This window comes from Bos grunniens, chromosome 2, assembly GCF_055505025.1.
Source record: "Bos grunniens cultivar Pamir isolate PY7600 chromosome 2, Bosgru_T2T1.0, whole genome shotgun sequence".
Classification (NCBI taxonomy): Eukaryota; Metazoa; Chordata; class Mammalia; order Artiodactyla; family Bovidae; genus Bos; species Bos grunniens.
The window spans coordinates 20,932,113-20,996,114 of NC_141166.1; the positions used below are offsets into that span (position 1 = coordinate 20,932,113).

At 42.0% G+C, this 64,002-nt stretch overlaps 1 protein-coding gene and 5 pseudogenes across 4 annotated transcripts; 3 read left to right on the forward strand and 3 right to left on the reverse strand.

Moving 5' to 3' along the window:
- Positions 1-11,397: 11,397 nt before the first annotated feature.
- Positions 11,398-12,267, reverse strand: LOC147377730 (small cysteine and glycine repeat-containing protein 9 pseudogene; annotated as a pseudogene). Its single transcript, XR_015141171.1, has one exon. The product of XR_015141171.1 is annotated as a small cysteine and glycine repeat-containing protein 9 pseudogene (transcript).
- A 7,173-nt stretch (positions 12,268-19,440) lies between these two features.
- On the forward strand, positions 19,441-19,764 carry LOC147377731 (small cysteine and glycine repeat-containing protein 9 pseudogene; annotated as a pseudogene).
- A 5,414-nt stretch (positions 19,765-25,178) lies between these two features.
- LOC147377732 (endogenous retrovirus group K member 21 Env polyprotein-like) lies at positions 25,179-27,559 on the forward strand (annotated as a pseudogene). Its single transcript, XR_015141181.1, has one exon. The product of XR_015141181.1 is annotated as an endogenous retrovirus group K member 21 Env polyprotein-like (transcript).
- A 1,739-nt stretch (positions 27,560-29,298) lies between these two features.
- LOC147377733 (thiamine transporter 2-like) lies at positions 29,299-60,448 on the forward strand. Its single transcript, XM_086337567.1, has 6 exons — positions 29,299-29,526; positions 50,786-50,937; positions 54,283-55,093; positions 56,661-56,853; positions 58,289-58,430; positions 59,224-60,448. The coding sequence occupies exons 2-6, from the start codon at positions 50,788-50,790 to the stop codon at positions 59,383-59,385; spliced, it is 1,458 nt and encodes a 485-aa protein (XP_086193693.1). The 5' UTR covers positions 29,299-29,526; positions 50,786-50,787; the 3' UTR covers positions 59,386-60,448.
- Positions 32,608-36,448, reverse strand: LOC147377734 (stress-induced-phosphoprotein 1 pseudogene; annotated as a pseudogene). Its single transcript, XR_015141198.1, has one exon. The product of XR_015141198.1 is annotated as a stress-induced-phosphoprotein 1 pseudogene (transcript).
- LOC147377735 (stress-induced-phosphoprotein 1 pseudogene) lies at positions 33,029-33,520 on the reverse strand (annotated as a pseudogene).
- Positions 60,449-64,002: the final 3,554 nt, after the last annotated feature.

A 64,002-nucleotide genomic window follows, 5' to 3' on the forward strand; every position in this document is an offset into this window, starting at 1 on the left:
TGACATCACAGCTGAGCAGTATTAGTGCCCTGGGGAGCACTGAGCCAGGGGGAGCACTGCTCTGAGTTCTTCCTCTTTGCTGGCCTCGCTGGATGTCCAACCACAACTTCCTCGGTACTGGGGCTGAGGGATTCCAGGGAAAACAGAGGCAAAGAAAGCCTGGTAGTGGCTCCCTTCCTGCTGTGTTGGATGCAAGTGTCTGATTTTCAACTGACCAAAGACTTCAATGTCTCCAGATTCCTAGTGGGCAAAATAATTTGGGGGGGAGTCCATGGATTCTTATGTACAAAATCAGCCCAATCTATAGATGTCATTGGCCTTTCCTGGTGGTTCAGTGGGAAAGAATTCACCTGCCAATGCAGGAGACATGGGTTCAATCCCTGGTCAGGAAGATCCTCTGGAAAAGGAAATGGCAACCCACTCCAGTATTCTTGCCTGGGAAATCCCATGCACAGGGAAGCCTGGTAGATTGCAGTCCATGGGGTTGCAAACGGTCGGACATGACTTAGAGACTAAACAACAATAACAATAGGTGTCATTAAACGATTCACACTTACCTTATTTCCTGCATGTTTTTAAATTCCAATAGGTGCTATCCAAAAGATCTTCTGTAGTCACAGAAATAGACCTACAACAATCTCTCAGATTCCTAAGGAGACACACCCAGATAAGAGAGGCTTGTCTCCAAACACATTCAGGACAGAGTGAGGACTGTATGATTAAATTATCATTATGCATTTAGAAATCTGCAACAGTATTACTGTTGAAGTTGGATAGTTGGGAGTTCATGACATGCTTAAAGTTTCTTTACAATAAACAGTTTAAAAATACAAAGATCAACAAATAGTGTACAATTAGAAAAAGATGCTCAACCTCACTAATAATCAAGAAAAGTATTGATCTTTTCATCTGCTATAGTAACAAAACATTGCGTTAATACTATCTGGTGTTGGTTGCAGAGTATAAAGCAAGCATCATACAAAGTGGGTGAGAATAACTGATGTACATTCTATAGAGGGTTATTCAGTTAACTTTCATCACTATGCAAAACATAGATAATCTTTGATATAGTAATACCATCCCTAGGAATTTGTTCAAAGGAAATAATCAGAAGAAAGAAAAGATGTAATATATAGTTAACATTTATGGAGTGCTTATTTTGCGCTGGGGATTGACTCTTTTAATCTGCATAATAACCATATGGATCAGATATTAATATTATTATTATCGTTTCTATTGGTTCAGACGCTAAAGAACAGACCTGCAATGCAGGAGACCTGGGTTCGATCCCTGGGTTGGGAAGATCCTCTGGAAAAGGGAACAACTACCCACTGCAGTATTCTGACCTGGAGAAATCTGTGGACAGAGGAGCCTGGCAGCTACTGTCCATGGGGTTGCAAAGAGCTGGACACAGCTGAGCAACATTCATTTTCATTTTAGGAATAGGAGACCAGAAAGGTGAAGTTATTGCACAAATGGGTGAGCATTAAAGCTGAGAATTGAACCCTGGGAATCTGACCCCATGTGGGGAGTGTTGTGTTTGGACATTCATGACAACATTAAAAGTTCACTTATATGGAGACTTCCCTGGTTGTCCAGTGGCTAAGCCTTCGAGCCCTTAATTCAGGGAGCCCAAGTTCCATTCCTGGTCAGGGAACTAGATCCCACATGCCTCAACTATGAGTTCGCATGCCACTGCTAAGACCCAGCGCAGACAAATAAATTAGATAAATAAGTTTTTTAAAGTTCACTCATAGGCATTTGGCCAAATAAACTGTGCTATCTACAACTATTACAATAGTTCCTAGATGAGCATCAAGCACCTTTGACTCTCAGACTCATCCTATCTGTACTTGCATGTGTACAAAGCTGAAGTTCCCTGTAAAATAGCCCACAGCATATTCCAAACAAGGACAAACTGTAGCAACATGCTTTAGCCACCCTAATGTTCAGGCCTCTAATTAGAGCAGGGTCACATTTCCATCAGCCTCCACAGCCATGGTTGTGTCATGTGGGGTAATGGCTGGATCCGCCCCATTTTGTGTTGGAATCGCATCCCTCTGGTAGTCACTGCCAGGCTGCCCTACACCTCTGCACATTCCCACCTCCACTTGTCGTAAGAGATCCCTAGGGTGCCAGGTCACCTACTCAGCTGTCCCTCCTCATGGCACCCACCCACATTCCTCCACTTTCAACCTCCTCACCACAGACCCTCTTTGCTGCTTCTGACCAACTCTTGTGGATCCTTGCTCGGCTGGGCTGAGGGTGCCCTTCTGGCATTCACCACTTTTACATCATCCATACCCACCTCCCCTCCTCTGTCCCAGAGGTGGAGCAGGGTCTTCTTTTAATTCCCCACAACCTTTCAGACTCCAGATGACAACCAAGCTAGTCTCTACTTAAGGTACAAAGACAACAGAAAGGGATTTAAAAACATACCAATTCAGCCATGCTCTTTACCCCTGGATGCCTCTGTGACCCCCTCCATTCCACTACTGGTGTCTGGAGGGAGCACCAGCCAGCTCCCCTCCTCCCACAGAAATGCCCTCAGGCACCTCTGCTCCCCTTGGAATTCAGGCACAAACCACAATTAGACTCCAATGAAAGGAAAATTGGCCCACCCTGAGTGGGGCCTCGCCCTGATCTTATTCTTAAATCTACCCCAGGTTTAGGCAGGGACTATGAGAAAACCTGCTCCCTTCAGGGTAAATCCCACTTTATTTTCACCCACACAGATGTGGTCTTGCCTCCAAACCCAGAGTTCACAGCAGGACAATTACTTCAGAACTCAATAAACCAACATCTGTACCACCTGATACCTGGAGTATTTCAAGTGTCATATGTCTGGGATGGGCTTCCTGGGTAACTCAGCTGGTAAAGAATCTGCCTGCAATACAGGAGATCAGATCAGATCAGATCAGTCGCTCAGTCGTGTCCAACTCTTTGCGACCCCATGAATCACAGCACGCCAGGCCTCCCTGTCCATCACCAACTCCCGGAGTTCACTCAGACTCACGTCCATTGAGTCAGTGATGCCATCCAGCCATCTCATCCTCTGTCGTCCCCTCCTCCTCTTGCCCCCAATCCCTCCCAGCATCAGAGTCTTTTCCAATGAGTCAACTCTTCGCATGAGGTGGCCAAAGTACTGGAGTTTCAGCCTTAGCATCACTTCTTCCAAAGAAATCCCAGGGCTGATCTCCTTCAGAATGGACTGGTTGGATCTCCTTGCAGTCCAAGGGACTCTCAAGAGTCTTCTCCAACACCACGGTTCAAAAGCATCAATTCTTTGGCACTCAGCCTTCTTCACAGTCCAACTCTCACATCCATACATGACCACAGGAAAAACCATAGCCTTGACTAGATGGACCTTTGTTGGCAAAGTAATGTCTCTGCTTTTGAATATGCTATCTAGGTTGGACATAACTTTCCTTCCAAGGAGTAAGCATCTTTTAATTTCATGGCTGCAGTCACCATCTGCAGTGATTTTGGAGCCTCCAAAAATAAAGTCTGACACTGTTTTCACTGTTTCCCCATCTATTTCCCATGAAATGATGGGACCAGATGCCGTGATCTTCATTTTCTGAATGTTGAGCTTTAAGCCAACTTTTTCACTATCCACTTTCACTTTCATCAAGAGGCTTTTGAGTTCCTCTTCACTTTCTGCCATAAGTGTGGTGTCATCTGCATATCTGAGGTTATTGATATTTCTCCTGGCAATCTTGATTCCAGCTTGTGTTTCTTCCAGTCCAGCATTTCTCATGATGTACTCTGCATATAAGTTAAATAAACAGAGTGACAATATACAGCCTTGACGTACTCCTTTTCCTATTTGGAACCAGTCTATTGTTCCGTGTCCAGTTCTAACTGTTGCTTCCTGAGCTTCCAACAACACAAGAGAAGACTCTATACATGGACATCACCAGATGGTCAACACCGAAATCAGATTGATTATATTCTTTGCAGCCAAAGATGGAGAAGCTCTATACAGTCAGCAAAAACAAGACCAGGAGCTGACTGTGGCTCAGACCATGAACTCTTTATTGCCAAATTCAGACTTAAACTGAAGAAAGTAGGGAAAACCACTAGACCATTCAGGTAGGACCTAAATCAAATCCCTTACGATTATACAGTGGAAGTGAGAAATAGATTTAAGGGCCTAGATATGATAGATAGAGTGCCTGATGAACTATGGAATGAGGTTCGTGACATTGTACAGGAGACAGGGATCAAGACCATCCCCATGGAAAAGAAATGCAAAAAAAGCAAAATGGCTGTCTGGGGAGGCCTTACAAATAGCTGTGAAAAGAAGAGAAGCGAAAAGCAAAGGAGAAAAGGAAAGATATAAACATCTGAATGCAGAGTTCCAAAGAATAGCAAGAAGAGATAAGAAAGCCTTCTTCAGCGATCAATGCAAAGAAATAGAGGAAAACAACAGAATGGGAAAGACTAGAGATCTCTTCAAGAAAATCAGAGATACCAAAGGAACATTTCATGCAAAGATGGGCTCGATAAAGGACAGAAATGGTATGGACTTAACAGAAGCAGAAGATATTAAGAAGAGACGGCAAGAATACACAGAAGAACTGTACAAAAAAGATCTTCATGACCCAGATAATCACAATGGTGTGATCACTGACCTAGAGCCAGACATCCTGGAATGTGAAATCAAGTGGGCCTTAGAAAGCATCACTACGAACAAAGCTAGTGGAGGTGATAGAATTCCAGTTGAGCTATTCCAAATCCTGAAAGATGATGCTGTGAAAGTGCTGCACTCAATATGCCAGCAAATTTGGAAAACTCAGCAGTGGCCACAAGACTGGAAAAGGTCAGTTTTGATTCCAATCCCAAAGAAAGGCAATGCCAAAGAATGCTCAAACTACTGCACAATTGCACTCATCTCACACGCTAGTAAAGTAATGCCCAAATTCTCCAAGCCGGGCTTCAGCAATATGTGAACCATGAACTTCCTGATGTTCAAGCTGGTTTTAGAAAAGGCAGAGGAACCAGAGATCAAATTGCCAACATCCAATCATGGAAAAAGCAAGAGAGTTTTTCCATGGATCATGGAAAAAGCAAGAGAGTTCCAGAAAAACATCTATTTCTGCTTTATTGACTATGCCAAAGCCTTTGACTGTGTGGATCGCAATACAGGAGACCCCAGTTCAATTTCTGGCTCAGGAAATTCCCCTGGAGAAGGGATAGGCTACCCACTCCAGTATTCCTGGACTTGTCTGGAGGCTCATATGGTAAAGAATCCACCTGCAATGCGGGAGACCTGGGTCCATATAGTCAAGGCTATAGTCTTCCCAGTGGACACATATGGTTGTGAGAGCTGGATAGTAAAGAAGGCAGAATTCCAAAGAATGGATGGCTTCATACTGTGGTGCTGGAGAAGACTCTTGAAAGTCCCTTGGGCAGCAAGGAGATCAAATCAGTCAATCTTAAGGGAAATCAACCCTGAATATTCACTGGAAGGACTGATGCTGAAGCTCCAGTATTTTGGTCATCTGATGCACACAGACAACTCATTGGAAAAGTCCCTAATGCTGGGAAAGATTGAAGGCAGAAGGAGAAAAGGGTGTCAGAGGATAAGATGGCTGGACAGCATCACCGATGCAATGAACATGAACTTGGGCAAACGCCGGGAGATGGTTAGGGCCAGGGAGGCCTGGCATGTTACAGTCCATGGGGTCATGAAGAATCGGACACAACTGAGCGACTGAACAACAACAACAGTGTATGGGACATAAATATTATGTCTCTGTTAAAAAGTGCCCAACTCTGTCTTCTTCATGTTCATGGTCCTTCCCTTCCTCTCTAAGGGTGACCTGGAACATCTTTCCTTTGAAATGACTGCTCCAAACCATTTGCAAATATGGGCTTGAACAAGAGTGTGAACTCACACACACTCCCCACACCAAGAAAAGAAATAGGGTGGCCCACACAGTTCTCTACAAACACAGCTAAAATACCCATCAAACAGCTGTTCCCTGAATGAACCTCGCTATCTGCCTCTGCAAGATCAGGATAAATGCTTATCTAGTGGTGGACCCTGGTAGCTCAGCTGGTAAAGAATCAGCCTGCCATGCGGGAGACCTGGGTTCAATCCCTGAGTTGGGAAGATCCCCTAGAGAAGGGAAAGGCTACCCACTCCAGTATTCTGGCCTGGAGAATTCCATGAACAGAGGAGCCTGGCAGGCTACAGTCCATGGGGTCGCAAAGAGTCGGACATGACTGAGCAACTTTCACTTTCACTGGTGGACCCAAATCAAAGGAGCAGTAACCTGAAGGTAGCTTGAAGTCGCCATGTTGAAGCCAGACACGGCTTTCAATTTTCCTATGAAACCTTTGCTGCTCTCTCCAAAGTATTACCAAGGGGCATAATCATAGGATGGAAGACAGTTGATAACTTAAGCTTTTCATGTTTGAAACTGAACTCTTGATCTTCCTCAAAAAGATGCATTTGTCACAAACATCCCTTCCTGGTTACCCTCACTTAACAGCAATCTCATCCTTTTGCACTGGCCTAAAAGACCTGTGGTCATGTATGGATGTGAGAGTTGGACTGTGAAGAAGGCTGAGCGCCGAAGAATTGATGCTTTTGAACTGTGGTGTTGGAGAAGACTCTTGAGAGTCCCTTGGACTGCAAGGAGATCCAACTAGTCCATTCTGAAGGTGATCAGCCCTGGGATTTCTTTGGAAGGAATGATGCTGAAGCTGAAACTCCAGTACTTTGGCCACTTCATGCGAAGAGCTGACTCATTGGAAAAGACTCTGATGCTGGGAGGGATTGGGGGCAGGAGGAGAAGGGGACGACAGAGGATGAGATGGCTGGATGCCATCACTGACTCGATGGACGTGAGTCTGAGTGAACTCCGGGAGTTGGTGATGGACAGGGAGGCCTGGTGTGCTGCGATTCATGGGGTCACAAAGAGTCAGACACAACTGAGCGACTGAACTGAACTGACTGAAAAGACACTGATGCCCCCTGGACTCCTGTTTCCCTCACACACAGGCACTGGGTTTATCAGCAAGTCCAGCAGACATTACCAGAGCCCAAAGCACTCATAATCCACTCACCACCTCCGTCCAGCAAGAACTTCCTCAAGATGGCGCAGTTTCTATTCCAGCCCCTCCGAAGTCAATTCTCTATGTGCTGTTGAGTCATCCTTTTACAATGAAAGGCAGGTGATCTCTTTTCTAAAATCACGCTCTTCCCAGGTTGCCAGCTCCAGTCACGGTCAAAGCTGAAGTTTACAATTATCTATAATGACACCCATGAAACACAGTCCCCATCACCTTGCTGAACTCCCTATGCTCAGCATCCTCATTGACCTGCGCTCTCACTGCCCCCTTCCCACCATTCACAATGCTCTTGTCCAATTAACTGGCCAGTTCATTCCTCCATCACTTTCTTCCTTTCCTCAAATGGCACTTTCTCTTTGAATCCTATTTGGACTGCCCAATACAAAATTGAAATCCCACCCATCCTCTCTGCTATTCAAACCTCTTGTACTCTGCTCTATTTCTTTTCTTTTGCATCACATTTTCATTTGCTTTGTTCTTTTTAAAGGACTTCAGAGGCCCAGAAAATGATGGACTGTAATCTCTTTGGTTCATAATACACCCTAAGCATAGTTTTTCTTATTTATTTTCCCAAGCATTTTAATAATTTATCAAGCTAGGATCTTAACAAGATAGCCTAACTATAAGGCTCCTCACCACCCCAACCCACCCCCTGTAACCCCACACCCAGGCAAGTCCCTACCCTAATGCCTGTGCACATAATTCCTTTGATTTTCTTTGGTCATGGATTGCTTACAACTATATGCATTTTTTCTATGAATATGCTTCAATTTATTTGTTCATATCCTCTCCGGATAACGGGAAGTTCCATTGTTTCCAAGTTTTGCTATTTTTGACAATGCTGCTATGAACATTCTTGTATATATCTCCTGGAGACATATGCAAGAACTTACACACATTTATGAGTGGAATGCCTAAGTCTTATGGAAATAAATGAAGATCAATCAAAGAAAATGGCTAAAGGTTATTTATTCAGAGTTACTATGGCAAAGGTAACTCTTTGTTGTAAGCCACCCTCACTGTGTTACGACAGAGACTCAAAGGCAAACAGAGGAGTGGGAAAGTTTTATGGTAGAAAAAGGGGAGGATCCATGTGGACCCGGATTGGAGGCTGTTGTTGTAAAGAAGCTGTTGTAAAGTGGCTAACTAGAAGTAGGGTGTCCTATGTGATGGGTTAGACATACTTGACTTTCTCTGACTCGTCCTAAGTTAGAAGAAGGGGAAAAAATTAGGGAAGTTGTCAGCTTTTAATCAAATTGCTATAGACATTATCATTTGACTTCCTGCACCCTTTGCCAGAGATACTTGGCTGCCTGGGCTGGTCATTTAGATAACCACACCATTGGCATGCATGCAACACAGCAAGATCAGCCCAAGACTAATACTGAGTTGTCCATTAGATCTGAAGTTTCACATATATAATATATATTTCTGTACAATTTATCTTCCTGAACTTTTTAATTATAAAGTAATTAATTTAATTATATTATTTCAATTATAAAGTAAATTGTACATATCTCCAAGTTAATTATTTGTTTCATCCTTTGCAACATTTAATAAACACTCATTCTTTGTAGAAAAATGTGTTAATATTTTCTAATGCTCTGTGATACTTCTTCAAAATTTGCATTGTGTTGTTCCTACATAAGCTCTCTGGAAATATCTATAAGCAATGGGACACATGCAAGCCCTCAAAGATCCATCAGGAATTCAGTACCCTGCAAAGACAGTGTCTGGACAGAGCTTTTAGACAGTATGACCTTTATACTTGTGGATGTCAATGTGTGTATCCATATTTAAGGTGTATTTACTATTACAACTCCATTATCCATATTACATATCCATATCCATATTACAGTTATAAAAATCACCATGGTATGTAAGTTTCTAATTGCAGGAACAATCTGAAGACAATGAAGTATATACAGCATCAGTTGTGTAAAAAGAAAAAAAATTCCTGAGGGCAAGAATTTTTATCTCTTTTGTTCATTGGAGTATTCTCAGTGATAGAACGGTGCCTAGTGCATTGTGGGCACTCAATATATATATGTAAAATGGAGGGATATGATGTATCTATAAAATATTATGTTACGGGTGCATATGTTTGATCTTGCCATTACCCTCACAAGTAAAGACTGCATCACTCAGATCTATGTCCCCTCCATTAATGCAGGCTGGCTTCCAGCTTTTGCTTATTTTTATATAATCCACTGCAACATGCACAATGTTTGGCAAAGTTAGTGATCACCAGGTATAGGCTGAAGCAAATTCACTTATTTATATTATTAACCTTTGATGCACTTATTAATGTGAAGGCTGGCAAATAGTAACGAGTAATAACCCCCCAGTAAGCAGGATCACTCCTCATTGTCTAGGGACATCTGAACACAGACTGGGCCGGGTGGGAAGGGCCTGTTTTTCCCTGAGCCTTGTTAAATCCTCCCACAGCCTCTTCCTAGACGCACCCCTGTTGTTGTTGTTATTGTTGCTGTTGTTTAATTGCTAAGTTGTGCCCAACTCTTTGCGACCCCCATGGACTGTAGCCTGCCAGGCTCTTCTGTCCATGGGATTTCCCAGGCAAGAATACCAGAGTGGGTTGCCATTTCCTTCTCCCGGGGATCTTCCTGACCCAAGGATCAAACCCACGTCTCCTGCACTGGCAGATGGGTTCTTTACCGCTGAGTCACCAGAGAAGCGCGTGTCATTGTTTTTGCGTGTGTGCTGTAACCTTGCACCCAGAACCAGTGTCTTCTGAAGTTCTTTTCAATGCAACACTTCTAAAGTATCCACCCCCTGTGAGCACTGCCCAGGGGAGTGGGAAAGACACAGAGGGCAGGACCTCTGTGGTCCCAGCAAAGTCCAGAAGGAATAAGTCACCTTCTCAGCAACTGCCTGACCACTGATGCAGTGACCTGCCCCTTTCTTCATCTCTTGCTTTGACCAGGGAACAGATTTAGGTAGAAAATCCTAAGGGCACTGCATTCCGAGGGTGGGTTTATCAACATCGTACACTCTAAGTGGTTTCACCTTCAAGGCACTGTGAGAGATGTGATTGAAAGTACTTGTTGTAACCTCTTCATTTTTATGTTCCTACAATGTTCACTTATGATAGAATATAATCAAAGTGGGTAGTGTTTCAGTAACTCACTGCTGCTGCTGCTGCTGCTAAGTCACTTTAGCTGTGTCTGACTCTGTGCGACCCCATAGATGGCAGCCCACCAGGCTCCTCCGTCCATGGGATTTTCCAGGCAAGAGTACTGGAGTGGGGTGCCATTGCCTTCTCTTACTAATAGATTTATTCACTCATGACCAGACCAGTATTTTATAATCATAATCTTCCGAAAGAAAGTTGACTAGTACTGGTAATGAAATTTTAAAATCTCACTAAATTGTAGTCAGATGTTAAACAAATAAGACCTACACAAATAAACTAAGATAACCAAGACCTAAACAAATACACATTGCTTTAGGCATCGAATTTCATCTGGCGGTAGACACTGAGATCAAAATCTGTTAGAAGGTTATCTAGGGGTAGAGAGAAAGTTATGTCATATGAGTTCATTGATATGGTGTTCCTAGAATCCTTTTCTCACTTACGTAAGAGGAGAGTTGAAGCCACAAATTTTTTTAAATTTATTATTGGAATATAATTGCTTTACAATGTTGTGATGGTTTCTGCTGTACAGTGAAGTGACTCAGCTCTATGTATACATATATCCTCTCTCTGTTGAGCCTCTCTCCCAGCTCCCCATCCCACCCCATCCCCATCCCACCCCTCTAGGTGGTCACAGAGCACCAAATTGAGCTCTCTGTGCTAACAGCAGCTTCTCACCAGCTCTCTATTTTACACATGGTCGTGTATATATGTCAGGGCTACTCTCTCAACTCGTCCCACTCTCTCCTTCCCCCACTGTGTTCACATATCCATTCTCTACATCGGCGTCTCTGTTTTTGCCCTGCAAATGGGTTTATCAAAACCATTTTTCCAGATTCCATATATATGTGCTAATATACAATATTTTTCTCTTTCTAACTTACCTCCCTCTTTATAACAGGCTCTAGGTTCATCCACCTCATTACAATGGATTCAAATTCACTCCTTTTTATGGCTGAGTAACATTCCACTGTATATATGAACCACAACCACCAAATTTTTACCATCATGTGAAAACCTATTAGGGACAGATTATTCATTAATTACTTTAAATCTATCTCAGAAAACATCAGAGGGTCTTACTCACTTCAGTGGGTTTAGTTGCATCTTTGCATGAGACACATTCAAACAATGAAAAAAGAGGAGATATTGACACATTTTTGAATGCCAGTTTTGTGGTTTATTAGGAAAAGAACTGTCTACGGTTTACAGAATCAGAAAATAGTAGCAGAGACAGAGAATGCAGAAACCACAGAGAGAAGGAGAAAGAGATAAAACAAACATTTCAACAGTAAAATTTCGAGAAAGCATAGCATTAAAAATCATCACTCCATTTTGTGGGGCTCATACTTTGGTGATGGATGGAGAAAGACTGTGTGGGTGTTTTTCATTTGGAGGCAGAATCCCAGTGACCAGAGGATATGAATTAAATTCCTCAGCATGAGAATTCATCTCAAGTCACCTATATGACATTCAAATCAGGGAGGACTGGCAGAAAGAAAGAAAATCTTACCAACGAGACAGTTACCAGCAGCACCTTCCCAGAGGCCAGACTGGCAGCCTAGTGGCAGCATTGCTTCTGGCAGCTGCACTTCTGCTGGCAGCAGCATTTCTGCTGGCAACAGCCCTTCCCACCGCCGCAGCCACACGAGTTGCAGCTGCAGGTGCGGCGGTGGCAGCAGACCACGGGGACGCTGCAGCAGCCCCCACAGCAGCCATAGCAGCAGGGGCAGCAGCTGGTGCAGCAGCCCACCCGGTAGCATCTGCAGCTGTTGCAGCTGCCACAGCCACCACCGCAGCCACCTCCACAGCCACCGCCGCAGCCACCACCACAGCCACCACCGCAGCCACCACAACTTCCACAACCACAGCAGCCCATGGTGTCAGTAGAGAGGACTCAGGAGAGGTGAGGAAGGAGACTCAGGAGGTGAGGGAGGTCGAATGTCAGCTTCTGCTGGAGGGGACCCTTATATACCAGCTCTGGGAAGAGGAGAGGGAAGACACATGACCACTTCCCTGTTGCTATTTGGCTCTGTAGTCATGGAAGAACATCATAATATATTAATTAGTACCCTTTTTAGGAATGTCAGCAAGATTTACTAGATGATGTTTATTTTTCTAAGTCAAACACCCTAAACATTCCAGTGAGGGCCCCTGGGAACTCTGGAAAAGGGGGTGCTATGATCGGTCATGGGCACACAAAGAAGTCTCACCTAACACAACATGTTGTGCTTGAAATGACATTTGAACAGCAAATAAACACTATCAGGAGGCTATTTCTGTGTACGGCCCAGAAGTCCTCTTTCCAAAGACTGGAGAAATTAAAGCGGTCTCAGCCTCAAAAGTCATTGCCAAGTTCAATAGCAGCCCCAGTCCCCTCACCAGAGCCTCTTTACTGGGGACTGGAAGGTCCTCACCACATGGTTTAAGGATGGCCACTGTGTTCCATTATGTAGTAGGTTTCACTTTGTGTGCTGGCTTATGAATAAACTTTTTCAATGACTTTTTCCTGTAAAAATTCCTATTGCGATTAAAATAAGAAAGCTTGGACTTCCCTGGTAGTCTAGTTGTTAGGACTTCGCCTTCCAGTACAAGGGGTGAATGTCTAATTCCTGGTCAAGGAGCTGAAGTTACAGGTGCCTTTGGCAAAAACAACAGCAACAACAAAAATCAAACAGAAGCAATATGTAACAAAGTCAATAAAGACTTAAAAATTGATCCACATCAAAAAACAAATACATACATATACACATACATAAAATAAGAAAGCATTTCCTAGCTAGAAGGAAAAATGAATTTAGGTGCTTGAAGAATTTTTATTGATACTAAAATGAAAAATGAATTTGGGTGCTTGAAGAGTTTTTATTGATTGATATCTAAGAGGAAAATCTTATATGCAAAATCATATGGCCCACAGTGGCAGAGAGATGAAGAGAAACAATACAAAAACCAAAAAAATTAAAAATAAAAAGGAAAATACTCCAGAAAAGTGAAAGTCACTCAGATGTGTCTGACTCTTTGCGACCCCATGGACTATATAGTCCATGGAATTCTCCAGGCCACAGAATACTGGAGTGGGCAGCTTTTCCCTTCTCCAGGGGATCTTCTCAACCCAAGGATCAAACCCAGGTCTCCCACATTGCAGGCTGATTCTTTACCAGCTGAGTCACAACTCAACTATCAAGGAAGCCCATCCAGAAAAAAAGGAATATAATCACAGTATATAATTTTTATTCTGTGATGAGTCATATTTATATTGTAAAATTTTATCATCAGTTACAGATTTTACTAAAAATAGTGACATAAATATTAATACATTAGGAGTGACATAAAAGAGTTCAATCCTCATTTTAACAAAACTAACAATGGCTACCAAGAAACAGTCATTCAAGGAATTAATAAGAAATATGAGGGTTTCCCTGGTGGTCCAGTGGCTAGGACTTCACACTCCCAATGCAGGGGTCCAGGGTTCAATTCTTGGTCCAGGTCCCACATGCTTCAGTGAAGATCAAAGATCCCATGTGATGCAATTAAGACCAAGCACACTCATATAAATAAATAGTTTTTAAAAATAGAAAAGAAATGTGGGGGTGGGGGCAGCTCCTAGCAGAAATGATTGGCAAGATGGCAATATTGCCTTTGCAGAGTGGCCTAGAGGGTGAGGTGGGATGAGAGAGGGCAACTTAGAATTATTTTAACTGTGTACATACATATATTTTGTTAATAATATTCAAGATATCCTGGTAATTGACTGACACCTTCCCTGTGGCACATTTCACGTGACCCTATTACCCAGTCTTACTTCCTATTCTAAATCACAGATCAAATAGTCACACAAAATTTCCACTTACATCTCCCAGCACAGAACTTGGTCCACACCAAGAACTCTGCCCACCTTTATTAACTAACTGAAGGACAGTTTTCTTTCAAGCAAGTCTCAGGCAATTATATTGTTGCGAAATACTAGATGGGGAGATGCTTTGGAGAGATAAAACACTATCTCAGACTCGGCACTACTGACGTTTTGAGTCAGAGGTTTCCTTGCTGTGAAGGGAGTCCTATGCGGAATGTGGAGCAGTATCTCTGGCCTCAACCCACTAGTTATGACAACTTCTTCCTCAATTCTGACAACCAAAGATGTCTCCAAATATTGTCAAGTGCCCTGGGTGGGTGGGTGGGGGGGGGTGCAAAATTGCCTCCCATTGAAATCTAGTGCCCTATAGAAATGTGAATGGATCCAGTGGTAAAGAATCGGCCTGCCAGTGCAAGAGATGCAGGTTCAATCCCTGGGTTGGGAAGATCCCCTGAAGTAGGAAATGGCAACCCACTCTGGTATTCATGGAATTTTCCATGAACAGAAGAACCTGGCAGGCTACAGTCTATGGGGTCACAAGAGTTGGATGTGACTTAGCAACTGAGCACACACAGAAATGTAATAGGGATAATCCATGCCAAGCTGTTCTGGACAACAATGCAAGTTTAGAAACAGCCCCATGAAATCTGCAAAAGGATTTGGGGTAAAATTCTTCTTTCCTCTTCTTGGGAGAAGCCCCTGGACATGTGATTCTGAAGGGGCTAAGCCCCTGAGCTGGCTGGTGAAAGAGGACAGGAGAGGCCTCATCCACTCTTACTTCTCCCTGCTGCCGTACTTACGAGCAGAAATGCTCAGAAAATGCTTGCTAGAGTAAATTGATCTGCATTTTCATGTAGCTTCTTTTGTGCTAAATGTCACAAGGCAGGCAGTAACAGTAAGAACACCATAGGAAATTCTACTGATGCCAACAAAACAAAATCCTGCCTTCCCTTTCTAAAAGTGGAGTAGAAAGACACACACACACAAGCAAAAATGCCAGACGACGTTCACACGGTCTTGCTAGTCAATTGTAAGCCAACATTTTATCTCGCACCCCTGCAGGAAGTGAAAAACGGAACACCAAGAAACACAAGCGATGCTTGGTGAGGGGAAGGGCAACTGTTGGAAGTGGGGTTTGCCTGCTGACTCCTGGCTGCCACAGACATTACTGAAAAGACAGGAGACCTGAGGAAGGGGCCTGGGGAGACGGTCTTTTCTATAATATTGGGTACCCCAGGGAACTCAAAGGGCTTCCAAAAGACCTAGGTTGTGGAGAAGAGAAAGACGATAAGGAAAAGGGGCATAAAAACAGAACTGGGAGAATGAATGCAATGGACACACTCAGCTCCATGCTTCTCCCACAGCTCATCCCCCCACCCCAATTTATATCGCCTATAGGCTAGGTAGCCTGCCATGGCCTTCTTCTTGGCTTCTGTTTGGAAGCCTCCATGGTGGTCCTTTAACCCAAATTAAAGTTTAACTTTAACCCAAGTTTAACCTGGATTTAACATCATCTCAGTTTGAGCCACTATAACCAAATACCAGAGTGGCTTATTAACAGTAGGAATTTATTTCTCATTGTTCTGGAGACTGGAAGTCTGAGATCAGAGGGCCAGCAGTGTGAGGTTCTGGTGAGAACTCTCTTCTAGGTTGCAGACACCCAGCTTCCAGTTGTATCCTTACATGGTAGAAAGAGGGTGAGAGAGATCTCAGTGGTCCCTTTTAAAAGGGCTCTAATCTCATTCATGAGAGCTCCATCCTCATGACCTAATCACTTCCCAAAGGCCTCCTATTAATACCACATTGGGGTTAGGATTTCAGGATATGAATTTTGGGGGAACAGAAACATTCAATCCATTGCAACTTCCTCATTACTCTTCAACTGGCCCTTTATCGTTTCACTTCTGTGTTCCTGATACAAGGATGAAAATATAAATACAATATGATATCAGACTTTGAAAAGTTCACAATCTGGTCAAGAACACAAAGGGTTATTATCTGTTAATGTGAAGACATCAAGAAAGAAATAGAGAAAGTTCAAAAGAAGTGAATGTTGATCTCTGGGCAGAAGATGCTTCAGCTGAGTTTTGAATAAGACCAGAAATCTTCCCAGAGTCCACAAGTGAGGAAAATAGAGATGGTGAGATTTCCTTCTTAAAAGATGATTTCTTAAAATGATTGATCATAGTATCTTCTCAAGTATAAAAATGTAACAAAGGAATTAAGCTTGACTGTGAAAGCAAGCTTAATCCCCATTCCTCCAGGCTTTGCAATCTATGGTGGCATTTGCAGAGGGTACCTGAGTGGCAGTGAGACATAAGTGCTTCTTGAGAAGTGATGGGTCACTGAGAATATGTGATCCATTGTGGGCTTCTCTGCAGAGGAACATAGTACCGACTAACCATTGTTCTATAAAAAATATCTTAAATATAATAGGAAATCATTGTAATCACTGCCACTGATGTTGGATCTCAAAGTCATCAGTTCAGTTCAGTCGCTCAGTCGTGTCCGACTCTTTGCGACCCCATGAATCGCAGCACGCCAGGCCTCCCTGTCCATCACCAACTCCCGGAGTTCACTCAGACTCACATCCATCATGTCAGTGATGCCATCCAGCCATCTCATACTCTGTCGTCCCCTTCTCCTCCTGCCCCCAATCCCTCCCAGCATCAGTCTTTTCCAATGAGTCAACTCTTCACATGAGGTGGCCAAAGTACCGGAGTTTCAGCTTTAGCCATCATTCCTTCCAGAGAATACCCAGGGCTGATCTCCTTCAGAATGGACTGGTTGGATCTCCTTGCAGTCCAAGGGACTCTCAAGAGTCTTCTCCAACACCACATTTCAAAAGCATCAATTCTTCGGTGCTCAGCCTTCTTCACAGTCCAACTCTCACATCCATACATGACCACAGGAAAAACCATAGCCTTGACTAGACGAACCTTTGTTGGCAAAGTAATATCCCTGCTTTTCAATATGCTATCTAGGTTGGTCATAACTTTCCTTCCAAGGAGTAAGTGTCTTTTAATTTCATTGCTGCAGTCACCATCTGCAGTGATTTTGGAGGCCAAAAAAATTAAGTCTGACGCTGTTTCCACTGTTTCCCCATCTATTTCCCATGAAGTGATGGGACCAGATGCCATGATCTTCGTTTTCTGAATGTTGAGCTTTAAGCCAACTTTTTCTCCCCACTTTCACTTTCATCAAGAGGCTTTTTAGTTCCTCTTCACTTTCTGCCATAAGAGTGGTGTCATCTGCATATCAGGTTATTGATATTTCTCCCGGCAATCTTGATTCCAGCTGTGCTTCTTCCAGCCCAATGTTTCTCTCGATGTACTCTGCATATAAGTTAAATAAGCAGGGTGATAATATACAGCCTTGACGAACTCCTTTTCCTATTTGGAACCAGTCTGTTGTTCCATGTCCAGTTCTAACTGTTGCTTCCTGACCTGCATACAGGTTTCTCAAGAGGCAGGTCAGGTGGTTTGGTATTACCATCTCTTTCAGAATTTTCCACAGTTTATTGTGATCCACACAGTCAAAGGCTTTGGCATAGTCAGTAAAGCAGAAATAGATGTTTTTCTGGAACTCTCTCTCTTGACTTTTTCTCAAAGTCATAATTGAAAGCAAAAAGTTAGCCCAATAGTCTCAGCAGTAGGTTCTGAAGAAACAAAGCAGATCTTAGAATCGAAGAGTCATGGTAGACCCTTCGCTGTGTGCAGAGTGAGGCAGAATTGAGTTGGAACCCCACTCAGACCCCAAATGTTACCCTGAGCAAATCCTTGGACCCCTCTGAACCAGAACTGCTAATGAATCTACCTTGAAGGACTATGCTGAGAATAAACACAATAAAGTACCTGACATGTGGTTAGTCCCTTTCTTCTAAGAAAGCTAAGGATAAAAGCTAACATGGTATGCAAAGTTTCTTATATTTACACGAACCTCATTAACTGGTAGTCATGATAAATGTGTGATTTTTTTCAGACCTGGCAACACAAATATATATGGGACAAATTATTCCAACTAGAAGACTTTCTGGAAAAGGTAAAACTGGAGGCAGGGTTTAGTGGGGAAGGAGGGATAAACAGGTAGAGCATTTTTTAGAGCTCTTTTCTTTAGAGCAGTTTGCTCTGTATGATACTATGATGGTGGCTACCTGTCATTATATTGAGTTTGCCAATAAGTTTGTTTGGACTTTTCCATAAGATGTAATGGAAGAATCCAAATGAACTTTTGGGCAACCCAATACTTATTGAAACTCATAGGATATACAAGACCAGAATTCAACCCTAACATAAATTATGAACCTTGGGTGATAATGACTTTCCAGCGTAGGTTCAAGGTTGCAAAAACTGTAGCTCTCTGGTGTGGGATGTTGATGACTGTAGGTGTAGGGGGCAGGGAGCATATGGGAAATCTCTCAAACAATTTTACTAAACAATTACTAAAACAATTTTACTATGAACCTATATCTAAAACTACTCTTAAAAATACAGTCTAGTTCAAAAAAATAAACATGATTTAACCTAAACTAAGGAAACTGATTCACAGAGAGACTGTGGTTTTCTGGGGACATGAACTCAGTTGGTGGTTGGGGTTCTTGGTTTCTTTGGCCCTTACCCTGAGTATTGATTGGAGAAAAGAGACAGAGATAAACCAGCATGGGATATTCATTTTGAAACCCATCATCACAAAACCTCCTACCCCATAGCCATCCCCCTGCCAAGCAACTTGCCCATAGTTCAGGTACTTTCAAAATAAGGACAAAAGTGAATCTGCAAATAAATGAGAAAATTCTTTGACTTTTTAGCTGCAGAACCTCATGACCTACAAGGAGAGGCAAATTAGGGTGCTTTGCTTCCACACGTGGAATTCCACTTTGTCTGGGGTTCAGCAAAGAATGTCTGCAAACAGGAGGATTTCCCTCTGAAACTGAGGAAAAGAACTTCACTAGATGCTGAGCGAGTGATCCCAATGCCCAGGAAACAGGCAAGTTTTCATCAAATGAAACTCACGGGAGGGTTAGACTTGCACTTAAAAACTGCTAGACGAAAACAAAATTTAACATTTTAGAAGCATGCTGTTTTATTAGAAGCATAACCCGAGGAAGGGGTCAATGCTAAAATAAGCAGTTGGATGAGGTCAGCGATGTTTCACAAGGAAATAGCCTCGAGGTCTGGTGAAACTCTCCAGAGGAAGCTGGTGGAAACCATAACAAAGGAAGTGGTCACTTGCTCTATGTTAAGCCCTGAAGATGGTATTTAAGGGAGGGCCCCTGAGACAAAGGGCGTCAGACCTCCCTCCCTTCCTGAGTCTCCCTCCTCACCTCTCCTGAGTCCAAGTCCTCACCATGGGCTGCTGTGGTTGTGGAAGTTGTGGTGGCTGCAGTGGTGGCTGTGGCAGTGGCTGTGGTGGTGGCTGCGGTGGTGGCTGTGGCAGTGGCTGTGGTGGTGGCTGTGGTGGTGGCTGTGGCAGCTGCAACAGCTGCAGATGCTACCGGGTGGGCTGCTGCACCAGCTGCTGCCCCTGCTGCTATGGCTGCTGTGGGGGCTGCTGCAGCGTCCCCGTGGTCTGCTGCCACCGCCGTACCTGCAGCTGCAACTCGTGTGGCTGTGGCGGTGGGAAGGGCTGTTGCCAGCAGAAGAGCTGCTGCCAGAAGCAATGCTGCCACTGAGTGGCTGGTGGGCTCTGCCTCCCAGGGTAAGAGATGTTGGGAGCACAGCTCACAGCGTTTGGTAAGACTTCTCCTCGGACTTCCCTGGTGGCTCTGATGGTAAAGAATCTGCCTGCAATGCAACAGACCCAGGTTCAGTCTCTGGGTCAGGAAGATCCCCTGGAGAAAGGAATGGCAACCCACTCCTGTATTCTTGCCTGGAGAATTCCTTTGACAGAGGAGCCTGGTGGGCTCCATGGGGTGGTGTCCATGGGGTTGGGTCACAAAGAGTCGGACACAAGTGAGTGACTAATACTTTGATTTTTCTTTTTCCCTCCATCCCTCCTGCCCACTTCCTCCTGTCCCAGGTACCTGGCTGCCTTGTAACTGATGGTTCTGCCCCTTTACTCTCAGGTTTCAGGGCTTGTTCTTTCCTGTTAGTGTGGTATCATGATGACATTAATTTCTTCTCCCTGTATCTTCAGAACTCAGCATACGGAGGTATCTATTCTCTGTCACCTTTGTATTTTTTGTCTCCACTTGGGGAAAAAAAAAGATGAAAGATGACCATATATTATCAACATTAGTGCTTGGGAACACAGCCACTCATGTCAAAAATCTATTTATATTATAAATATGACAAAATAAAATAATGATGGTAATAATTCATTTTTTTAGAAAACATTACATTTGATGGACTTTTTGTTCTATTCTATTGTCCATTTACTAATTTTTCCCCTGTTTCAGTATTGTTAAAAAAAAAAAAAAAGGAACTTTTTCTTAATTAAAAGTGATCTTTATTCTGATATGTCTCTCTGGACTATGAGATAGATACCTGCCCATGGGTGATCCAAGAGCACAAAAGACAAAAGGTGATACCCAAAGATTGGGATAAGTTTCAGTTAATGGATGATTAGTTCTCTACTATCCTATATCTGGGTTTATAATAAAGATAGGAATTTGGGGGAAGTCCCCAACCTTTGGTTGTCAATATCTTTGAGGAAGTTCCTAGGCTCTCCTACAGATGCTGTTGTGACATCTGTGTCTGCAACTGAGTTCTGGCTTTAAGAGTTGACTGCACGAGTCTTCAGAGGTCAGAGCTTCACTCCCTCGTTCCATGTGTTTCTTACTCTCATTCAGCAAGCATGGGCTGTATTAGGCTAGATATTCAGCCAAGTACTAGAGGTCTGAGACTAAACAATCCTTTGCCCACAAGGAGTAGACATCTCAGAGGAAAACGGAGAGTCAATTACAATATAGCTTTCTATTTCAGTTTTCTTTGGTCACTTTTCTCCAGGATGGATCCTACATCAGCAATCCAAATAGATTTTGGGGGTACATAGCAGCCCCTGTGCTGAGTACCAATGTAAGAGACACTCAATTCATTTCCTGGATAAGCCAATCAAGGAAATAGTTGATACTTTTCACAAGGCTTTTCACCCAGCCTCCCAGCTGACCAGTTCCTCCTCCCTAATAACAACCCCCCCCTCCTTTTTCCTTTCTCCTTCCTCTTCAGCCTCCTCTGTAGCTCCATTCCCAACATTGGTACCCAAGGCCCAAGCCTTCATCTTCTTCTCCATCGTTCTATGCCCTCATCTGGCCTCTACTATTTTTTCTTTCCCATGGTACTCAACACTTCCTAACATACCATATAACCCATAAATTTACCATGCTTACTCTTTGTCATTCCCTCCGCCTCACCCCGCACCCAACAAGAATGTACAAAGCAAAGATTCTCACTCTTTTGTTCACTGACCTATTTCTGGCACCTAGGATAGTCCCTGGTACGAGTCCAGTTCAGCTCAGTCGCTCATGTCCAACTCTTTGCGATTCCATGAATTTCAGCATGCCAGGCCTCCCTGTCCATCACCAACTCCTGGAGTTCACTCAAACTCATGTCCACTGAGTCGGTGATACCATCCAGCCATCTCATCCTCTGTCATCCCCTTCTCCTCCTGCCCTCAATCCCTCCCAGCATCAGAGTCTTTTCCAATGAGTCAACTCTTCGCATGAGGTGGCCAAAGTACTGGAGTTTCAGCTTTAGCATCATTCCTTCCAAAGAACACCCAGGACTGATCTCCTTTAGAATGGACTGGTTGGATCTCCTTGCAGTCCAAGGGACTCTCAAGAGTCTTCTCCAACACCACAGTTGTATATACTCAATAAATAGTTTTGTAATGAAGAGATGATTTTTCAAAAAGTGTTTAATCATGGAAAATGTCAAACATACACAAAGGCGGAGAATAGTACAAGAAACGCCTAAGAACCATCACCCAAGAAAACAACTGTTAACGTATGGCTCATCCCTTGTCATCTATGCCCTCCTCCACACCCCTCCCATCACCGGATCATCCAGACCAGAATCCCCACGTCATCTCCACAGCAAATACGTTCACATTTCTGGGAACAAATGGATTCCTCGTCATCTCTCTCTGACTTAGACTATGGCTAAGAGCTATCCGAGGAATGCGGCAACAAACTTCTCAGGGTCCAAAGCGAAGTGGTCTCTCAGGAAATCATTTAGAGGAAAACATGATACCCTCACCTCTAAGAAAACTTCAGCTTTCCCTGGGAGGGCCCTACAACTTATTCTTTGCCACTTCCTAGGAGCATCTTGCTAACTTATAGGCAGACTTCTTAAAAAAATCACAGGAGGATGAGAATAGAAAATCCAAACCTATAGGATAGTGACCCAAGACACCTGGGGAGACCTTTAATCAATGCCACTTCTCACTACTAGCCTTCAGAACCAAGCACTGTTCATCTTTGGGGAGAGTTTTCTGTTTCAGCAACAGATACATGAGGGGAGCTGCCCGTGAGAACGGGGTCCTTTGTCCGAAGGACACAGCTCTGGGAGCTGCCTCAGTCCTTGAGGGTTTGCTTGCAAACACAGCTCTCTGTCCCGCCACCCCAGAGATTAGGCGCTTATTTACTGAGATGTTATGATGAATATGGGGGTATATCTTTATAGTCCAGATAAAAAGATTAGTAATCAATTGTTAGACCAAGGCCTTTTACCCCATCAGGGTTTGGGGATAAATTCACAAGGGCCTTTACAACCCCTGATCCCTGCAGTTAAAAATGATAAAAAAGGTATAAGATGTTTTTAGGAGGGGTCATTGATTGTCCTGCAATCCATGCTGATCCGATAAAATGAAAGTCTGACGATCCAGTATGGGTTGATCAGTGGCCCCTATCAGTAAAAAAGATCACGGCCGCCAATCAGCTTGTGCAAGAACAGCTTGCTCTTGGCCATATTACCCCCTCAAATTCACCTTGGAATTCACCTATTTTTGTCATTAAAAAGAAAACAGGTAAATGGAGGCTATTACAAGATTTACAAAAGGTTAATGAAACAATGGAATTGACGGGCCCCCTTCAGCCGGGGTTGCCTACCCCCATGGCCATTCCAAAAAATACTTACAAAATTATTATTGACTTAAAAGACTGCTTTTATACTATTCCCCTTGCCACTAATGACTGTCAAAGATTTGCTTTTAGTGTCCCTTCTACAAATTATAAAGAACCTATGAAAAGATATCAGTGGCAAGTTTTACCTCAGGGAATGGCTAATAGTCCTACTCTCTGTCAGAAATTTGTTACTCAAGCTTTAAAAACCACTAGGTCCTTGTACTCCCAAATATATATTATTCATTATACAGATGATATTCTTTTGACATTTCAAGATGAAGAGTTGCTATTAACAACATTTGCTTATATGCAAACTACATTACAGGATTGTGGTTTGATTATCGCAACAGAAAAGGTGCAGTGCTTCCCCCCCCCCATTCTTATTTGGGGTTTTTTCTGGGAAAAAAAATGGTTTCGAGCTCAAAAGATAGAGATTCGTAAAGATAACCTGGTTACCTGGAATGATTTCCAAAAACTGTTAAGAGATGTTAATTAGATAAGACCTTACTTGAAGCTAACTACAGGGAAAATAAAGCCTCTTTTTGATATTCTGAAAGGTGATCCTGATCCAACTTCCCCCCGAACTCCGACTCTGGAGAGAAGACAAGCCTTAGATAAAGTTTGAACAGGCCCTGTCTAAACAACAAGCTACTTATTGCGACTATACTCAAGAATGGGGTTTATATATTCTTCCTACTAAACATGCTCCTACAGCAGTCTTATTCCAAGGATTGCCTTTAAGATGGCTTCACTTGCCTGCCTCTTCCTCTCGGGTACTAACCCCCTATTATGATTTGGTTGCTGCCCTAATAGCTCTTGGGCGGTCAGAATCCACTATATATCTAAAAAGAGACCCACATTTTATATGTGTTCCATTTTCTAAAATTCAGCAGGACTGGCTGTTTCAGTTTAGCAACAATTGGGTTATTGCCTTAGCTGGTTTTAGTAGACTTGATAATCATTATCCCTCAGATAAAATTTTACAATTTGCTCACTATCACCAATTTCTCTTTCCAAAAATTGTTGTTTCTCAGCCCCTTGCCGACCCCTAACTGTATTTACTGATGGCTCTTCTAATAAAATAGCTAGTTTGATTATACAAGACAATACTACCACCTGGTGTACTAATTATAAGTCTGCTCAAGAAGTAGAACTATTTGCCGTTTTTCAGGCTCTGTTGCAAATTTCTGCTCCATTTAATTTATATTCTGACAGTCAATATATCATAAGAGCCTTAAACACTATTGAGACTGTTCCATTTATTGGTACCCTAAATTCTACTATCCAAACTCTTTTTCGTGATATACAACATTTAATTTGTTCCAGAGTTAATAAATGCTATTTCGGTCATATTCGTGCTCACTCTGGGCTTCCTAGACCTTTAGCACAAGACAATGCTTTGGCTGACGAAGCTACACATATGATATTTCCTTCATTGGAACAAATGACAAAAACTTCTCACAGCTTACACCATCAAAACAGCAATAGCTCAAGACTTCAATTTGACATTACTCAAAAAGCTGCCAGACAGATTGTTAAACAATGTCAAACATGTCCTCAATTTTTTAGCGTCCCCCATTATGGAGTTAATCCTCGAAGATTGTTGCCAAACGATATATGGCAAATAGATGTTACCCATATTCCTAAATTTGGTAAACAAAAATTTGTTCATGTTACCATTGACACCTTCTCCGGCTTTTTACATGCCTCTCTACAATCCGAAAAGCTAACAAACATTGTATAGCTCATTACATTAAATGTTTTGCTGTTATGAGAACCCCTAAAACCATAAAAACAGACAATGGTCCAAGATACACTGGAAAAAATTTTCAATTATTTTGTATACAATTGTCTATCTCACATAAAACAGGTATCCCTTATAATCCTCAAGGTCAAAAAATCATTGAACGGACACATCAAACTCTCAAACATCAATTGCAAAAACTAAAGAAGGGGGAATTTTATCCTAATACCCCCTCCAACTCTCTAAACCATGCTTTATTTGTTTTAAATTTTTTACAATTGGATATAAGTGACCGTTCAGCAGCACAGCGATTTTGGAACTTTGTTGCGCAAACAATAAGACCTAAAGTCTTTTGGAAAGACCCACTTGTGGGAAAATGGTATGGACCAGATCTTGTACTAATTTGGGGACGAGGGCATGTTTGTGTTTTCCCACAGGATGCCGAAGCGCCGCGCTGGCTGCCGGAAAGGTTGGTACGCACGGCGGAGACAATCTCTAGCAAACCAGATGAGAAGATCGACAATTCAAGAACATGATGAATTACCATCTCGGCAACAACTTCAGGCATTGATGCGAGAGGCACAGAATCGTGTTGCTGTGCAGGGCGATCCGATATCGCCTTTAAGCTTCCTGATAACCTTATTAATTATCTTAAATCAGATTAATACTGCACATTCTGAAGAATATTCAAGTGCTTACTGGGCTTATTTTCCCGACCCTCCCCTTCTCCAACCGGTGGGCTGGGAGGGTCAGTCTATTCTCATATACACTAATGATACTGTGGCTTTGGGTGGTTTTTCAGATAAACATATTATTCCTAATCAAGTTAATTTCTCTTATCATAGAGTGTTTGATCGCTTACCTATTTGTCTGTCTAGATATTTTAATTCAACAGGATGTCTTTTGTTGGGGAGTCCGGATATGCTGATTATGACAATGGTTGGAGCCTGTATATTCCTGGAATAACGAAAGAGTCTGGAATTCCTCAATGTCATAATAAAACTGGTCCTTTAGATATTCCTTTCTGCGATTTGGAACAAAGGGAAGAGTCACTGCTGCACCATGGAAACTGTGTCGAGATGGAACTGCCACAGTTTATAACATATTTGGGACAAATGAGTCATTGTGAGACTGGTCTCCAGACTCGGCCCGAAACCCTGGAGCTCAAGATAATAGAAACTTTGCATCTCGTGTTTGGAACTTGGGCGGCTCTAAAGTGTTCCAGACAGAAATCTGGAAACTAGCTGCCGCCCTTGGATGTGAGGGTTCCTACCTTCAGGTGGGATCGAAAGTGAGACACGGTTATTTGTGGAATCTCACCATGAGATACCCTCGTACATGTGTGCCTCACCCTTATGCTTTACTAGTAGGATCTGTAAAAATACAACCTGGGTTACGAAATTATAATGTAACTTGTAACAATTGTACCTTAACTAACTGTGTTAGGGGAATTACTAATCAAACTAGGGTTCTAGTCTTAAGACAGCCTGCTTTTGTTATGGTTCCTGTAAAGATTAATGGGTCTTGGTATGATGAAAGGGAACTTAAACTTTGGAGAGAAGTAGAGGATGCTTTAATGCATTATCACAGGGGAATAGGGTTAATAATTCTGGGATTTGTAGCTTTGGTAACTCTTATTGCTTCCTCGATTACTGCAGGCCTGTCCTTGGCACAATCAGTGCAAACTGCAACTTTTGTTAATAATCTGGCACAAAATACATCCGTTGCCCTGGGGACTCAGAAAGATATTGACAAAAAGCTAGAAGATCGATTGAATGCCCTTTATGATGTTGTAAAATTTTTAGGTAAAGAGGTTCAAAGTATAAAGTTGAGATTACGAGTACAATGTCATGCTGATTTTCGATGGATCTGTGTTACTCCCAAAAAATATAATGGTAGTATAACTGCTTGGGATAAGGTGAAAGCTCATTTAGAAGGTATTTGGCATAATGAAAATATTTCCTTAGATTTGCTGCATCTACATCAGGAAATAATGAACATTGAAAATGCACCCAGACCTGATTTGGATGTTGCAAAAAGAGCTGAGTCTTTTGTTAAAGAACTTTTTCGACATGTACCTACTGTCAATAGTATTTGGTACTTGAGAGCAGCCATAGGAGGACTATTCTTAATAATTTTAACTGTTTTATTTCTTGCACCTTGTTTAATTAAAAAACTGATTGATGATCTATGGATGATAAAGGCTTCCATCTATGGAAATGGTCTGCGGTTAAAAGAACATAAGCGTGCGCCTATATAAAAAGAAAGGGGGAGATGCGGGGAGCTGCCCGTGAGAATGGGGTCCTTTGTCCAAAGGACACAGCTCTGGGAGCTGCCTCAGTCCTTGAGGGTTTGCTTGCAAACATAGCTCTCTGTCCCGCCACCCCAGAGATTAGGCGCTTATTTACTGCAGGCACCTGGAATTCTGTGCAAACTTTTCACGCACAGAGAAATGTTATCTGGTGTAAGAAATAATAACAGGGAGCCATTCCCATGCTCTCAAGATTTCTTGTGACTGTTTGTAAGATGTATAGGCCAACCAAGAAAAAATGTCAACTGTCTTGTCTTTCTCACGCTCTTCTGTATAAATATGAGATGCTGAATAAAGTTGGTGTCAGACTGCGTCCCTTCGTGGAGACGTGTCTGAACCTCTCGACCCCATCTTTGTTGTAGTCTCTTGCTTTAGTTTCTTTCTTAGCCCCGCTGTGCACGTTCTTGAGACCTGATCGACTTTGCCGGCTGGCACCAGCAGATACAGAAAATAATTTTTTTTTAATCCATTTACCAATGAGAATTTCATAATGCTTTTTTAAAAAATCTGGACTTCCCTGATAGCTTAGTTGGTAAAGAATCCACCTGCAATGCAGGAGACCCTGGTTCAATTTCTGGGTCAGGAAGATCCACTGGAGAAGGGATAGGCTACCCACTTCAGTATTCTTGGGCTTCCCTTGTGGCTCAGCTGGTAAAGAACTACCTGCAATGCAGGAGACCTGAGTTTGATCCCTCGGTTGGGAAGATCCACTGGAGAAGGGAAAGGCTACCTACTCTAGTACTCTGGCCTGGAGAATTCCATGGACTGTGTAGTCCATGGAGTTGCAAAGAGTCAGATATGACTGAGCAACTTTCACACTACACAATACTCACACTATGCTTCATAAACAGTATTTAATAAATGAACTATTTGTTTTAGAAAATTCCAAAGCACCAGAAAACCACTCCACCCACCACCTTTAAAACCAAAATCAAGACTCAAGAGAGAGGGGACATATGTATACTTATGGCTACTGTATGGCAGTTCAGTTCAGTCATGTCTGACTCTTTGCGACCACATGGACTGTGGCACACCAGGCCTCCCTGTCCATCACCAACTCCCGGAGTTTACTCAAACTCATGTCCATTGAGTCGGTGATGCCATCCAACCATCTCATCCTCTGTCGTCCCCTTCTCCTCCCATCTTCGATATTTCCCAGCATCAGGGTCTTTTCCAATGAGTCAGTTCTTCACATCAGGTGGCCGAAGTATTGGAGTTTCAGCTTCAGAATCAGTCCTTCCAATGAATATTCAGGACTGATTTCCTTTAGGATGGACTGGTTGGATCTCCTTGCTGTCCAAGAGACTCTCAAGAGTCTTCTCCAACACCACAGTTCAAAAGCATCAATTCTTTGGTGCTCAGCTTTCTTTATAGTCCAACTCTCTCATCCATACAAAGCAATTATCCTCCAATTAAAAAGCAGAAACAGAACCAGTGATTATAAACACAACCTGACAAAGATAACCTGACAAAAATCTAGGCTTCTATATTTAACAGTCTTATTTCCTCGATCATCTTATTTGCAAAACTGGATCATGGCTGAATCTCTCTCATAAGCTTCCAGAATAAATGGATTTATGATGTTGTTCAGTGGTGTCCGACTCTTTGAGACCCCATGAAATGCAGCATACCAGCCTTCCCTGTGTTTCACTATCTCCCAGAGTTTGCTCAAATTCATGTCCATTGAGTGGATGATGCTATCTAACCATCTCATCCTCTGTCGCCCTCTTCTCCTTTGCCTTCAATCTTTCCTGGCATGAGGGTCTTTTCCAATGAGTTGCTTATTCACATCAGGTGGCCAAAGTATTGGAGCGTCAGGTTCAGCATCAGTCCTCCCACTGACTATTTAGGGTTGATTTCCTTCCAGATTGACTAGCTTGATCTCCTTGCAAATTTACACGAAATGTCATATTTAAAAGCAGATGATTGGCACTGCTCCCAGTGTCTCTTGCGCTGTCACACTGGGTATCAAGCGAGTATGGATACACTACTTTCAGTTAGTCTTTCTGCATACAGAGGTGTTTGCCCACAAACCGCGGATTCCCGCCTCCAGTTTAAAGGTTCTGGAAGCTTGTGAAGAGCACTCGAAAAACGTTGGAGCGGGGTTTCCGACTCCTAGTAGGGCCGGCTCCGCCTCCGCCCCGCCCATGGCCCCGCTCCAGCCCGGTCCCGGCCCCGCCCACCACCCCGCCTCGCCCACGGCCCCGCGCTACCTTTAGATCCTGGTTCACTGGACCGGACTGGCGAGGTTGCTGGTCCCCCGAACTTGATAACCCAGGCTGTGAGCGAGTTGGTGAGCAGAAATCCCCTGCTGTAGGTAAGGATGTCTCTGGGAGGTAAATTAATTGATGAAACAGATACCTTCATCCTTCGGCAGCCTTGTCTCCCCTCCCCCACCGCTGGGAGCGTGAGGGGGCGGGCACCTGCGCTGCCGCGGGCGGGTTCAGACTGGCCTGGGTTACACGCCACCCCCGCCCCCCACCCCCAGCCCTTGGCGGAATGCCAGCTCCTTCCTGCTGCGGCTCCCCTGGGATCCTCAGCCCTGCCAAACACAGTGCTGAGACGCGCGCAAGTAGATTTGGCTACAATTGTTACTCTCAACCATCTGGAAAAAACAGATTACATAAAACCAGAATTCTGATACAGGGCCAGCATTCCCCATGGTTACATCCATGGTCACAGATTTTTAACTGTAAAGAAATCTTAAAGCACAATTCTGAATCCTCATCCAAGAATGTCGAAGAGGTCCTAGTGAGGGAAAGAACGGAAACTTTGAAGTTAGGAGATCTGGGATCCTGTTGAGACGACTGTGATTGAAGTTAACAAATAACGCAACGTGTACCTTACAATGATACTCTGGAAAGGATACCATTCATCAAATAACGTGTATAACAATGACTCATCAAGACCTTGTTGCCGCGGTAAATATGCAAAAACTTTGAGCTTGTGGAGTGCTTAAAATTTTTCAAGGGTAATGGAAATAATATTTATAAAAATACACAGAAGAGTTTTCCGTCTGCAGACATCAGAGTCTCCTGAGGTAGAAGATGTATTTCATTAAGATATATATTTTAAAGAGCCGTAAACATAACTTCCAGATACAGACGTACTTCCCTTTATTGAGTTTTATATACAAACTGAAGGTTTGGGCAACCTCACCTCTGCGAGCAAGTCTATCCGCACAATAGTTCCAGCAGCATTTGCTCCCTTCTGTGTCTGTCCCTTTTGGTAATTTTTACAGTATTTCTGACTTTAAATTATTATTGTATTTGTTACGGTGGTCTGTGAGTTTTGCTGTTACTCCCACTATTTGCTGAAGGCTCACATGATGGTTAACATTTTTCTTACTGAAGTATTTTTAAATCAAGGTATGAACATGGGTTTTTTTTAGACATAATGCTATTGCATTCTTAATAGGCTACAATATAGTGTAAACATAAATTTTTACATGTCCTGGGAAAGGAAAAAGCTCCAGTGACTCTCCTTATTGCAATATTTGCTTTATTGGGGTGGTCTGGAACTGAACCCATGGTAGCTGGGAAGTATGCTGGTATGTTTTTCTTCAGACTATCTTAGTGGTAGCTGAAATGGACAAAAATACTAGTTTCTTTCAGTCATTATTGGTTATCGGCCAACAGTGGTGTCTCAAGTTTGGGTAATGGTAAATGCAATTCAAGCGTAAATATTTAAAGGTGAATTGATTTGGCTCTCTTCCCAGGTGGTGCTGTGCTTAGTCTCTCAGTCATGTCCCACTCTTTGTGACCCCATGAACTGCAGCCTGCCAGGTTCCTCTGTCCATGGGGATTCTCCAGACAAGAATACTGGAGTGGATTGCCATGTCCTCCTTCAGGTCATCTTCCCAACCCAGGTATTAAACCCAGGTCTCCTACATTGCAGGTGGATTCTTTACTGTCTAAGCCACCAAGGAAGCTAGTGGGAGACAAAAGAGATAATGGGTTCCATCCCGGAGTAGGAAATGGCAATCTGCTGGAGTAGGAAATGGCAACCCACTCCAGTATTCTTGCCTGGAAAATCCCATGGACAGAGGAGCATGGTGGGCTACAGTCCATGGGGCCACAGAGAGTCAGACACAACAGAGCAACCAAGCGTGCACACACTCAGAGACACGTATACAACCTTAGCAGTTTAGGTGAAATGAACTACTGTGTGTGTTTCTGGAAATTACTGTCTCTGAACTATGCAGGCCCAGCTGTGTTCATTCTGGTTGGATTTGCAATGCCTGCCTGTATGAGGGCAACGTGAAGGGAGGTGGACTGATTCCCTCATAGGGGCCAAGAACCAGATGGAGCAGCTCCTGAGGCAACCTAATGCGGTAGATGTGATTATCTACATTTTAAGAGGTGGCTCGGAAAGGTAGGTTACTTAACAAGTATTAAAAGATAATTTTCAGAAAGAAATAGTCATGACTCATACAGATATAAAATAAATGCATGCAATAAAGATTTTATTAACTCATTAATAAGGAAACTGGGACCCGGATTCAATCCCTGGGTCGGAAAGGTCCCCTGGAGAAAGAAATGGCACCCCACTCCAGTACTATTGCCTGGAAAATCCCATGGACAGAGGAGCCTGGTAGGCTACAGTCCATGGGGTCACAAAGAGTCAGACACGACTGAGCAACTCCACTCCACTTAAAGCTGTTAGAACCAGATCAAAGAAGAATCCCTGAAATTGGTACATTTATAGGTCAGGAATGTTGAAATGGAGGTAAAACTGGTTTTCCATGGAAGAGAGGGGCAAAAGGCTATGTCTTCCTTGGATAGAACTCATTTTCATGTCTACAGACAAGAGTTCTTTCACATTGCCTGTGAGTTATTACAATTCAGGGCTCAGTCGCTCAGTCATGTCTGACTCTTGGTGACCCCATGGACTGTAGCCCACCAGGCTACTCTGTCCATGAGATTTCTCAGGCAGAAATCCTGGAGTGGGTTGCCTTTTCCTTCTCCAGGGGATCTCCCCAACCCAGGGAAAGAACCCATGTCTCCTGCATTGGCAGGTGGATTCTTAAACCCCTGAGCCATCAGGGAAGCCCGAGTTACTACAGAGTTGTAAAATAGCTCAAACAATGCCTAGGTTTTCCTTGAAACACCACTTTCCCCTCCACTTCCACCCACTCCGTATTTTTGACTAGTTACCACACTGCATTTCAGTGACAGGATGTGATGGTTGACTTCTATCAAAGTCTTCCACCAGTTTAAATAGGAATGGTTAAATAGGAATATCCATCCAGCTACATCAGACACCAGATTTATCTAACCATAGACACACAGAGAATAAACAATCTGAGAGGGGACGATCAATTTATCAACAAATGTTTCGTGCAAATTAAAAAAAAAAAGTGATGCCAAATATGATAAAATAAGACTTGAAGCATGTATTTTATTTTATTTTATTTTATTTTTTTTTATAACCACGCCTGACTGGCTTGTTTTATTGGAGAAGAGGACGTGGAGTTAACAATGTGAATGAAGACAGTTGGGACCTGAGGTTGGGAAGAACACCCTCCCCTCCCCATACAAGCCCACTGCCCCAAATAAAAAATAACCAACTATGGGAGAGCAGCCGAGACAGCGACTGGGGGGCAGGGGAAGGACCATGCGTGTGCTGGGAGGGCCCAGAGGCAGCAGCTGCACGAATGCGCGAGTGTAAGTCTCTGAATCTTCATGTAGGTCTGTATAAATATATAGATACGCTGTTCGCTTGTCGCCCCTTCTCTTCCTTCTGCTCCATGCTGCGTGCCGCGGTCCCAGCTCCTCTTTCCACATGAGGGCGAAGGGAAGGGGATGATGCGCAAGTCATCACCGGATGGCTATCAGACCCACATCCATCAGCTTCTGGATCTTCTGTGCTATCACAGGGTTCTTTAAGTGTTCGCTGAGCGCCTGGGGGTCCTTCTGCATCTGTTCCAGGATGAGCCGCATGGCCGGGTCACTCATTTGCTGCACCTCCGGGTCGGCCGTGGCCCGCCGCTTCACATCCTCGGGGCTGTCGTGTCGGTTATACTGGGCCATCATGCAGCGCTGGTAACCATCTGCGGCCTCCTTGCAGTTAGAGTCCAGGTCGAGTGCTTTCTGGTAGACATCCATGGCTTTCGTGTAATCCTTCATCGCCTCCAGGGCAGCTGCTTTCCGGGTATAACCCTTGATGAAGGTTGGCTCCAGCTGGATGCACTCCTCACAGTCCTTGAGCGCCAGCTGGAACTCCAGGAGCTTGGTGTAGCAGGCAGCTCGGTTGCTGTACAGCTTGGCGTCTTTGGGGTTCCGTTTGATGGCTTCCGTGTAGTGCTTCATGGCCTGGGGGTAGTCCCCTTTCTGAAAACACTCATTGCCTTTGTTCTTCTCCTCCAAGGCCAGGTCAGGGTTTATGTAGGCCAGCCGCTCTTGCTTCTTCAAGATTTTCTCTGCCTGCTGGCATTTCTTGAGCACATCTGGGGTTCGGTGCTCTGCCAGAGACTTGTTATAGAAATGGATGGCATCCTTGTACTTTTCTTCTTTGAAGTAAGAGTTGCCAATTCGTGCATAAGCTTTGGCAATCTGTCGGTAGTCTTCTCAGTTTTCTCGCCCCACTTCAATGGCCTTCTCACAAAGCTCCCGGCATTGACCATAGTCACCCTTTTCGAAGTACGCGGCTGCTTGGTTGGTTATGTACGTCATGTTGGTGGGATCCAGGTCTTTGGCTTTGTCGTAGTGCTTCAAGGCCGTGTCAAAGTCCTTCTTCTTGTAGGCTTCATTCCCCAGCTCTTTTTCTCTCAGCGCCTGCTTCTTATTCTCTGGAAGATCTTCTTCCATTGGCTCTGGTTTTGTCTCCTTTTTGGGAGGAGGTGGTGGTGGAGGTGTTGCAACTTCCTCCTCTTCATCCATACTGCCCAGATCAACTCCGAGCAGGACGCTAAGAGTAGTCATGATCCGGGGATCTTGCAGTTTCATGCCCAGGTCGGACGGCTTGTTCCGCAGCTGCTCGATCAGTTCCCGGTAGGTAGGATCTGCGAGCAGAGTCTTGGTCCTGGGATCACTCTCCAACTTCTGGTACAGATTAGGCATGTTGAAAGGGTTCATGAATTTCCTTTCTGCCAGCCGGGCCTCCATATTCTGTAAACCTTCTTTGAGCTGAGGATTGTTTGCTTCATGTTTTAAACCCTCTTCATAGGTTTGCTTGGCTTCTTCAAATCGGTTTAAGAATTCAAGAGCCGCTGCTTTTCGTGAATAGCCCTTGCCCCAGTCAGGCTTCAGGTCAACGGTCTTGCAGCCGTCCTCGTAAGCCTTCTGGTAGTCTCCCTTCTTGGCATAGGCCGCAGAGCGATTGCTGTAGAGCACGTGGTTCTGGGGGTCTAACTTAATGGCTTCGGAGTAGCACTGCAGCGCATCGTCAATGTTGCCGGCACTCAGGGCCTTGTTGCCCCTCTCTTTGAGCTCATTTACCTGCTCCATAGCCCGGTCCGGAACCCCGTTGAATAGACTCCGTCGGCTCCGCGTTCCCAACCGCACGCCTGAAGCGTGTATTTTAAAGGTCACTTGTATCTACTCTTGCTATGGTTTTGACCAAAAGCAGAACTACCTCAGCCTGAATATTGAATCTTATTGTTGTTGTTCAGTCGCTAAGTCGTGTCCAATTCTTTGGGACCCCATGGACCGTAATCTGCCAGGCTCCTTTGTCCATGGGATTTCCAAGGCAAGAATACTGGAGTGGGTTGCCGTTTCCTTTTCCAGGGGATCTTCCCGACCCAGGAATGGGACCTGAGTCTCCTGCATTGACAAGAGGATTCTTTACCATCTGAGCCACCTGGGAAGCATATTGAATATCTGGACCTAATTACTTTTTGAAGTGTGGATGCTTCATTTCAGTGAGGAGTCCATGGTTTTGGGTTTGATTTGTTTGGGAGGAGGGAGATACCTGAAGGATTATGAGTGGCTGATGGGTAATAGGGCTACTTCATAGTTTCCTGCGATTCTAAGTCACTTCGACAAAATTCTGGAGAAACTAGATTACTTCAGTAATATTACTGAGAAGAAAGTGTTTTGATATGTTTACCTCCCTAATCATCTGTTGCAGAAGGGAATAGCAACCCACGCCAGTATTCTTGCCTGGGGAATTTCATGGACAGAGGAGCTGGCAGGCTACATACAGTTCATGGGGTCACAAAGAGTCAGATACAGCTGTGCAAGTAACTTTCACTTTCAATCATCTGTGTTTTAGAAAAATCTGAATCTCGATCTTATTCAACAGCATTCCAAAGAGGGTGGCTTCGGAAGAGGGTGGGTTCCAAGATACGAAAGCATTAGAAGGAGGTGTGGTTTGGTGCATATAAAGCCATTGCTCCTGACAACTCAGTTCTGAAGGAGGGGGACTTGAGACTCCAATGAAAGGAAGGGACATTGTGATAGGGACTCACAGCGGCTGCTGGCAGGAGGGAGCCAAAGTTGGATCTGAAGGCAGGAAATTGGACTAGGTTCTAGGAAGAAATAAGTTCAGGGCACAGAAGGAACAGGTAATTCTGACTCTATCTGTATTATTTTTTAGGATGTTATATGTGGTCAGACTTGCAAAGTTTGTTGGCCTGTCCTGAGTTTGATTTATGAGCCCTGTTTCCATTCTAATATTCTAGGACAGACCCAATTTCAAAGATGCTGTTCTATTTTCAGATTAAATTGAGGGCCTGCTCCAATGTAGAATTTGGGAAAACCTTAGTAGTTGCAGCAGTAGGAAAGTTCCAGGGCTTTGGAGAGTCATACACAGTAAAATGCTCTGATGGGGGGTGAAGGGGTGGTGGAAGGTAAGGGATATGTTTCTGTTAATTGAAGTATAATGTACATGCAATATACAAAGTATAGATTTTTAGCTTGAGTGTCTATAATTGCATACATGTATGTAACACTAGCATATCAGAACTTAGGATATTTCATTATCCCCAGAAAGTTCTCTCTTGTGCCTTTACAGACAGTTGCCACGTCCTGCCCCTCCTTCTAATTTTAATCAGTGGTGTATCATATAAGGATGTTTTTGTGTGTCTGGATTCTTTTTAGGCAGCATAATATTTGAGATTTACTTGTTTTAGTCCATGTATTAATGATTCACTCCTTTTTTAAAAATTACCTTTATTGAGGTGTATAATATACATAAAGTGCAAATAGATTCTGACAAATCTAAGTTTATAATCACCACTACAGTAAAAAAAATAATAATAATAATTTTTTTAAAAGAAAGGAAAAAAAAAAAGATGTAGAGCTTTTTCATCACTCCAGAAAGTTCCCTTGTTCTACTGCAGTTAGTCCCCACCCCCATCTCCTACCCCATGCAACTACTGACCTAATTTCTATCACTACAGATTAGTAGTGCTTGTCTTAGGGCTTTATATGTATTAATGAAACTGTATGGCTTTGAGTCTTGGTTCTTTAGAACAGCATAATGTTTTCCATATTCACCCAAATTTTTGCAAATCATTCTTTTCTATTGCTGATTAAAATCAGTATTAGTTGCTTAAATATACAGTATTGGTTATTCATTCACCTTTTAATGGACATTTCAGTTGCTTCCCTTTTTTTTTTTACTATTATGAATCACATGAACTTTCTTATATGGATTGCCAAAAGGTTTTCCAAAGAATTGGTACCATTTCACTTTGTCCCAAGCACCTGTCTCAACCCAGTTGCACTAAATCTTTGTGAACATTTGGTAAGCTAGTGTTTTTGTATTCAGACCTTCTAGTGGTTATGAAGCATTTTCTGTGATTTTCCTTTCTGGTTTCTAAATGGTATCTCTTAAAGAGCAAATATGGTTTTTTAATGAAATTCCATTTATCTTTCTTTTTGTTTTAAGTTTAGTCCTTGTTGTCATTGCAATGAAATATTTACCAGCCCTGGTCATAAAGATCTGTTTTCTTCTAAATGGTACTCTCTGGTACTAGAGTCTGTTATGTGAAATTAGTTTTTCTGTATGGAATGAAGTAGTGATAAGTATTAATGCATTTTAAATAAGATGAAGTCACAGCTAAAATGCAGTCAGTCTCTCAGTAGAAACTGGTGAAACCACTCTCCAACCTTGATTTTGCAACAGAGCAATAGTACTTAAGCAATTCCCTGGAGTCATTTCCCCAGGCCTTCCTCCAGCATCAGCTTGCCTTGCTTAAGCAGACTTGGATTTGGATGTTTTACTCAAAATTATATTCTCTTCTGTTTTAGTAGTAAATAGATTAAAAGGCATAATTAGTTGTTATACTCTATCAGCAAAACGCAGATGTTTCACTTTTCAGTGATTAAATTTTTGGTTTGCGTCTGTCTGGTGAGGGGCTTGGTGTGGCAGGGTTGAAAAATCTAAAAGGGGAGCTTGAGTTTTTTGGAAAATGTAACAAATATTGGCCCTAACTCTATTTTCACAAAGGCTTTGGGCCTTGGGGAGTGAAGTAAAAGTGAAGTCGCTCAGTCGTGCCCGACTCTTAGCGACCCCATGGACTGCAGCCTATCAGGCTCCTCTGTCCCTGGGATTTTCCAGGCAAAAGTGCTGGAGTGGGGTGCCATTGCCTTCTCCGTTGGGGAGTGAAGCCATTTGCAAATGTCATCTACTTCCCAGCTGCCCAGCCCCTTTGGAATTTAGAGGCTGTGTGATGCATGATCCCTTTGAATTACCAGTCTCATGCTGTGTTGTTTGAGATAGGTGTGAGATTCTGGAGAATAATGTGAAAATTAGGCCAGTCCCCTTCTCAGATGCTGGTTGTCTTGTCAAGCACCCTCTCAAAGGTGAATGGAACAATTAGTAAGGAGGGGTGGATGGGAATGGGGTAGAGACTGGGGCTTCTAGATAGTTTCCCTCTAAATTACCAGCATCTCAGCTAGTTCTGGCAGCATCTTCTAAACAAGCATGGAAGAGGATATGATAAAATGATTGCTTGGTGCTGACCCATCCCTTGTACTCTAGATAAATGTTCTGGGAAACTTCTGCAAAACCAGATTTGTAGGTCTTTGATCAGGTCACCGAGACCCCTGCCTCAGGGAGCCCCACAGCTCTGAAAACTGGCTCTGAGCAGAATTCCATCTTCTGGGAGTGGGTGGAGGAATCTAATCAACTAAGATTTTTAGCTAGGAAATCTACCCAGACCTCAAAGAACCAGAAAGCCCAGTTCTTGCTTTTTAATAGCTGCCTTCCTATGCAAATGAAAATATATATTTAGAAATACCTATGGTCATAAGAGTTTTTATGCATATACACAGCCTTTGGATTAGGAAATAGGACACTGCCCATGCCTAAAATTTAGATGAAGTTGTCATAGGCCCAGTATGTTTCCCTGTGGCATATAGGAATAATACATGAAAAATTTTTGTGTGAACAAATGTGGAAAAGGTTTGTTCCACACAATGAGTCTACAAGTGAAGACTAACTGAAGTACATACAGCAAAGTGGAGGGTCTGGACTTTAAGAACCAAGAAATGTGAGTTCTGGGTTAACCTTGCAACTCCTTGAAAAGGAGTCAATTTTTTTGTTTGCTTTCCATTTAAAAAAGTTTCATTTTCCCCACATTGTAGAATTATAATGACAAATGAACTTCTTTTGCAGTCCATGTAAGAAAATTGAGAGTTTCAGAGATGATATTATAAAATCCAGGAAATACCTAAGATTATTACTAAAGCTATGCACATTCATATGAAAAAGAATGTTTGCTTGAAAGCAGTTAGAAAGATTTAAGGATATGGTTAAATAACAGTAGAAATGGAAAAAGTCAATAACACAGCAATTCTTGGAATAAAAGAGAAGAGGAAAAACTGAACTCTATACCAAGACACTAAAAACATGCAAGAGATTGCATAGAAAGAAATTTTTCCAAGGCAGATGGAAACACCCAGCCCAACTGTTCATAGTTGAAAGACAAGTAAATCTTCATTTTTTTTTTCTTCAGGAAATAAATAAAAACTTATGAGCACCTCAAAGTGAAGTCAGATAAGACATGCCAGTAAAGAGATTATGTTAAGAAGGTTACCGCCCCCACATACCCTAAGAAAGGGAAGCAGCAGTAAAAATATGGGACCTTCGAGACCTAGATCCATGTCCAGTTCTAACTGTTGCCTCCTGACCTGCATACAGGTTTCTCAAGAGGCAGGTCAGGTGGTCTGGTGTTCCCATCTCTTTCAGAATTTTCCACAGTTTATTGTGATCCACACAGTCAAAGGCTTTGGCATAGTCACTAAAGCAGAAATAGATGTTTTTCTGGAACTCTCTTGCTTTTTCCATGATCCAGCGGATGTTGGCAATTTGATCTCTGGTTCCTCTGCCTTTTCTAAAGCATCTGGAAGTTCACGGTTCACGTATTGCTGAAGCCTGGCTTGGAGAATTTTGAGCATTACTTTACTAGCATGTGAGATGAGTGCAATTGTGCGGTAGTTTGAGCATTCTTTGGCATTGTCTTTCTTTGGGATTGGAATGAAAACTGACCTTTTCCAGTCCTGTGGCCACTGCTGAGTTTTCCAAATTTGCTGGCATATTGAGTGCAGCACTTTCACAGCATCATCTTTCAGGATTTGAAATAGCTCCACTGGAATTCCATCACCTCCACTAGCTTTGTTCATAGTGATGCTTTCTAAGGCCCACTTGACTTCACATTCCAGGATGTCTGGCTCTAGGTGAGTGATCATACCATCGTGATTATCTTGGTTGTGAAGTTTGAGTGAACTCTGGGAGTTGGTGATGGACAGGGAGGCCTGGCATGCTGCAATTCATGGGGTCACAGAGTCGGACACAACTGATCAACTGAACTGACTGAACTGAGACCTAGATCCAAATGAGCGACTGAGAGATGCTGGAGACTTAAGAGTAGAATATGAAGGGACCCTGGTGAGATGGCTGTGGATTTTAATGAAAAATAATCATTATCTGCCTGCCAGCAAAAAGAGAAAAGAACATGTAGGTCCCAGAGTAGTTTAGGAGAGTCACTTCCAGTCGAAAAGGTGGTGGTGGTTTGGGGGCTTGTTCAAGGGCCCAAGGGCTGGCTGGTCACCCCAGTGGTGCACGTGGCAGTGTACGCCCAGGGCCTGTGTGATATGCTGCCTGTGTGTACAGATGGCACAACTAGATCTGGTCTGTGGGGCAGGCTGAGCCAGGAGACTGCCACCTGCCAGGGGCCACCGTGGCTCAGCAGTGACCAGAGGCTAAAGTTCAGTGCTCAGCTCACCTGTCAGCAGGAGCTCACCCTCCTAGGAGCACTCCCAGGCTCCAAATCTCTGTTGATTCATTCAGCCTCCCTTGTTACTTGCAGCATCTTCATTGTAGATTTCAAGTCATGGTAGCCTGATAGGCTGAATTTTGTTTGGAGACCATCTTTTTTTTTCCTTTTTTCCCCCTCTTTCATCCTATTGCCTGCTGCAGTGTTTTTATACCTTTTTAAAAATGGTGATGGAGCATGGAAGTAATATGTGAGAATTGCTGCCACAGGAACAACTTTTGAAAGGGTTGTCATATTTGGAAAACACAGAAAGGGGAAAGATAAGCATATTCTTTCAAAACTGCCAACTCAGAAAATCAATGTGATTCATATCCTCAGGTTAGATTCACTGAAGCAAAGGGAAGTTTAAAATACTCTTTAGGAGGAGGAGAATTTTGTGTGGAGTCCAAATGGAATGATAAATGGATAAAGTAGCAAGAGAACAGCTTTATCAGGATGGTGCATTGCCATGAAGTCTGTGGGCATCCCAGACAGAACAGGTGTTCTATGATGACATAAACAGGTGAGTTTATTATGAGGGATGTGATTAGATATTTAGTTCTCTTCTTTCCTCTGCAACATCTAACCAAGTGGCTATATGCAGTAATGTAATGTAAAGTCCTGGTCATAAAGTTAACCCTTGAACAACATGGTTTTGTGCTGCATAGGTGTGCTTGGTCATAGACTTTTTTCAGTGGTAAGTACTACAGTAGAATACAGTCTGTTCGGTTGTATCCATGGATCCAGAATCGTGAATAGAGTAGAACAGTGGACCACAGAAAGCCAACTATAACTTCTACTCTGATTTTCAACTGTGTGAAAAGATGGCATCCCTAACCCCCTGTGGTTCAAGGATCAACTGTATTGATGAACTGATAATCCAAACTAAAGTTTTGGAAGAAACAGGCATACTCTGCAGTGCACTTTGATACTTAGTGTTTTTTATGAAACATTTTTTTTAATTCTATTGACAACCCACTAGAATTTTTTGACACTGACCATCTGAAAGACACAGTTCTAAAATAAATTGGAATTGGAATTCTGAGGATATAGCCAAGCAGTCTCAACACAGTATGAAAGGAAAGATTATTGACCTTGTAATTAGAAAAACTGAGTCCAAGTCCAGGTTTCGATGTTGGTTAAACATGAAAACCAGTGCAAATCTTGTCTCTGGCCCTTGGTTTCATTACATATAAAACAAGGACAATACCACCTCCTTTATCTAATTCATAAAATTTTCAGAAAAAAATTGAAATAATTGGCAGCCACTGAGGAAAACAATATGGAGAATCCTTTAAAACTAAAAATAGAATTACTGTATGATCCAGCAATTTCATTCCTGGGTATATAATCCAGAAAAAAATAAAAATACTAATTCAAAATGACACATGCATCCCAGTGTTTAGAGTGGCACTCTTTATAATAGCTAAGACATGGTAGCAGCCCAAGTACCCATCAACAGACAATTGAATTAAGAAGATGTGGTGTGCATATGTGCAATGGAATATTACCCATAGAAATACTACCATCTGCAGCAACATGAATGGACAGTATTATGCTTGGTGAAATAAGTCAGACTAAAACATGCTACATGATACCACTTGCATGTGGAATCCAAAAATTTATACAAATGAATGTGTATACAAAATAGAAACAGACTCAGACATAGAAAACAAGCTTCTGGTCACCAAAGGAGAAAGGCAAGTAGGGAGGGACAAACTAGGAGTATGGGATTAACAGATAAAAACTACTATACATAAAATAGATAAGCAATAGGGATTTACTGTATACCACAGGGAGCTATATTCAGTATCTTCTAATAATCTATAATGCAAAATAATCTGAAAAAGGAAATATATGTATATAACTGAATCACTTTGCTGTACACTTAAAACACACAATATTTTAAAGTGACTGTACTTCGGTTTAAAAAAATAATTTTCCAGATGTAAAAATTGTACAAAGAAATTGCATAAGTAACTTGATTATCATAGTCATAGCCATGATGACAGTAAATAGTAGCATGTCAATAAGATAAAAATATAGTGACCAAAAACTTCCAATCATTGTGAGACCAGTAGCCTCAGGTTTCTCCAGGAGGAGAGCGAGGATTTGGGTGATAACCAGGTGGTTTGGTTGGAATCCTAGAGCTCATATCAATAGCGCTTTCCAGGGTAGCTGGCAAGGAAATGAGGAGGTGGTGGAAATGGTGCCATGGAAGTAGGAAGCATTACCCATCAGAGAAAAGGAAGATATAACCTTGGAACCAACAAACCCAACCCTGAATTCAGCTTTAGCCTTTTATAGTTGAGTGCCCATGAGCTTTGGGGAGGCTCAGTTTCTGTGTCTGAGCAATTGGGGGACATGTATATATTTTATATATATATAAAATGTATAATACATAAATTACAATTTTATATTATAAATATATCATATAAATACACAATTTGATAAAATATATAATATGTTTACATTGTTATTTAAATATATACATTAAAATATATAACATATAATAAAATATGTGGGTATATATATATATTAATAGCTGTGGCAACTAAAGGAGCCAGTTGTTGTTCAGTCACTAAGTTATGTCTGACTCTGCAACCCCATGGATGGCAGCATGCCAGGCTTTCCTGTCCTTCACTATCTCCTGGAGTTTGCTCAAATTCGTGTCCAGTGAATTGGTGATGCTATCTAAAAATCTCATCCTCTGCTGCCCTCTTCTCCTTTGCCTTCAATCTTTCCCAGCATCTAAGTCTTTTCCAGTGAGTTGGCTCTCTGCATCAGGTGGCCAAAGTATTGTAGCTTCAGCTTCAGCATGAGTCCTTCCAGTGAATATTCAGTGTTGATTTCCTTTAGGATTGACTGGTTTGATCTCCTTGCAGTCCAAGGGCCTCTCAAGAGTCTTCTTCAGCACCACAATTCGAAAGCATCAATTCTTGTAGGTCTTCATAGAACCGTTCAACTTCAGCTTCTTCAGCATTACTGGTTGGGGCATAGACTTGGATTACTGTGATATTGAATGGTTTGCCTTGGAAACAAACAGAGATCATTCTTTCGTTTTTGAGATTGCATCCAGGTACTGCATTTCGGACTCTTTTGTTGACCATGATGGCCACTCCATTTCTTCTGAGGGATTCCTGCCCGCAGTAGTAGATATAATGGTCATCTGAGTTAAATTCACCCATTCCAGTCCATTTGAGTTCGCTGATTCCTAGAATGTCGACATTCACTCGTGCCATCTCTTGTTTGACCACTTCCAATTTCCCTTGATTCATGGACCTGACATTCCAGGTTCCTATGCAATATTGCTCTTTACAGCATTGGACCTTGCTTCTATCACCAGTCATATCCACAGCTGGGTATTGTTTTTGCTTTGGCTCCATCCCTTCATTCTTTCTGGAGTTATTTCTCCACTGATCTCCAGTAGCATATTGGGCACCTACTGACCTGGGGAGTTTCTCTTTCAGTATCCTATCATTTTGCCTTTTCATACTGTTCATGGGGTTCTCAAGCCAAGAATACTGAAGTGGTTTGCCATTCCCTTCTCCAGTGGACCACATTCTGTCAGATCTCTCCACCATGACCCGCCCGTCTTGGGTTGCCCCATGGGCATGGCTTAGTTTCATTGAGTTAGACAAGGCTGTGGTCCTAGTGTGATTAGATTGATTAGTTTTCTGTGAGTATGGTTTCAGTGTGTTTGCCCTCTGATGCCCTCTTGCAACACCTACCATCTTACTTGGGTTTCTCTTACCTTGGGCATGGGGTATCGCTTCAGGGCTGCTCCAGCAAAGCGCAGCCAATGCTCCTTACCTTAGATGAGGGGTATCTCCTCACCACTGCCCTTCCTGACCTTCAACGTGGGATAGCTCCTCTAGGCCCTCCTGTGCCCATGCAGCCACGGCGTGGGGTTGGTCCAAATTTGGCCTTGGAATACAGAATGAAGCAGGGCAAAGACTAATAGAGTTTTGCCAAGAAAATGCACTGGTCATAGCAAACACCTTGTTCCAACAACACAAGAGAAGACTCTATACATGGACATCACCAGGTGGTCAACACTGAAATCAGATTGATTATATTCTTTGCAGCCAAAGATGGAGAAGCTCTATATAGTCAGCAAAAACAAGACCAGGAGCTGACTGTGGCTCAGACCATGAACTCCTTATTGTCAAATTCAGACTTAAATTGAAGAAAGTAGAGAAAACCACTAGACCATTCAGGTATGACCTAAATCAAATCCCTTACGATTATACAGTGGAAATGAGAAATAGATTTAAGGGCCTAGATCTGATAGATAGAGTGCCTGATGAGCTATGGAATGAGGTTTCTGACATTGTACAGGAGACAGGGATCAAGACCATCCCCATGGAAAAGAAATGCAAAAAAGCAAAATGGCTGTCTGGGGAGGCCTTACAAATAGCTGTGAAAAGAAGAGAAGTGAAAAGCAAAGGAGAAAAGGAAAGATATAAACATCTGAATGCAGAGTTCCAAAGAATAGCAAGAAGAGATAAGAAAGCCTTCTTCAGCGATCAATGCAAAGAAATAGAGGAAAACAACAGAATGGGAAAGACTAGAGATCTCTTCCAGAAAATCAGAGGTACCAAAGGAACATTTCATGCAAAGATGGGCTCGATAAAGGACAGAAATGGTATGGACCTAACAGAAGCAGAAGATATTAAGAAGAGATGGCAAGAATACACAGAAGAACTGTACAAAAAAGATCTTCACGACCCAGATAATCACGATGGTGTGGTCACTGACCTAGAGCCAGACATCCTGGAATGTGAAGTCAAGTGGGCCTTAGAAAGCATCATTACGAACAAAGCTAGTGGAGGTGATAGAATTCCAGTTGAGCTATTCCAAATCCTGAAGGATGATGCTGTGAAAGTGCTGCACTCAATATGCCAGCAAATTTGGAAAACTCAGCAGTGGCCACAGGACTGGAAAAGGTCAGTTTTCATTCCAATCCCAAAGAAAGGCAATGCCAAAGAATGCTCAAACTACCACACAATTGCACTCATCTCACATGCTAGTAAAGTAATGCTTAAAATTCTCCAAGCCAGGCTTCAGCAATATGTGAACCGTGAACTTCCTGATGTTCACGCTGGTTTTAGAAAAGGCAGAGGAACCAGAGATCAAATTGCCAACATCCGCTGGATCATGGAAAAAGCAAGAGAGTTCCAGAAAAACATCTATTTCTGCTTTATTGACTATGCCAAAGCCTTTGACTGTGTGGATCACAATAAACTGTGGAAAATTCTGAAAGGAATGGGAATACCAGACCACCTGGTCTGCCTCTTGAGAAATTTGTATGCAGGTCAGGAAGCAACAGTTAGAACTGGACATGGAACAACAGACTGGTTCCAAATAGGAAAAGGAGTACATCAAGGCTGTATATTGTCACCCTGCTTATTTAACTTATATGCAGAGTACATCATGAGAAACGCTGGACTGGAAGAAACACAAACTGGAATCAAGGTTGCTGGGAGAAATATCAATAACCTCAGATATGCAGATGACACCACCCTTATGGCAGAAAGTGAAGAGAAACTAAAAAGCCTCTTGATGAAGGTGAAAGTCGAGAGTTCAAAAGTTGGCTTAAAGCTCAACATTCAGAAAACGAAGATCATGGCATCTGGTCCCACCACTTCATGGAAAATAGATGGGCAAACAGTGGAAACAGTGTCAGACTTTATTTTTCTGGGCTCCAAAATCACTGCAGATGGTGACTGCAGCCATGAAGTTAAAAGACGCTTACTCCTTGGAAGGAACGTTATAACCAACCTAGATAGCATATTCAAAAGCAGAGACATTACTTTGCCAATAAAGGTTCATCTAGTCCAGGCTATGGTTTTTCCTGTGGTCATGTATGGATGTGAGAGTTGGACTGTGAAGAAGGCTGAGCGCCGAAGAATTGATGCTTTTGAACTGTGGTGTTGGAGAAGACTCTTGAGAGTCCCTTGGACTGCAAAGAGATCCAACCAGTCCATTCTGAAGGAGATCAGCCCTGGGATTTCTTTGGAAGGAATGATGCTAAAGCTGAAACTCCAGTACTTTGGCCACCTCATGCGAAGAGTTGACTCATTGGAAAAGACTCTGCTGCTGGGAGGGATTGGGGGCAAGAGGAGAAGGGGACGACAGAGGGTGAGATGGCTGGATGGCATCAATGACTCGATGGACGTGAGTCTGAGTGAACTCCAGGAGTTGGTGATGGACAGGGAGGCCTGGCGTGCTGCGATTCATGGGGTCGCAAAGAGTCCGACACGACTGAAGCGAATGAACACGCACACAATAAATGGTAAACAATGGGCCAATGGACATGTGAAAGTAAGTAAAACATCAGCTAGTGAGTCTCTGGTGTACAGGCATACCCCAGAGATACTGCAAGTCTTTCAGACCACCACAGCAAAGCAAATATTACAATAAAGTGAGTCACACACTTTTTGGTTTCCCATTGCATATAAAATTGTGTTTACATTGCACTGTAGTCTATTATCTCTGCAAGACCATTATGTCTAACAAAGATCTGATCTGATCAAGGGATTAGTGGGTGGGGCAGGGTTTGAGAGTCTTATCTGAAACATCAGACTGTCTTCCACCTGTCTCCTACATTCCAGGGCTTAGAGGACCAGCAAAGAACTTCAGGGTAATAGGTCTATGTGTAGGTTTGGGAACTCTCCCTAGTTGATTTCTGCCCACTTCCTTCCCAACCCTGTGGCATGGAGCAGCTCGGCCCAGTGCATGGATAAGGAACCAGGGGTCCTTGGGGCTCTGGCATCAGCATCACTCAGCACCTATAAATGTAGGTTCATGGGCCTCACTAGACTTACTGAATGAATCACACACACTTAAGGGCTGGAGTCCAGGAAGTCATATTTTCACCAAACCCCCAGTTATTCTGATGCTAATCAAGTTCACAGGCATAGTAAGTGGCCAGAATAGGGAAGGGCTATGCAATGAGGCAAGTGCTTGACAAGATGACCTGGAAAAGGGGGCGAGGGGTGGGAGGAAGGAAGGATGTGAGGAGTAAGGACTGTGGGGGTAGAACAGCCAGACATTAGCAGCCAAGAGTCCTAGAGTGCCCCAGTGGCAGGCAGACAGAGAGGGTGAGTGCAGAGGAAACACTTCAGGCTCACAGCAGGTTAGTATCTTTCCTGTGAATTGTGTTGGAGAACTTAACCATGTCCAAGACCACCAAAACACATGTCCCCTTTACAGGGGAAAATTTGATGCAAAATTATGAAGGCATGAGCTCATTGTAATCCACATGAAAAAGCAAGATGTTCTCAAATGTGGCTGCCGTAAAATAAAGGCTTTGTTCTTGTTTTTCTGAGCATTGGCGGATGAGATCCTTCACCGGAGTTTTTGTCTGAAATTTGAATTTCAAGCAATGTTATTGGTGAGCTGGCAAAAGAAGTATGAACTTGTATGAATGATCAGTAAGCTACCTGCCCCCTTGAGTGGTGTGAAACTGCAGACTTAGAGATGAGATGGGGCCCATCATAAAAAAAAGGGGAAGAACAGTCTGAGACATGCTGCATTCTTTTCACAACACAGAGTTACACCAAGATGGAAAAGAAGGGAAACAAGAAAATGATGGCAAGTCAGAGCTTTACCAGCTCAATTTTTTAACCGAAGAGTTACTAATTCCCAGATCATAGACACATAAAAATAATGTGGATGTCTGTTTTGTGTCAAGCACAATACTAAGCAAGGAAAGAGTCTGATGGAGAGAAATTGGGTAAATAAATACCTTCAGCATATTAAGTAAGATTTCAGAGTCAGAAGTTTCTGTGCAAAGTGTACTAGGCAGATTATAGAAACTTGGACCAAGTCAGTCTCTGTTCTAGGTTTGACCTCCTAGAAGGTCTTGCACAGACTGACTTCCTTTTATTGCACTTACTTACGCTTTGAAGATTCTGCGTTTTTACAAATGGAAGATTTGTGGCAACCCTGCCTCGAGCAAGTCTATCCACAGCGTTTTCCCCAACATCATTTGCTCGCTTCCTGTCTCTGTGTCCAAACTACCCCACAGTTGCACTCATCTCGCACGCTAGTAAAGAAATGCTCAAAATTCTCCAAGCCAGGCTTCAGCAATATGTGAACCGTGAACTTCCACATGTTCAAGCTGGTTTTAGAAAAGGCAGAGGAACCAGAGATCAAATTGCCAACATTCTCTGGATCATCAGAAAAGCAAAAGAGTTCCAGAAAAACATCTATTTCTGCTTTATTGACTATGCCAAAGCCTTTGACTGTGTGGGTCACAATAAACTGTGGAAAATTCTGAAGGAGATGGACATACCAGACCATCTGATCTGCCTCTTGAGACACCTGTATGCAGGTCAGGAAGCAACAGTTAGAACTGGACATGGAACAACAGACTGGTTCCAAATAGGAAAAGGAGTATGTCAAGGCTATATATTGTCACCCTGCTTATTTAACTTATGTGCAGAGTACATCATGAGAAACACTGGGCTGGAGGAAGCACAAGCTGGAATCAAGATTGCCGGGAGAAATATCAATAACCTCAGATATGCCAATGACACCACCCTTATGGCAGAAAGTGAAGAAGAACTAAAGAGCCTCTTGATGAAAGTCAAAGAGGAGAGTGAAAAGTTGGCTTAAAGCTCAACATTCAGAGAACTAAGATTATGGCATCTGGTCCCATCACTTCATGGGAAATAGATGGGGAAACAGTGGAAACAGGGTCAGATTTTATTTTGGGGGGCTCCAAAATCACCAAAGATGGTGACTGCAGCCATGAAATTAAAAGATGCTTACTCCTTGAAAGGAAAGTTATGACCAACCTAGACAGCATATTAAAAAGCAGAGACATTACTTTGTCAACAAAGGTCCATCTAGTCAAGGCTATGGTTTTTCCAGTAGTCATGTATGGATGTGAGAGTTGGACTATAAAGAAAGCTCAGTGCCGAAGAATTGATGCTTTAGAACTGTGGTGTTGGAGAAGACTCTTAAGAATCCCTTGGACTGCAAGCAGATACAACCAATCCATCCTAAAAGAGATCAGTCCTGGGTGTTCATTGGAAGGACTGATATTGAAGCTGAAACTCCAGTGCTTTGGCCACTTGATGTGAAGAACTGACTCTTTGGAAAAGACCTGGATGCTGGGAAAGCTTGAGGGCAGAAAGAGAAGGGGACGACAGAGGATGAGATGGTTGGATGGCATCACGGACTCAATGGACATGGGTTTGGGTAGACTCTGGGAGTTGGTGATGGACAGAGAGGCCTGGCATCCTGCAGTTCATGGGATCACAAAGAGTCAGACGCGACTGAGTGACTGAACTGAACTGAGCTGTCTCTGTGTCACCTTTTGGTAATTCTCACAATATTTCAGACTTTTTCATTTTTATAATGTTTTTCATGGTGACCTGTGACTAGTGATCTTGGATGGTAGTGGGGCAGAAAGATTATTACGATTCACAGAAGGCTGTAATGGTGGTTAGCATTTTTTGGCAATGAAGTATTTTTTAATGAAGTTATGCACAGTGCTTTGTTAGACATAATGGTCTTGCAGAGATAATAGACTACAGTGCAATGTAAACACAATTTTATATGCAATGGGAAACCAAAAAGTGTGTGACTCACTTTATTGTAATATTTGCTTTGCTGTGGTGGTCTGAAAGACTCGCAGTATCTCTGGGGTATGCCTGTACACCAGAGATTCACTAGCTGATGTTTTACTTACTTTCACATGTCCATTGGCCCATTGTTTACCATTTATTGTGTGCGTGTTCATTCGCTTCAGTCATGTCCAACTCTTTGGGACCCCATGGACCGCAGCCTGCCAGGTGTCTCTGCCCGTGGGATTCTCTCAGCAAGAATACTGGTGTGGGTTACTATGCCCTCCTTCAGGAGAGCTTCCTGACCCAGGGATCAAACCCACACCTCTTGCATTACATAAGTATTCTTTACCACTGAGCCTCTGGGGAAGCCCTTACCCTTTATTGCATGCTAAGTCACTTCAGTTGTGTCTGACTCTTTCTAAACCTGTGGACTGTAGCCCACCAGGCTCCTCTGTCCATGGGATTCTCCAGGCAAGAATACTGGAGTGGGTTGCCGTGCCCTTACCCTTTATTAGTAGCTACTTATTACCAGGATTATGATGGAGAGCACTAATGAAGTGGGCCTCTACTCCCAGCAATAATGAGTAAGAAGTTTGTTGATAAAGTAGGGTTGACTGGCTTCCGTAAGAAATATTTGAAAGCAGTTAATCACTCACCTTTTCAGGTCAGCTTGAGATAGAGGAAACTTTGTCCTCTCATAAAACATTTAGAAATCAGCTCTTCATGATATCCAGAATGCCAGAAAGAATAAACCTCAGTTCATTTTGGTTTTGTTTTCACTTGATCAGCCATGAGTTGTTTCCAGACTTCAGAGAGCCAGTCTTGGATTTATCCCACTGTGATCCTCTGCCTGTTTGGATTTTTCTCCATGATGAGACCCTCAGAACCCTTTCTTATGGTGTATTTATCTGGACCAGATAAAAACCTGACCAGTGCAGAGGTGAGTTAATATCCATACGAACCTTAATGTTGTTTAATCTTACAGGACTTACACAAGGACATAGAGTCAGGGTGTCATTCAACTGGAAATAAGATTAATATACTGACCTCAGTGAATCCCATTTTCATGGTATTTGTTATTTTATAGAACTGTTCAAACCACTCTTCGCTCCTCACACTTGCAAAGATGGGAAACCTAAACACATCACATGTATAATAAATATTTTCACTTTTACAGAGTTCTAACATTAGACTTAATGCATGGGAACATGTCAAGTCTCATTGATTCTGTTACACTTATCCTAAAATACAATCACTGCCAGGCACAGGATCTAGTCCTAATAAACTTTTAATTTGCTGGGGTATAAGCAGAATATATTTTTTTTAATTGTAGCATTTCTTTGAAAGTGTTGAGAGTGTTAGTTACTCAGTCGTGTCCAACTCTTTGCCACCCCATGGACTGTAGCCCACCCAGCTTCTCTGTCCATGGAATTCTCCAAGCAAGAATACTGGAGTAGGTTGCCATTCCCTTCTCCAGGGGATCTTCCCTACCCAGGGATTGAACCCAGGTCTCCTGCATTGCAGGCAGATTCTTCACTATCTGAGCCACCAGTGAAGCCTTTCCTTAGGACACTTAATTTTGAAAAACTGTTTATCAGAAGATGAGACATTAACAGTTTATCTCCCAGCTTTATCTTCCCTGGAAGTCCCAATTCTCTAATTCAAAAGGTCCACCGCTTTTTTTTTTTTTTATAACAAGGAAGTGCCCTGACCCCGTTGAAGAATTACCCTAGGCTAGTTCTGTAGTCTCCAGTCCTAGCTAAAAAGACACTGCAGACTGTGAGGCTTCACTTGAAAGGGTCATTGATGCTGTTTTATTTGGTGATGAAGCAATAAGGACAGAAGGGCAAGTTTATTCTGCTGCACTGTAAATCACTTAGGGGCAGGTCTGTTTCAGAGTTTCCGAGACAGGAACGTGACTGTTAAGACAAAGCAGACCACAGACAGCGGTCCAGAATCGGCCAGCGAACCCCAAGCCTCTACTTCTGCAACCATTATGGACCAGTGAAAAAGTGTTAGTCGCTCAGTGATGGCCGACTCTTTGCAGTCCAATGGACTGTAGCCTGCCAGGCTCCTCTGTCCGTGGAATTCTCTGGCAAGAGTACTGGAGTGGGTTGCCATGCCCTTCTCCAGGGAATCTTGCTGACCCAGGTCTCCCACATTGCAGGCAGATTCTTTACTGTATGAGCCACCAGGGAGCTGCTGTGGACTAGCTAGACTGCAAAGGTGCAGCCCAGTCCCACTAGCCTTTCAAATCACTGAACTTCCCCTCTTGTCACTGACACGGGAACCCATTGAGGTTGCTGGAGGAAGCAGAGGGGCACAGAAGAGAGGCTGCTGTGGCTGACCTACACCTGTACCCACCATGCCCCAAAGACCAACAACTTCCTCAGTGCTTTCCATGAATGAACAGTGAGGTCCCCTGCATTTCTGACTAAATCCACGAGATAACTCATATTATGCTGAGACTGAGAATTGAGTAAACAGATAAATCAACAGAACTGAAGAGAAACGGGGTTGGAAGCCCATACAATTTGTCCAGGAAGGAGACAAAATGTGTTACTGTTCCCACATCGTAATTCTGCCGGGTGATTTACTCTTTGCTGTCTTCCTGTGTGTGTTCATTCAGACTTGCACGGGCTATTTTTTTGCCATGATAGTGAATCAACACAAAGATAAAGGTTGCTGAATTCTTCTAACGCTGTAGCTGCTTTATGAAGTGTTGTTAATCTTCAGGCAAGACAAGGATAGTATTTTTTTTAATAGCCTGAAAAGCCCACAAGTCTGTTGAACAATTTTTAACTAGTTTGCAGGCATATCTCAGAGACATTACTTGGTTACAGACACAGTAAAGCAAACAATGCAATAAAGTGAGTCACATGAATTTTTTTTATTTCCAAGTGCGTAAAACAGTTATGTTTATACCATACTAATCCCTGGTGGCTCAGACAGTGGAGAATCCTCCTGCAATTCAGGAGACCTGGGTTCGATCCCTGGGTCTGATCCCTGGGTCAGGAAGATCCCCTGGAGAAGGGAATGATTACCCACTCTAGTATTCTTACTGGATAATTCCATGGACAGAAGAACCTGGTGGGCTACAGACCATGGGGTTGCAGAGTTGGACATGACTGAGCAAGTAATGGTCTCAGCTGAGCATGACTTTCGCTCAAAGACTATTAAATATGCAATAGCATTATGCCACAAAATAGTATATACCTTAATTGAAAAATATTTTATTGCTAAAAAAATGCCAAAACAATTACAATAGTAACATCAAGGATCATTGATCATAGATTCCATAACAAACATAATAACAATGGAAAAGCTTTAAATATTGAAAGAACTACCAAAATATGACCAAACTAAACTAAATAAAATGAGCAAATGCTGCTGGAAAAATGGCACCAATAGTCTTGCCCAATGCAGGTTGCCACAAACCTTTAATTTGTAAAAAATAAATGAATAAAAAGAACAAAAAGTAAAAAGCACAGTATCTGCAAAACACAATAAAATGAGCTATGCCTGGACTCTAGTGTGTATACAGTTAGTGTAGTTCACATTGGGCTTCCCTGGTGGCTCAGTGGAAAAGAAACTACTTGCCAGCACAGAAGATGCAGGTTCGATCCCTGGGTCGGGAAGATCCCCTGGAGAAGGACATGGCAACCCATTCCACTATTCTTGCCTCAGAAATCCCATGGATAAGAAGAGCCTGGTGGACTACAGTCCATAGGGTCTTGAAAGAGTCAGACATGACTTGGCAACTAACCCACAAAGTTCCGAGTGCACGTGAAGCTGATATATTCTTGTATTGAAATGCATGTAGATGTATAAAGTGGGTTTTTGAGGGGGTGGGGGAGTTGTCCTTTCCTAGGGTTTCCTTGAAAATCAGTGTTCTATTCTGTTTTCTCGTCATATGAAGATACCTGTCTAATCAGGGCTTCCCTGCTGGCTCAGATGGTAAAGAATCTGCCTGCAATGCAGGAGACCTGGGTTCAATCCCTGGGTTGGGAAGATCTCCTGAAGAAGGGTGTGGGTCCCTTCTCCAGTATTCTTGTCTGGAAACTCCCCACAGACAGAGGAACCTGGCGAGCTACAGTCCATGGGGGTCACAAAGAGTCAGACACGACTGAGCGACTAAGCACGGCACCCTATCTGATTAGATACAAAGTTTTATATTGGGCAAGCCACATGGATCAACACTTTAGTAATACACAAGTCTGAGAAAGGTAACCCTCCTCACTTCCCAGTGCTTCGTGGTCACAGAATCCATTTTCCACCTCTGCAGCTCACAAATGAGATCTTCCCCGTGTGGACCTACTCTTACCTGGCACTACTGCTTCCAGTCTTTGTCCTCACGGATTATGTCCGCTACAAGCCAGTCATCATCCTCCAGGGCATTAGCTTCATCATTTGCTGGCTGCTGCTCTTGTTTGGCCAAGGAGTCAGGACCATGCAGGTGCTGGAATTCTTCTATGGGATGGTCACCGCCACTGAGGTGGCATACTATGCCTACATTTACAGCGTGGTCAACCCGGAGCACTACCAGAAGGTGAGCGGCTACTGCAGGAGTGTCACGCTGGTGGCCTACACGGCAGCCTCCGTGCTGGCCCAGCTCTTGGTATCCCTGGCCGGCCTGTCCTACTTTTACCTCAACGTCATATCCTTGGCCTCTGTCTCCGTGGCCTTCCTCTTCTCACTTTTCCTACCCATGCCTAAGAAGAGCATGTTTTTTCATGCAAAACCCAGCCAAGAAGCCCTTCCAAAGCCACCAGGAACGGACGCTGTCTCAGAGGAACCTCAAAAGAATCACAAACCAGTGGGAAAAGTAGTGTTCACTGATTCAGGGAACCCAGATGATGACCAGGTGACCAACCCAAAGCCAGGAAATGTAGCTCTGAGAGTTTTTGTGCAGTGGTTACAAGATTTGAAGCAGTGTTACTCCTCAAAACATCTTTTTTACTGGTCCCTATGGTGGGCTTTTTCCACAGCAGGTTATAACCAGGTTTTGAACTATGTTCAAGTCCTGTGGGATTACAAAGCACCGTCCCAGAGTTCAGTATATAATGGAGCAGTAGAAGCTATTGCAACCTTTGGAGGTAAGTAAACATTGATCTATCTTCCTTTCTTGCCCAATCCCCACCCCCTCCACCCCTGCAAACTAAATTCATTTCTCCAGTTGCTGAATTCTCCACAGTGGTAAATTAAGTCTGTTCAGAAGGCATATTAACCATTTTCAGAAATAGAAGGCAATGGGGGAAAAAGACACGACATTTCTGTTTAATGTGTTACAGGAAACTCAAGAGTTCAGGATTCAACACCAAGTGATTACATTCTAACCAGATTCCTAAAATTCCGTTTCCTCATCAAGAAAAGTGTTAATAGTGCCCTCTTTTCTTTCAGGATTGTTTTTAATATCAAAAAGAAAATGGACATTGTGTATTAATATATAAACAAGGTGTTCTGTTATCTTAGAAAATGAACTGAAATAGTAAGACTTCCAAATTTTCACTGGAAGGGTTTTTGTTAATAAAGAATTTGATTTAGCTAGTCCCGGTCTTTAACCAATTCCAGGTTCTACACCACACATTTCCAAAATTAGCTTTCTTACGAGATTGAAATCAGAAGTGGAAGGTATTTGAGAGTCAAGATTCTAATATCAGAAGTCTGCCTTTGAAGTTCACTCTGCAATAAATATTTATATCCTGGTTAACAGAAACTTAAATTCAGCTAAGACTTTGAAGATATTTTCTAGGAAGTAGGAGATTTCCACAACCTCCTTTACAAAAAAATTTCAGAAACTTCATGTGGCATCCATTGTACTATTGTTTCCCTTTTAAGAAGACTTACATTTAAACTCCTAGAAACCAGGGCAGTCTTGGAATTGGTTCACTGAAATTATTTATTCCACATTTCAAGTTCTGAGAAGAAAAGTAATTTTATTTCTTTTGTAGTAATGGTTCTTGCCTACATCACATATGGAAAAGTTAGTCAAATCTCAGTAATTCAAAACATAAATACCTCTCACTTCCTTAAAGAGAACTATAATTACTAACCCTAATTTCTGTCAATTACTCAATCTCTTAAATTCTGTAACTTGTTCACCTCAAACCTGAAGTAGATTAAGCCAAATCTTGAAGACACTGGGATGGAGATTAGAAGAAAGATGAAGATTAGTACTAATGACTAAAACTTACTACCCAGTGCAATATATCTGTAACATACTGCTGAGAAAAACAACAAAGAAAGGCATATATGAACAGGCTAAGTGTACTGCCAGAACAATTGTTTCATCTTTATCTATCCCTGCCCTGAGCTTGTTATATTAAGCAACTGAGTTTATGTATCTTTTTTCCCCACTCTGATGATTAGGAACCTTTCTGGTCCCTCTGGAACCTTTCTGATGCATAGAACAGTGTTTGGCATATAGTTGATGCTAATTTAAAATGTGACAACTAAATGTTTGAAAGAATAGAAATTAAAGAGTAGCCAAGGGAAAACATGCTTGAGAAGTGGATAAATCCCCATTTAGGCGGGTCACATTATTTTCACAAATTGTGTAAGTAATATATTCCTCTTTCAGAATTGCCTGAAACCTGAATTCTTAAGACAGCATGTTAACATTTCACTGGATGTGTTGGATCTTCCTTAATGTTTCTTCTGTAGGGGCCCTGGCTGCCTTTGCGGTGGGTTATGTGAAAGTCAACTGGGATCTTCTGGGAGAGTTGGCTCTGGCCATCTTCTCAGTTGTCAATGCAGGCTCTCTGTTTCTCATGCATTACACGACCGACATATGGGCGTGCTACACTGGCTATTTGATATTCAAGACTGTCTACATGCTCCTTATCACCATAGCAGTGTAAGTATTACTTAGCATTTCTTCTCACTCCTGAAACAATACCATGTTCTCTTTTCTGTATTCCTATAATTCCATTGAGAACTTTGGAAGGATTTTAATCAATGCAATAGTAAATGTTGACTACTTCATACTAAATTAGGCACAGTTAAGCCATCTTTTCATTCAATTGTTTATCCATCGAATATTGCTGATATTAGTCAGCAAGGAAAAATGTTTTGTAAGTTCATAAACCAAAGGCATGTCACAGTGTCATTTATAATTTTTATTTCAAGCAATTTTCCGGTTTGCATAGTATGATGGAATTTGATTTGTGATTGAGATTTCGTCTCTAATTTCGCTTGGTTGCTAAAGCAATTCCAGGCATATACTTTTGTATGAAACAAAATATTCTCAGCCCGTCATAACAAGTTGGCTACTGAAAAAAAAGTAAATGCAAAAATCACGGGAAACTATAAATCCCAGTGATTTTTTTAATGATTAAAAGAATTTGGTTCCATATTTAAGTGCAGAGAAAGTTGAGTGTAGGAAATATGATTTGGTTTCACTGAAAGAGATAAGAAACATTTGAATTTCAAACACATGAAAGAAGTAGTATGAAATTTTAGGTTTTAATCTGTGAAAAATGCTTGATAAGTAATTGACAAAACACAGAAATATAAAGACCCTGAGAAAAGATCATGAAACATAGGAAAGAGATGAAATTTGTGGCATGCTCTTTTTTTTTTTTTTTCCACTGAACGGAATCAGGTTAATGTATCAAACTCATGTGTCTTGAGGTTTTTTTAATGTATTTTGTTAAGGTAGAATGACATTATTTCTTTTCATTTCAGGACTATTCAGAACCCAAAGCCTTTTACCTTCATTCCAAGGAAGAACTGCAAATATCATATATTTGCCAGCCTTTCAGAAGTGTTTTGTAATAAGACTTCAAAATTTATATAGTTATTAAAAAAAAAAAAGAAGTTAGTTATAGATTCACTCAGTTATACCACCAGTCATGGTTTGGATCTTCCAAAGAACAGTTCACCTACAAAACTTTAAAACTGCCGATAGAGTCAACAATAAAATGAATAGCTGACCCAAAAATTCCTTAGGTCGGATACTGCTGATTTTCATAAAAAATACACTGTGAAACAGTATCTAAGATCAGATAGCCTGCCATATTCTCAAGTTATGAGAACTAGAACATTTAGGTTTAATTTCCGAAAGTATTAAATTGGATAGGAGCAATTTTGCCGTATTTCCTGTAACTACATTTTAATTCAGCCTTTAAGTATGTATATGTTTTTTCTCTGCTCTACCTGTTTGTCTATACTGGAGGAGATTTAGACCAAAAGTGTTGTTAGTAAGACACTTTCTCTTCAGTCTCTGTCTTTTAAAGATAAGAATCCCATGTATGTTCATGTTTTAAAAGTTATTATGTGTTGAATGACAGGTTTCAGATCGCTGTTAATCTGAGTGTGGAACGCTATGCCCTGGTGTTTGGAATCAACACCTTCATTGCCCTGGTGATTCAGACTATTATAACTGTAATCGTAGTAGATCAGGGAGGACTGGGGCTTCCAATCAGCATTCAGGTATGTTGCAATACTTCCACTTACCTATTCATGTAATTGGGGGAACGTAGAATGAAAGGGCTTTGTTCAGCCTAACCACTGCCAGTATTTAATGTCTTGAATTCCTTGGCTAGGCAAATTTTAAAATAAGCCATTCCTTTAATTGCCAACTGTAAAATCAAGCAGAGTTTGAGCAGTAATCATTATAGGTTAGCATTCGCTTTGGCTCCTAAAGCCCCATCAAGTGGCGCTTACCATTGTGTCCCCCTTATGCCTCCTCCTCCTCCTGTGGTCTAGGGCCCAGGTTTACTAAGATGCCACTGGGGAGGAGCACATGCTTACCGAGTCTACTTCCCTTTTCCCTTTAGCACTGAGAGACTTGAAATTAGAACAGCATCACGTTTTACATATGGTTCCGAAATAAAGGGGATAAGGCAGGTGAAAAATAACCTGTGTTTATAATCCATTCCTGGAGACACTATATATGCACTGTTCTCCAAAAATGGACACATACATCAGTGGGATTTAGTGTGTTTGTTTTTTACCATTAGTGGTATCTGCTAGAATTTAACCCAAGCAATCTTGACTGTAGAGCCCACACTCTTAGTTACTGCATAGCTTATCCTTTCACACCTGGTTCTTCTAAAAGGGGAGAAGGAAGTTTTATGCAAATCTAAAAGATCTGTATTAAGACCCTAAGTCTCAGTAACCCCATAATCCAAGTAAATCAAGTGAATACACAAGCATCGCTGTGTATTATTAAGGACAGTCATATTTCATGTGTGTCTAATTCACTCTATTTGTTTTTCTCTAGTTTTTAGTTTATGGAAGTTACTTTGCAGCCATTGCTGGCATTTTCCTAATGAGAAGCATATACATTATCTACTCAGCCGCATGCCGAAAGAGAGTACAGAACTCTGCTGTTACAAGTCAGAACCAATATAGGCCACACCCAGAGGAACCAAAGAACGTCTAATGAGCAAAGCTCTAACCTCTGTCGACCACTGCAGCCTCTGAGCAAGGACTCTGCTGGTCACACTCACATATATACTGAGTGTCGTATCTTAACACCCTTCACAGGTCTAGATTCCAACGAACATTTTCAAAACCAGGAAAGGTCAGCTTTGGACTAGATACCTATGTGCCCAACTGACCTAGATGCAGCTGACCAGGGCTATCATCTCAATTCAACAGCCCATGTCGGGGAACTCCAGTGAATAGCCATGACTGGAAAATTCTGGTTTTGATCGCTTACAAGGATACGCACATGGTGTGGAAACAAACCATGAAAAAAACCCAGTCATCCTTAAGTTGATGTTCCCCAGCTGTGAACAAAAATACTAACTGAAGTGACCTTGTTCCTTTATTAGATATTTGTTTTATTTTACCAAAATAGGCAACACAGTGGACATTTTTTGTCACATGAACCGTTGTCCTTCTTCCATTAAATATATTTCTTTAAAACATACAGTTCCTTGAGAAAATTGTAAGACTTGGTCCCATTTGTAAGGGCTCCTTTTCTCTCCTGAGAACACAGTATTATTTGCTAGCTATTATCTGTTAATATCACCACTTAATTTTTTTCAAGATGACTTCTCACTTTGTGCTCTGCTGAGCTTTGTTGTTGAACCTCTACCTCAGGAGTAGCTTCAGACACTCCTGTGTGGCCACAGAATGACATTCATGCCAATTTCCAGTGGTCCCAGGAGAGGCAATAAACTTACTCCTGTCATGACTCCTGAAGACGGAAATGGCAACCCACTCCAGTATTCTTGCCTGGAGAATCCCATGGACAGAGGAGCCTGGTAGGCTGCAGTCCATGGGGTCACAAAGATTCGGACACAACTGAGCAACTATCACTTATCACTCACTGTCTTGACTCCAGAGAGGTGTTTTAATATCATGTCAGTGTGATGTCTGCCTAAAACAGAAAAACCTAAATAGACATTTTAGGGATTTCTAGAAGTATCTGTAAATAAGAAAATCTAATTTTTAGATTGGAGAAATTGTGCTAAATAAAACAGATGTGTGCAAAAAAAGAGCCTTTCTCATTTTTTGATGAATTGTGCTGAAAAATGTCTTGAGTTTGCATGTCCTTTGAAACTTCAACAACAGTCCCATTGAACAATCTGCCACTGGGAATAAAGAATGCTGATTCAATATTTGTCTTTCCAATAGACTTTTCTCCAAATCTCCAAATTCAGTCACTGGATGAAAAATTAAAATTCAGTCCAAAAATCAATATACTTGCTTAGTGGAGAAAGCTAATACATAATTATATCAAAAAGAAGGAAAGAATGACCACTGTTGTCCTTCTTGGTTATTGTAGTGAAGATGTTAGTCAACACAGTGAGATAACGAAAAGTCAAAAATTGGAAAGAAGGGGAATTCCCTGGGCGTCTGGTGGTTAGGTCTCTGCACTTTCACTGCCGAGGGCCCAGGTTTGACCCCTGATCTGGGAACTAAGATCCCACAAGCCATGCAGCATGCCGTAAAACAAAAAAAATTGAAAAGGAGGAAAGACTGTCGCAATTCCAGAGGCTATAGATATGCATCCAAGAGACTCAAATAAAAACAAATAGTAGTAGAGAAAGTAGGTGTATAGAAATCAAGAGTTTTTGTGATACAACAACCATTTAGAAGACACATGTGAGTAAAAGGCCACATTTATAGTAGAATAAAAATAAAATACCTAAGATTACATTAATCTAACAATTCAATAAATGTGTAAGACATATAGAATATGCCTGTAAACACTTTTGAAAATTACTTAACAATACCTAAACATATGGAGTCACCTACCTTGTTCTTGACTAATAAGAAAAATACATATAAAGGCATTAGGCTTCCTAAATAATTTATATGGTAAATCCTATCCTAGAGGGAAAAAATACCTTTTTTAACTAGTATAGGTGATTCTAAATTTATTTGGAAATTAAAGAAGAACCAATAGAATGGTTTTTTAAGTGGAAAATGAGATTAAATTATGTGCAAAGAATAAAATCTAGCTCTAAAATCTTAACTATAGTAACATAATCAGCATGAAGAGACAGTTTGAATTAGTGCCTAATTCATATGAGAATTTATTATAAAAATAGCATTTCATACAAGAAGAAACATGAATATTTAATAATATTGAAATTATTCTTTTCAAAGGTAAAACTAAGTTGGACTAGAATAACTATCAATATGTAATGAATGTATTTATGTATCAATAGGCAAATATGAAAAATGAAACTGCAAAATTACCGGAAGAAAACATGTAAAACTTACTTTATAACTTTAAACCTTTCTAAAGTAACAGAAAATCTGGAAGTCATAAAAAAGTGAATTGACAGCATAAAACTAACCTTAGGCATGGAAAGTAAAGCAATATAAGCAAAGCCAAAAGACAGCTGATAATCTAGAACAAATATTGCAATTCATCAAAGCTACTTTTCCTAATTTATATAGAACCAATACGAATTGATAAGTCAAAAACCTGAGGAAAAAATGGGTGAAGAATGTGAACAGGGAATTCAGAGAAAGAAAAATATGAATGACTCAGACATATGAAAAAAATGCTTAAATTAACTCATAAGAGAAATGCATATTAAAAGTACAGTGAAGCTCCAAAATGGCAATCCATTCCAGCACTCTTGCCTGGAAAATCCCATGGACGGAGGAGCCTGATACAGTCCATGGGGTCGCAAAGAGTTGGACACGACTGAGCGACTTCACTTTCAGAGTAGAAAGTAATCTAAATGTGTGATAATAGAATTTGTTCTCTGGGAATGGGTCAATGGCAGTCTTGAAGATTCTTGGTGAGAGTGTACATTGTCTTCATGGCTAGGAAGGAAAATTGAGGATTTTCAAAATTACAAATGTGTATATCTTTCCACCTATAGATTTGTCTGATAGAAATATGTATTACTGATATACTTGCATGCCTGGGAACTGACTTGTGTAAATGTATTTCATTAGAGCAAAGTTTCAAGGCACAAAGGATTGGAAGCTATTTAAACTTCATTAAAAGGGGAGAAGGGAAGTGTATTATGAGACACCAGTATATTCACTTGTAATAATATTAACTAGATTAAAAAAGGAGGAATATCTTTTCATTGTGATAAAGGGCTTGGAAGTGTATTATGGGACACCAGTATATTCACCTGTAATAATATTAACTAGATTGAAAAAAGGAGGAATATCTTTTCATTGTGATAAAGGGCTCTAAATATATTATTACTATTTAGTAAATAATGATAAATTATTGTTAAGTGAAGAAAAGTGAAATGACAAAATAGTAATGAATGCAATAGCTCATCATTCATGTGAAAGTAAGGAGAAAAATAACTACATTGGCTTAGATACACATACAACTTTTCTGGAAAGATTAGAAAAAGCTGATAATAATCTTTCCCTGCTGTGGGGTAATGGGAACCCGAAGGAGTTGTCATCTCATCATGTTTTTTGATGTTTTCACCCTCAAGTTAAAATATTAATTTTCCAGAAAAGCATTTAACTTCTTGGGAAATAAATTAGCATGGATGAATAATGAGCTAGAATTTTTCAATTATTTCTGTATAACCATTTCAGTGTTTTTACATTTTGGGCAATATGCAAGGTTTACAAAATGTACATTCATTAATCAAAGGAACAAACACACAAGAAAAATTGAGTATTTTTTCAACAGAAAATTTTATTTGGTATCTCAATAAAGAGGTTATTACTTTTTTGAATTGAAACATAGGTTTGCTTGGTAAAGATGTAGGATTTTGTGACTGATAAGTACACCTTATGGAGAAAAATTTTTAATGTTTTGCTTTGTACATGGAATGACTCAGAAACAACAACAGAAACGGAACTCATAGACAAATAACAGAAATAAGGAGGAAGAAATAGCAAAAGAATAGCCTTTTCTGAGAAGGAAAAAAAATGGTTCTGGTTCTAGCATTTTGGTTTGCACTCTGCCTGTATTTAGTCCTTGACGAAGGTGAAATATGTTGCTCTAGTTGAGAAACTTGTCACAGAAGAGGCACTTCTGGCAGATATGCAGGGTCACAGGGCCTGAGGAAGAGGCATACAGGTAACAGAAGTGAATATATCCAAAGGAAGGTGGCAGGCGGCTGGGAGGCCTGGGCCCCAGAGGCCCTGCACGTTCACCGCTGCCAGAGAGAGTCAGGCTGGGGCTGTGTCATCGGGGAAGGACCACTGGGTCCTGACTGGGGCCAGGGAACAGCTTTGACTCCAGTATGCGTCATTTAGCTTTATTCCATTACCACAACCGCAGACTATATCTAAACCTCCCTATTGTCTTGTAAGTGTTCACCAAGGTGTGGCAGGTTGACTTAGGTGAGGAGATGTGTATTGCTCAGAGCAGATCATGACAGCCTCTAGACACACAGTTGAAAATTCATGTCTTTTGACAATGACTAAATCAAAGGCAGAAACAATTACTAAATCAATTATTAACACTCATTGTCTCAATACAATGAAAGTCAGAAGACAGTAGAAGATAACTGTCAACCGAGAACTGTACCCCAAAGAAACTTCCTTTCACATTTTTTTATCACAGGGAAGAAGGATATCCCCTGTATTGGACAGCATTCATTTG

Coding starts and splice junctions, on each gene's coding strand:
- LOC147377733 (XM_086337567.1), top strand. CDS start 50,788: ATGAGTTGTTTCCAGACTTCAGAGAGCCAGTCTTGGATTTATCCCACT. Junction 50,938..54,282: donor AAAACCTGACCAGTGCAGAG/GTGAGTTAATAT, acceptor CCACCTCTGCAG/CTCACAAATGAGATCTTCCC. Junction 58,431..59,223: donor GGCTTCCAATCAGCATTCAG/GTATGTTGCAAT, acceptor GTTTTTCTCTAG/TTTTTAGTTTATGGAAGTTA.